Source organism: Bombina bombina, chromosome 6 (genome assembly GCF_027579735.1).
Source record: "Bombina bombina isolate aBomBom1 chromosome 6, aBomBom1.pri, whole genome shotgun sequence".
In the NCBI taxonomy this organism is placed as follows: domain Eukaryota; kingdom Metazoa; phylum Chordata; class Amphibia; order Anura; family Bombinatoridae; genus Bombina; species Bombina bombina.
The window spans coordinates 993,031,079-993,103,167 of record NC_069504.1 but is presented as its reverse complement, the minus strand read 5'-3'; the positions used below and the strand labels follow the sequence as shown (position 1 = coordinate 993,103,167).

General features: G+C 38.6%; 1 protein-coding gene across 1 annotated transcript; it reads right to left on the bottom strand.

Moving 5' to 3' along the window:
* Positions 1-32,295: 32,295 nt before the first annotated feature.
* On the bottom strand, positions 32,296-38,437 carry LOC128664850 (zona pellucida sperm-binding protein 4-like). Its single transcript, XM_053719652.1, has 12 exons — positions 38,257-38,437; positions 36,629-36,750; positions 36,186-36,282; positions 34,469-34,624; positions 34,180-34,370; positions 33,827-33,921; positions 33,567-33,694; positions 33,291-33,480; positions 33,056-33,197; positions 32,777-32,855; positions 32,595-32,690; positions 32,296-32,432 (listed from the first exon to the last, which is right to left on the bottom strand). Exons 1-12 carry the CDS (start codon positions 38,435-38,437, stop codon positions 32,296-32,298), a joined length of 1,614 nt encoding a protein of 537 aa, XP_053575627.1.
* Positions 38,438-72,089: the final 33,652 nt, after the last annotated feature.

Here is a 72,089-nt window from a genome sequence, read left to right as displayed (position 1 = left end):
GGCCCGGCAGGAGAAGATGGCCCGGCAGGAGAAGATGGCCCGGCAGGAGAAGATGGCCCGGCAGGAGAAGATGGCCCGGCAGGAGAAGATGGCCCGGCAGGAGAAGATGGCCCGGCAGGAGAAGATGGCCCGGCAGGAGAAGATGGCCCGGCAGGAGGCCCAGCAGATGGCGGCCCAGGAGCAGGAGGCCCAGCAGATGGTGGCCCAGGAGCAGGAGGCCCAGGAGATGGCGGCCCAGGAGCAGCAGACCAGCAGGAGGCAGACCAGCATGCGCCTCCCGGAAGAAATTAAACATCTTTTGTTGGAGTCGAAAACTTCTGTTTTGGCCTTCTTCTATTCGAGTAAGGAGGTGTATGATTTGGGTTTGGCCTTCAATGATTTGTGTTTGGCCTTCAATAATTCTATTTCTGCCTTCTATATTTTGGATCCGGGAGGTACGCATCTGGTCAATGTAGTCTATTAGAACCCGCACCTCAGCTATTTCCTCTTGTTGTGCACGGCGGGGTGCCCGTGCATGGTGGCCTGCTGGTGCACGGAGGCCTGCTGGTGCTTGAGGGGCCTCTTCCTCTGCTTCCGCGGCCTCTTCATCAAGGGGGGCCTCTTCCCTCCGAGGTGGAGATTCATCCCCACCACTCTCATACCGGGGAAAAGGAGGAGCCTGTAGTTGCTGTGCTGCCTCCTCCCCAGACTCTGTATATTTGAAAAAGAAATAAATGTATATATTTGCATATTTCCAAATAAAGCTTTAAATTATTTAGCTTACGATACAATTACAAATGCAGCCTCATTAATCCACTTTGAAATCTAACAATCAATACGATTTCCGCATGTTCAAAACCGTGTTTGTGATATCTCTGGTCAATCTGAATGTTTTAGCGTTTTTTTTCAGTCTGTTTAAATGCACACCTAACCTATAGCCTAGATACTAATGTAACCGCAAAGTAATTGTGAATGCGTTTACATAATAATGTGTTAAACAGCGTAATAGCATTAATCTTATCCTTAAAGGGACATGAAACCCAATGTTTTTTCTTTCCTGAATTAGAAAGAGCATACAATAATAATATAATCAACTTTCTAATTTACTTCTATTATCTAATTTGCTTCATTCTCTTGATATTCTTTGCAGAAAAGCATATCTAGATATGCTTAGTAGCTGCTGATTGGTAGCTGCACATAGCTGCCTCCTGTGATTGGTTCACCGTGTGCATGGCTATTTCTTCATTAAAGTATATCTAAAGAATGAAGCAAATTAGGTAAGATAAGTAAATTGGAATGTTGTTTAAAATTGTATTCTCTACCTTAATCATGAAAGGAAATGTTTGCGTATAGTGTCCCTTGAAATACATTCGGATGTTAATTTATTCTTAAATGAGCTTACCCTCAGATGAGAGTGGCAGGTTCCCGGTATTGATGCTTCCGATACCAACTATATCCACCTCGGAGATGCTGGGACGCAACATTTCCTCCCATCGGCAGTACTCAACTATCAGTGCAGGGCCACCACCGGTTCCTGCGGCATGTTGGGGCTCCCGGGTTATTTTTTTTTTTTAAGATCCATCTTGCAGTCCCGATAGCGATGTTTAATAGAGTCCATATCTCTATTCCGTCCACCCACTGCATTGACTGAATCCCTTATCTCCTGCCAGAGCTTCCTCTTCTCACTCAGGGTGGTCTTCTGATGCTGCAGCCTCCTATACCTGGCCATATAGGCTTCTACGAGGGCCTCCTTCTCCTCCATAGAAAACCTCACCTCCCTAGTCGCCTTGGCCTTCCCCTGTGATGATGCCCTCTGTTTCCCGGACTGTGAAGCCCTACTCTGTCTGCCACTGGGCCCAGCCACTTGTTCATCTTGAACCAAGTGGCTGGGTCCACCCACCGCTTCCACCACCGCTTCCTGCCCCCCTTACTGTCCTGTTCCTCTCCCCCTCCCTCTCCTCCCCCCTGCCTGCCCTCCATCTCTTCCCTAAACTAAACCCCAAATAAGCACACAAAAAGTGAGTGTGATCAAATGAAAGGGGGTCAAAATAAAGAACTAAAAAGACAAAAAAAGTGCTGAAAGTGTGAAAGGGATATAAATAAAAGAGGGTAAGGAGTATTTAAATAAACAAAATGAAGAAGACTAAAAGGAGGATATGTAAACTAAATGTAACTAGGTGATGGGGATGGGGGATGGGATAAGAGTAAATGGGATGAAAGGGAATGGGACTACAGGGAATGGGGTATGGAGTGTAGTATGAGAGGGTATGGGGTATGGAGTGTATGTAGTGTTATTGATAAGTGTATATATGTATTGAATGTGTTTGCGTGTAAATGTGTTAAGTGTACAGAAAAAGCACTCGCACACTCAGCCAAACCAACTGTTGCTCACTAAATCACACTACCACTAACTCACACTACCACTAACTGACTCTCTCCCACTACCACTAACTCTCTAACTCACACTACCTTTCTAACTCACACTACCACTAACTCTCAATAACTCACACTACCACTAACTCTCAATAACTCACACTACCACTAACTGACTCTCTCACACTACCACTAACTCTCACTAACTCACTCACGATAACACTAACTGACTCTCTCACACTAACTCACTCACAATAATGCACTAAATCTCAAAGCTCCAATCTCCAAAAAACCAACAGCAACACAGTCAAAGAAGCCATGCTTGTGTGGTGCTTATATACCCTGTGTAAATGTTTAATGATGTACCGGTTTGCGTTGTAAATTGTGTTCAGGTGTACTTTATTAGTAATTAGTATTTGTGCTATGTGTATTAGGTGTGTGAATTTATGCATGCTCATTTCGAGTTAGTATTTGTAGAATGTGTAGAATGCGATGATGTCATAGTGCTCGTTTTGTCTAACATTGTCCCATCGTATTATGTGTAAATGTTAATTTGCGATGGTGTCGTATTAGTGAAGTGTTGTATATGTATGTTTGTCCTAATATATAGTAATATTGAATGCGAGTATTTTGCTAGTGTATGATTGTGCATTTATTTTTCCTTGTTGTTATTTTCCGTATTTCCGCATCTTAAATGATATGCGTATTCCCTGTATTTTATGTTATTAATTTTCCCCCGCTTCTGAATGTGTAATGCTTATGTGCTTTGTTCTGTGATTGTTGTTGTGACATTTGCAGTGTGTTATTGTTGTGCATTATGTGGTATACGTCATATGACCGAGCTGTGCGTATTTCTCGCGAGATCGAGTGTTAGGTGAAAAAAGCGTGTTTGTTTGCTTTTCCATTGATATCTATGGGAGACTGTCTAACGCGGATGGGATTCCGCGTGTGAAATACACGCATTAGGAGTATCGTTAGATGGTTATTTATAAACTCTAAATACCCGCGTTAAAAAACTCTGTGCGTTAGACATAAACCATGCATAGCTAACGCACCCCATCTACCGCCAAACTCTAAATCTAGCCGTAAGTCAGATAGACATATATATTTCATTGATTGATACTACTAGTCCCTCATAAAAATACAACTTTTAAGACATCTTCTAGAATATGATAAATAAAATACTGATGTTTCATATTAAAATAATCAGGATAAATGGTGTGACATAGTCCAATACACATGGAGCATGTGACTTGTTAATACTGGAAAATATAGTATATTGAATAAAAATATACATAATATAGTTTACTGTTAGCAATGTTAAAAATTAAACTGTTTGTCTTTGCTGCCCCAATGGCCTAAATCCAGTATTACAGCAAAAAGGCATTTGGCTGTTGAAAATTAAATTTCCCAGTAGCCAATCAGGGAGGCCTCGCTCAAATAACCAATCAGGGACAAGCTTCGGAAGGGCCTATCATCCTAATTTCACTGATGATTAGAATAAAATGGGGTTGGGTTATATCGCGTGATATAACCTCAGGCAAGAGAGAGAAAAAAAAGGACTCTGTGCTGAATTTTGACTGACAAACTGTTGCCATGGGATCCAGTCTATTATAAAGCAATCTGGGCCTAATTTTTATCCATCTTGCAAAAATTACCTCTTAATTTATGAGGTGAAATTGGATTTATCAGAGGAACCCTGGAAGCTGAAACATTGATTTATTTGGGTAAAGTATAAGAAACTGTTAAGTATATTTAATATTTTAAATCAAAGACTATAGTTAGATTACAGCTGGTAAATGTAAAAGGGCACAATTAGTATTTTAAGCTTGTGTGCCATAGTCCTGTGTAGTTTAAAACTAGTCTTTTGTTTGCCAAGTAATTTATCTTTGCAACTATATAAATATATATTAGAATTTGCCTTATTGTAGATAAATAAGAATTTATTTAATCTCAGATAACTTGACATAGAAATTGTCTGTTAAAGTATATTGTTATATTGTTATATTGTTTAACTAGGCATTGTGAAAGTTAGCGGTCCATATTGTGGTATTTTTATGAAATTCATTGTGGATAAGGTCAATTGTAAAGGTATATTTTTATGATATTTGTATAGAACATTGTAACAGTTTAAGCTTGTATAGTTTGATTCATATCTGGTTTCTATAAATATAATTCAATGTGTTTATAACTTTAACTAATATAAAGAATTTAGGACGTTATATTAATTTTAATTGTTTCATATATGCATTTTATTGGGGGTTTGTTTTAAAGAATAATTATTAAATATATTGTATTATAACTCGGCCATATACTGACATATTATTTGGAGGCACTGCAGAAGATATTAATATTTATCACATTGATATAATATATTTGTAGTAAATAGAGATTATAAAAAAAAATAAGATTATTTTTTTGAAAAATTGATTAAAAAATAATAATTCATTTTTCATATTTCAAAATTATTAATATTTTTGAAAATATTTTTTTTTTCTTCTTGTTGGTCAAAATTATATTAGCGTTTTAATTTAACCAAATACTAAGCCAATATAATATAATGTCTGTTACAAGAAGTGAATCAAATTCTATACATAGTTTTGAAATATGAGTTTGCCCAAAACATGGCCACCTTACAAAAATAGGACCATAATTTAGTAGCTCAGATAGAAGATTTGCATAAGGAACTCTCACAAAGCCAGAGAGAATTAAGTGGTTTAAAAAAAGGCTGTATCTTTATAATGAAAACCCCTCTATTAGCAATAAGGATAATGCAGATATTTCTAAATCTCTTAAAGAATACATCAGAAATGAACTGCAGAAATTTAGGGAAGAATTTAAACAAAGGACCCCTATTTGGTCAGAAATACGCTTCCTGAATATACAGTCACCTCATGTTATAAATTCAGGGAACTGCTATACCCCAGATGAAAAGGGGGAGGGCATCTCTAGTAGTGAGTTAGAGGGCGGATCTAGCTACCCAAATAGCCCACGTAGTACTAATGTACGTAGGGGGTCTCCCCATAGTAAATATAGGGCAGATAGGGGGCACTCCAGCCCCAAAAATAAGGTCCCTAGGAGAGCCCAAGATACATCTAATAAGGTATATGACACCCCTAAAATAATTACTTTCTTAAAGGAAGCAGTACCAAAATTTTCCAAAAACGGAACCACTTCTTTAATTGACCATTTAGAGAACTATGAAAATGCTTTATCCATAATGTATGTTACTAGTGAGCGCTCAAATATTGAATTTCTGCCCTGGTTATTTGAGGGTAAACATCACAAATTCTTTGCTTTACTAAAGGATATGAATATTCATTCCTGGAATAAAACGCAAAATCAATGCAAAAAGGAATTTGGGAAATATCGCACTAAAACCACAGTGAAAATAGCTGTAGACGGTTTAAAATATGGCGCGAATAAAAGCCCTATCGAATTCCTTTCTGCACTGAAAAGTGCGTACAGTATGGCCGAAGACTACCCCATATTTGAAAGCTCAGAATTTGTAAATTTATTTTTTGAAGCATTGCCCGCGCACATCAAGCTTAATTTGGCTAGAGATTTTGATGAGCACTGCTCATTGGACTGGCTGATCAAAGAGAGTACAAAGTTATACTCTATTCAGCAGTCCGGTGAATATGTGGTTAAAAGGGAACAAAAGCCCAGCCCCATGATGACAAGCAACCTGAGCCTGGAAGCTCTAACAAATCTCTTCCTTTGCAGTATTATCTTAATCTTATTTCCACAGATGCAGTACACAGGAACCTGGCCAGTCCGATTATAGAGTAGAGGACCCGTAAGAATGAAGTTTCTTCTGCATTAGGTAATGGGACAAATACAGGTAACTCGTGACGAAGCCCACAGATGTGTAATCATGCCAATTTTGTGTGTGAAATGGTAGAAACTGCAGGGAGATACTATGTATTAGCTGAGCTCCAGGATTCAGTCTCCAACCCTATCATGGGATTAATTGATACTTAGTCTCAGGCAACTATTTTATCACACAGGTACTACACACAGCTAAATGAGCTAACACCCCACAAAACTAAAATAAAGGAATTTGATGATTTACTAATCGTTGTTGGGGGTGACTCTCTCAAAGTCTACGGTACTGCATGGTTAAAACTAAGGCTGGGGAACAGGGTAATAAGACACCCTGTCATTATAGTGGATCTGCCAACTGATCGTTTAATAATTGGTAGTGATCTCCTGAAGCAATTAAGCACCATAATTAATTGCATACATAATGTCATTTGGTCACAAGTAAAAAGGCCTATTAATTATGAGCAATCCAGTATATCTCGCACCCGACATACTGTAACTGTAAAGTGGTGGAAGAGAAGCCAGATGCTGTGGAGATTCATTTCAGGAATAACTCTTTACCTGAAATCACTATCTTACAAATAGATGATCAGACTCCTTTAAGTGGCTCTGATGGTAATACTTTTAAAATTTTGCCTGGAAAGACAGCAAATATTTCCTTAGACGGTGATGTATGAACCATATCTCTCCACAAGGGGATCATAAAATCCCTAAAGGGAGAGGCCACACTCAATACCTTGCAGGAATTGACATAGTTAAGGATGATTTATTTATCCCTATACAAGTGCATGACCTTGGTAAAACCAAATATGCCAAATTGAGCTTAAAACATGAAGCTAGCTACGGTATATAAGCAAAGGCTTATTAGCACAGATAGCTGAACCTAAAGTGATTAAATACCTTTCTCCCCAAGACCACTGTGTCCATGGCCTGGATGACAGGTCTGAAAGCTATAATGTCACAGCTAAGTGTTTATTATCTATATCCATAGGTAATAAATCAGCAAAGCACCTGTTTTTAGTTTTAAATACTCCCCATAATCAAATATACATTGGCAATGATCTCTTACACAGACATGCCATACAAATAGATTTGATTAACTCTTGCCTCTGGAGCAGGTTAAAGGGGGACCCTGAAGTATTTCAGGAGGAAAATGCTGCCCTGAAATCAAACCAGCAATTGCCATATGCTATGAATATGCAGGTGTCTAACTATGTTGTAATCCCTGCTGGGGCTGATAAATGCCTCTTATCCTTACAGGTAAAAAGTGGTCAGAAATTAAAAACTTCTGAAACACTAATTTGCATCTCCCATAGAATGCAAAAATCTGTATATAACAATAACCCATACTCCTATGGTAAATATTGAAACTATTCAAATACATTTTATTGTGCATAACATGACCCCACAGGATATAACCTTTTCCAAGGGAACTACCATAGGATATACGCTGGAATCAAGTTATTACACTTTTGAATTCCAGAATAATGTAATTGGGCTAATACCTGAAGCATATTTAACTGAAGAACAATTAATAGAACAATCCTTTGCATCTATGCCAGAGGGACTATTTAAAATTCAGTCTATTTATCCCTTCAGCTCAGAGGAAGGCATCTGTAAAATTGAAGAAGCCTCTCCAGTATTTGATCAGCCAAATATCAAGAATACCCCAATACCCCAATACCCGGAGTCATGGGGGCAATGTAAATTATAATCAAGTGGACCTCACCTCTAGGTTGAAAGAAGCCTATGAGATAGGGCAGCCTGAAATCTTTCCAGGTTTCCAGCAAATAGTTGAAGAGCAAATATCTTTAGCTAATGACTGTTCCAGTGATGATGAACGCCGACAGCTACGAGAGCTCCTGATGGAGTACAAGGATATTTTTGCTAGGGATTCTTATGACTGTGGAACTACAGACTTGCACATTGAAAGAATCCAGACAGATTTCAATGCACCACATGTCTTTGTTAAACAATACAGACTTCTTTTAGCCTCATATGATTCTCTTGCAGAAATCATAAGGAACTTGTAAGAAAGAGGTATTATCAGATAGGTGCATAGCTCTTATAACAATCCTATTCTAGGTTTTCTTAAGCCCAATGGACAATGGCATTTGTGGGCTGACTTAAGACAGCTAAACAAATGAGTGTACATGTCTGGCTGGCCCGTGCCATATATTGACCAGTGCCTAGAGCAGATGCAGGGATCCAAAATATTCACTGCCATTGACTGTGCACAGGGATATTGGACCATAAAGAGGACCAGTATAAGCTTGCATTCTCATTCCAAAAGGTCCAGTATGCATTCTAGATACTCCAGTTTGGATACCTAAATTCAGGACATGAATTTGCAGTATTCATGCATAAGGCTATGCCTGATACACTGGAAAGGGGGAGCTTATCTTATGTTGATGTGTTTTTCAAAGTCTGTGCTTTTGATTAAAACATCATCACAGAACTTAAACACGTCCTCAGCCAACTTAAAAGGACAGGTGTCAAATTATCCCTACAAAACGCTCAATGGTGCCGCTCTCGTGTAAACTTCTTGGGACATGAAGTTACTTCTGAAGGGTTAAATCGTCAGAAGAAAAGGTGGAAGCTATAATACACTCTAAGAACCCAACTAACTTAAAGGAATTGAGATCATTCCTGGGCATGACAAATTATTCTCACAAATTTATTGATAATTATGCAGAATTAGCTAAACCACTGCTACTTCTTCTAAAGAAGGATGTGAAATGGCACTGGAGTGAGGCTCAAGAGACAGCCATCAGAGAGCTGAAGAGAAAACTCACTCAAGCACCTTGCTTAGCATACCCTGAAGGGGGTAAACCTTTTTACTTAGAAACAGGTTACACAGATATAAGCATAAATGCTGTTTTATACCAAAAGCATGATAATTTAAGCAAAGTTATTGTTTATGTGAGCAAAACTCTATCCCAAGTAGAAATAAAATTTAGTGATTGCGAAAAAGCCCTCTTATCTACTATATGGGCTCTACAAAATTTCTGCAGCTATATACAGGGCAAGAAAATGATTGTAGAAACGGCCCACCAGCCTTTGCTATATCTGCAAAGTGAGAAAATAAGAGATGGGAATTTGTGTAATAGCCGCATAACAGCTTGGACTCTTTCCTTACAAGGCTGGCCTTTAGAAATTTACTATAAGCAAAACAAAAAGAATCCAGTTGCAAATGGACTTGCTGAGCTCCACGACTGTACTGCTAAGGATCATGGGTGGCAAGAGTTATTAGAAGATGGAGACAGAAGGAAGAGAGCGCCTGATGGTGTGATATTATAATGACAAGTGGATAACCAGAAGGGAATAGCAACAATGGAGTGGTACTCACAAGAGAGTTGGCACTAACAGTTAGTGCATACGAGCAGGCTGACCTTTTACAGCAGTCAGTACGCTGGGGGATGGATCCTGCCTGTGGCCCGCCGAAGATGGATGATCAGCTGTTCCCGATAACTGCAATGGAGGCAATCCCTCTGCACACTGGGTGTGCTTATCAATTTGGCGCCTAGGGAACCAGTAATCTGCTCCACAGGTGATTCCAAAGGGCTGTACCCTGACGTAACACAACACCTGTGAGGACGATCCGTGAGACCGGTGCAAGAAGAGGGGCTAATAATAATAGGAACGTGGTGACTGTATATAGTGACAGCAGAATCAGATGTATTGTAAAAAAGTTGTATTTATTCAGAGCAATACAACGCATTTCTCAGCCGTTATGCTCTTTGGCCATTTCATCAGGTAAGGGGAACAGCTGATTATCCATCTTTGGCGAGCCACAGGCAGGATCCATCCCCAGCGTACTGACTTCTGTAAAAGGTCAGCCTGCTCGTATGCACTAACTGTTAGTGCCAACTCTCTTGTGAGTACCGCTCCATTGTTGCTTTTCCCTTCTGGTTATCCACTTGTCATTACGATATCACACCATCAGGCACTCTCTCCCTTCTGTCTCCATTTCCTAGATCACCCGACTAACCACCGGTCTTGGAGAGGAGCTGTCTTCACCCTTCGAATTGGTTTGATGATTGCATTATTTTTTTTAAATACTTTATTTCAGGATTTTAGCATTCGGTTGTTTTTTAACCGACCTTTTGCTGCTTTTGGAATATTTTTTTTTTTTCATCACTGGGTTATTTTCTACCGGATTACCCTTCATATTTTATTTTTTTACACCTTGGGATAATAATATTATTAGACGTTTTGGAAACTGAAATTTTCATTCATTTATTTTTACCCTGGTTATATGATATTATCTATTGTTGTTTGTACTTTTTTTCACAGCACCGTTTTACAATTTGTATTTAATGTATATTTGCAGCACTATATGCATTGCTAGGTATAACCATAATATTTATTCATTTATTTTTCCACACTGGTTATATGATACTATCTAGTGCTGTTTGCACTTGTTTCCACAGCACTGTATTGCTACTTGTATTTATTGTATATTCGTAGCACTATATGCATCGTTAGGTATAGCTATATATGCTTCCAGTTTTTTGAAAACACATTTTAGTTTTTTAACACCAACACTAGTGCACCCTATTGTATGCTTTATTGCATACTCTTTTTAACATTATATTATTAGAAGATGATTTCCTGGAGGAACAATTGATTTCCCTGTATAAAATATACAATGAGGACCATTGTCAAACATTGCCTTGGGTATATGTTGATGGTTGTTCTTACCATGCCACTATTGATGAGTGCAGATTAGTCGCCGTCATTGGTATAACTTGGGAAAATGGATTCCCAGATACTTCTGTAGGTTTCAACATTGGACCAAGATCCAGTCAAGTTGCAGAACTCAATGCTGTTCTAAAAACCATTGAAATGGCTATTGAACAAGGTATTCATGAATTTGTGATCATTACTGACTCAAATTATGTGCGTTACAGTTTTGTTGAATACCTGACAACTTGGAAAAGAAATGGCATGTAGAAAACTAACAACAAATCAGTCAAAAATGGCAAGTTGTTCTACGAGATTGATTATCTAGTGGTGTCCAATGATTTAACCATACACTGGAAAAAGACCAAGGGTCATTCCAGGGTTCTAGGTCCTGATAAGGAAGGCAATGATCTTGCAGATTCATTAGCCAAACAAGGAGCCATAACTGGAGAACTCCTTAATATCGACCACTTAATGGGTGCAATTCAAGTAGAAGCCATTACCAGAAACCAGGCTAAACAACAAAGTGAGCCTAACCTGGTACAATGGAGTCAAGATTCTCCTAGTGAGGACCTGATCACTAGTCAAAAAGAAGACCCCATTGTAGGCATCTTCTATAAACACATAGAAGATCCTGAAGGCAACCCCATTTCAAAAGAGGACGGTATTGGCAAGGAAGATCCTAGAATCTTAACAAAGTCCAGATCACAATACAAGTTACAGGATGGGTTGTTAATTAAAACCTCCAAAAATGGCATCCAGCAATGGGTGGTACCCATCAAGTTCAAAGGTCTCATGATTCAACATGCCCATGATGCTCCCACATATTGCCATCATGGTGCCACATTAACGTATGAAATATTGCGTGACTACGCCTTTTGGCCACACATGTTGAAAGATGTTCAAACTTACTGTTCACAGTTTCAACCCACTGCACTAACGCATAGAGTGCCATTGCAGAAAAGGGGGATGGTAATGCCATGGTCAGATATACAAATTAATTTTATTGGTCCAGTAACTAGGTCATCAAGAGGTAACAAATACATGTTAACAGTGACATGCCTATTCACTAAATGGGTAGAGTGCATCAGTGCACCTAACAATAGTGCTGAAACATGCGCAGCTTTGCTCATCAAGCACGTGTTTTCCAGATTTGGTTTGCCCCAAAGAATCGACTCCGATCGGGGAACCCACTTCATTAGCGAAGTGATGACCAAGATGTGGAAAATACCAGGGGTCAAAAGAAAGCTCCATATTGCTTATAGAGCTGCCTCAAGTGGTGGTATAGAGCGTTGCAACCAGTCCATTGTAAAAATCCTCAAAAATTTTGTGAGTGAAACAGGTAAAGACTGGGATATAAAACTACTTCTAGTACTAATGGCATTAAGAGCAACTCCAAGTAGTGTTACTAAGATGTCACCTTTTGAATTGATGACTGGTAGAAGAATGGTTCTACCTCAGCATCTACTGTACCGTACATCAGATCAGAACTTGATAAATGCTGCCAATAGACATCAATGTGGAGAACCTAAGGAAGCACCTGCAATATGCCTTTGCATTTTCTCAAAGGAACTTAGAGAAGGCTGCAACTGCCACTAAAACCTATTATGATCTCAAAAACTCCAAAAAGGAATATAAAATAAATGATAAAGTTTATCTTTATAACTTTGGAAGAGATCAGGTTAAGGAGAAAAAATTTCTTCCATCATGGAAGGGCCCTTTTGTCATTACTGACAAAATATCTCCAGTCGCCTATAAAATTAGGATCCCTAAAAATGATACTTTTATGGATAAATGGGTCCATATTGCGAGCATGCCATCCTAGATCCCAACTACAAGTCATAGAGGGAGAACGAAGTGTCATATCCCCAAATGCACTAAAGAAATATTGTAGTTTAAAGATGCCTAGCTAATGAGCATAAGGGCTCAAAAATAACAGACTCTTTTCATAGAAGGCTGTCTATAATGCATACTGTCAACACACTCATCAAGTACCACTGACTTTAAGCCAATTCAAATACATGTGTACTACATCTATTTAAAATTGGAAGGGGGAATTATGTCAGGGTATCTGAGTAACATTAAATAAACTATAGATATATCATAGAATCTAATATTTCATTTTGAAGTGAATTGGTCTCATAGCAGACCAGCCCCAACCCCCCTTTTTCCTGATAACAATACATCCAAATGAGAACAAAGGAATAAACATTTGGTTCAATTAGAAAAAGGCAATCTATTTCAACAAGATGTTCACTATATGGCTTTGTTTAAAGTTGATTTCCTGCTCAAGATGGGTAATAAACTTATCAGACCACTGTAAAAAGAACAGTCGCTAGGTCTTGTAAAAATCTCTTTAAGGTTTAAGCATATTCAAAAAGTAATTACCCCTGCTGTGCTTGAATACACAAAGCTCAGACATACATCTCAAATGGGAAAAATAGCAAGAGCTGATTACCCCTGTGGTGTTAGATACACAACTGTACTGAGCCAAGCAGAAACATGTCTTGCATTGTAACTCTCAAATTCATTTTTAAATTACAACTTAGGTTTAATTTTCAATAAGGTATACCTCAGTCTTGTATAAACATTTAAGTGTACATGGATCTGAGACATGCATTTCAGATTTGTAAATATAAATATATATTAGAATTTGCCTTATTGTAGATAAATAAGAATTTATTTAATCTGATAACTTGTCATAGAAATTGGCTGTTAAAGTATATTGTTATATTGTTTAATTAGGCACTGTAAAAGTTAGTGGTCCATATTGTGGTATTTTAATGAAATTCATTGTGGATAAGGTCAATTGTAAAGGTATATTTTTATGATTTTTGTATAGAATATTGTAACAGTTTAAGCTTGTATAGTTTGATTCATATCTGGTTTCTATAAATATAATTCAATGTGTTTATAACTTTAACTAATATAAAGAATTTAGGAATTTATATTAATTTTAATTGTTTTGTATATGCATTTTATTGGGGGTTTGTTTTAAAGAATAATTATTAAATATAGTGTATTATAACCCGGCCATATACTGACAGGGGATCATTCTCTGCTTCAGTATGTGACAGTACAAGTTGACGTTCATGGTTCCCTCAATGAACTGTAGCTCCCCAGTGCCGGCAGTACTCATGCAGGCCCAGACCATGACACTCCCACCACCATGCTTGACTGTGGACACACTTGTCTGTACTCCTCACCTGGTTGCCGCCACATACGCTTGACACCATCTGAACAAAATTAATTATTTTATCTTGGTCTCATCGGACCACAGAACATGGCTCCAATAATCCATGTCCTTAGTCTGCTTGTCTTCAGCAAACTGTTTGGGGGCTTTTTGTGCATCATCTTTAGAAGAGTCTTCCTTCTGGGATGACAGCTATGCAGCCCAATTTCATGCAATGTGCGGCATATGGTCTGAGCACTGACAGGCTGACCCCCCACCTCTTCAACCTCTGCAGCAATGCTGGCAGCACTCATATGTCTATTTCCCAAAGACAACCTTTGGATATGATGCTGAGCATGTGCACTCAACTTCTTTGGTTGACCATGCAAGGCCTATTCTGAGTGGAACCTGTTCTGTGAAACCGCTGTATGGTCTTGCCCACCGTGCTGCAGCTCAGTTTCAGGGTCTTGGCAATCTTCTTATAGCCTAGGCCATCTTTAGGGCAATTCTTTTTTTCTGATCCTCAGAGAGTTCTTTGCCATGAGGTGCCAGTGACCAGTATGAGAGAGTGTGAGAGCGATAACACCATATTTAACACACCTGCTCCCCATTCACATCTGAGACCTTGTAACACTAACGAGTCACATGACACCGGGGAGGGAAAATGGCAAATTGTGCCCAATTTGGACATTTCCACTTAGGGGTGTACTCACTTTTATTGCCAATGGTTTAGACATTAATGGCTGTGTGTTGAGTTATTTTGAGGGGACAGCAAATGTACACTGTTATACAGGCTGTGCACTCACTACTTTACATTGTAGCAAAGTGTCATTTCTTCAGTGTTGTCACATGAAAAGATATAATGAAATAGTTACAAAAATGTGCGGGGTGTACTCACTTGTGTGGGATACTGTACATGACAATGCATATCATTTTAACATTGTATATAAATGTAGCGACATAGCTCCTATAGTTGTAATAAGAATTTTTTTTATTATTTATTAATCCAGTAGATTGCAGACATTAAGTAGGTGAAGGTGTTCTGTGGGAGTAAGCCTGGTGTTCCAGTGGGAGTGTAGGGAAGACATGACGTAGGTGTATGCGGTACTAGGGAGTAAGCTGGGAGTTTCAGTGGAGTGTAGCTAGAGTATGACATAGGTGTAGGCATTCTATGGAAGAAAGTCAGGCTTTCCAGGGGGAGTAACCTGCACTTTGATTGTGATACATTGCCAGCAGTGCAATATAATCCAATCTCTGAAATACATGTTGTGAGTAGGGTGTCAACCATGTTTGTCTCGTCACCTTTTAAGTGGCAAGACTTTCCAGTGTGAGGCAGTTAGTATAGGTGTAGTTAGAGTTAGGTCACACAGGCATTATTTGCAGTGTTCTGACACAGAAACCGTGTTTGGTTTTAGTGAGCACACTGTCTGCACTGTGTAGCAACACTACAAATACGCCCCCCCCGCCTGTAGAAAGTACAGACAAGTGACAATGTTGGTGATCTTTAACTGACGTAACGCTCCTCATTGTATCCTATGGAAGACACATTGCCACGTGGCAGGTCCACTCCCTGTTTTAGAAAATATCGAAAGACTGATGCTTTGAATATCGACCCTTAGAGAGAACAATGGGAAAGTAACATTTTATTACTCTATCTTTCCTACCAATTTCTTCTGCTGGCTATGTTTACAAAGCTTATTTATAGCCTATACTCATGTATAGAAACTTTCAATATAGGTAGGAATACCACAGGTAAAATCAGCTATTTCAAATACTGACAACATACCTCTCCACATTTGTGGCTGGGTGTCAGGAACAGGGAAGGTGGTGGTGGTGGCCTATCACTGTATAGTAGGTAGAGCTGTGTTGGGAAAAATGGGATTGTGGGTGGTTAGTGTGAGTTGTTGTGGATGTGTCTGGGCAGTTTGTTGGTGTGTCTGGGTGTTCCATGGGTGGGCTAGTGGAAATTCTGCAAAAAGACATATGGCTGCCTCAGTGGGACAGAGCTCAGACTCAGGGACTGTAATGGAGCTAATTCTAAACAATTGAAAACTTTCCAGCAGGTAAATGGATCATTGGAATAAATTACAGAGGAGAAAAATTTAGGGTAAACTCCAGAAACTATGAAAAAAAAATGTTTTTAAGGGGCTAGAGGGCACCATTGGTATAAAAGATTAAAAAAAAAAAAAAAAAAAAAAGTATTTTTCCTTTATAAATTAAACCAAGGCCTGCCCAAAAATTCCCAGGCCTGGACTATGCATCTCCCTCATGACCCCATCCTAAGGCTAAAACAACTATCTTGGGCCAAAGATATTCAACTCTTCATGCAGTTATCTGCCACACCTGCCTTTAAATATTAGGATTTAAAGGCATGTGAAACCCAACATTTTTCTTTCAGAATTTAGATAGAGCATACGCTATTAAATAACTTTCCAATTTACTTTTAGTGTCAAATTTGCTTCATTCACTTGATATCCGAGCTGAACACATCCGTTCAACAAAGGATTCTAAGAGAACAAAGCAAATTTGATAACTGAAGTCAATTGGAAAGCCGTTTAAAAATACATGCTCTATTTGAATCATTAGAGTTTACATTTTACTTTCAGGTCCTTTTAAAGGGATACTAAACTCAAAAATGTTCGTTCTATTGCTATCTTTATTTGAGAAAGAAGGCATCTAAGCGAAGGAGCCAGACAATTTTTGGTTGAGTACCCTGGACAGCACTTTATTGGTGCTGTCCAATCAGCAAGGATAACCCAGGTTGCTAACCAAAAATGGGCCGGCTTCTAAACTTACATTCTTGCTTTCAAATAAAGATAGCAAGATAATGATAAAAAATGTATAATAGGAGAAAATTAGAAAGTTGCTTAAAATTTTTTTATTTCTTGATAATCTTATTCTTTGATGGAGAACTAGAATTCCTTTTTTTTAAAAAAAAAATAAAAAAAAAATACATGAGTAAAAAGGTCAAGCGTATATAATAACATACCCCTACAAGGAATGCAGTGCTCTTTCGGTTTTCAACATGCATGTGTTGCTCAAAGCCAAAGATACACATATCTTATACACGCTTTAGTAATAATGCCTCACGATAGGCCACTAGTAAAATCCATCACCAGAAAATACCCCTAGTTCGTAATCTTTCTAAGATTTTGATTGGTCAAAAATTACATACTTCTAAACATTACAATTTAACATACTAGACCTACCCAACAAGGGCTCAGCCTCTCGATTCTATTGCGCCTGCACATATATAACATGCTTCCGCTATTATCAAAACACTAACAACCAATGAGAACTTACCTTGCACCTTTGAGGCATTGCAAAGCGGAGCTTGCAAACCCCATGCAGCACTTCACAATCTATATAAAGAAGGGTCCAAAGCTTTTAGCTTCAGTTGCGTTGTGAGCGCCAGCGGTGAATTATCCAAGGGAAACGGAACCGTTGCTGTAGCTCTACGCAACTAATCAGTGTCTAAAACAGATAAATCTATCAACTTCCTACGAACACATCTAACATGCACGGGACTCTGACCGTCTTACCGGGGACATTTTTGAGGACATAATTTGTCCGGGGACTGTCCCCTAAAATAGGGGACATCTGGTCACCCTATTTTAAGTGCTGTATTAAATTTGCAGGAATATGAATAATAGATGCAGCAGATACACCTGACTGTGATGGAGTAAGGGCTAATGGTGAACTGTAATGCGAATGTCTTATGGATACTGACATTCAGTTTTAAGTCAGAGATTTCAGTATTGTTCTTGCTTACTCAGATTGTTTATTTGTTTGCCTAAAGGTAATATGCAGAAATTTTAACAGAACTGTATGCAGCTTCAACTGCTGAAATCACGTGTCAAGTCACATGCGGTTTGAGGTCTGTTCTCACGATAACTTTATGTATCATAAAAATTACACTATGTAGTGAAAAAAAAAATCAGATTGTGCAAATATATATACTTATATAATTAATAGGATCTGAAATCTGTAGCAAGTTTGTATTCAGAAATGGATCCTTTATGTTTATTTGATATATGAAATAGTTTATCTAGCTTGTTCTTTAAAACCTATTAAAATGAGCAGAGCTTTCATGGAAAAGCTCCTTAATTATTACTTTCTGCACACAGATCTGTTTTTATCTTATATTTGTTTGTGAACCAAAAATAGCTTTACTTATCTCTCCTAACCCCGACTGGGAGTGTCATTTCTTCCGCTGGCTATGTTTAACCCCTTCACTACCAGGAATTTAATAGAAAAATGTGGCCAAAATACCAGAGAATTTTTACCATCAATCCATTTAAACAGAAATAGAGCCTTGTTTTTTTTTTTATTTACCTGTCAAAACTATATATTTTTAAGTAGATAACCTAAGGTATTAATCTAGGTTCATTTTGGTATATTTCATGCTACCATTTCAACGCCAAATGTTATTATATAAAGAAAATTGTTGATCTTTTCCACAATTTTTGTGTTTTTATTTACATACTGCTTGTGCAATCATTACACAAATGATTGTAAATGCTTCTCTGAGATCCCCTTTGTTCAGAAATAGCAAACATACAGGGCTTTGCCATTGGTTATTGGAATGCCATTAATTGCAGCAGCACACCATACTTCTATTATTCTGGTAGTAAATGGGGTTAATCAGGTATTTTATAAGTTTAAGATGAGCTGATCCCTCCTAAACAGCTCTCACTAGCTAGTGCTGCTACTGCAAGCCAGCAGCAGCACATCAAGATTGTTTTATTTATATGCAGTATATGGGATCAGGATTGGCCAAGATCAAATGCTTACCTGATAAATTTATTTATCTTGTGATGTATCGAGTCTACGGATTCATCCTTACTTGTGGGATATTCTCCTCCCCTACAGGAAGTGGCAGAGAGAGCACCCACAGCAGAGGTGCCTATATAGATCCCCCTTAGCTCCACCCCCCAGTCATTCGACCGAAGGCTAGGAAGAAAAAGGAGAAACTATAGGGTGCAGTGGTGACTGAAAGTTTAAAAAAAATAATAATAAAAAATATATTATATATATATATATATATATATATACCTGTCTTAATAAACAGGGCGGGCCGTGGACTCGATACATCACAAGAGAAATAAATTTATCAGGTAAGCATAAATTATGTTTTCCCTTGTAAGATGTATTGAGTCCACGGATTCATCCTTACTTGTGGGATACCAATACCAAAGCTTTAGGACACGGATGAAGGGAGGGACAAGACAGGGACCTTAAACAGAAGGCACCACTGCTTGTAGAACCTTTCTCCCAAAAATAGCCTCCGAAGAATTTGGGTAAAAGTATGAAACGAAGACCAAGTCGCCGCATTACAAATCTGTTTAACAGAAGCCTCATTTTTAAAAGCCATGTGGAAGCCACAGCTCTAGTAGAATGAGCAGTAATTCTTTCAGGAGACTGTGGGCCAGCAGTCTTATAAGCCAAATGGATGATGCTTTTCAGCCAAAAGGAAAGAGAGGTAGCCATAGCCTTCTGACCTCTCCGCTTACCAGAGTAAGCGACAAACAATGAAGATGTTTGACGGAAATCTTTAGTTGCTTGTAAGTAGAACTTTAAAACACGAACCACATCAAGATTGTGCAACAGACGTTCCCTTCTTTGAAGAAGGATTAGGACACAGTGAATGATCAACAATCTCTTGATTGATATTCTTATAAGAAACAACCTTAGGAAGAAACCCAGGTTGGGTACGCAAAACCACCTTATCTGCATGGAAAATAAGATAAGGGGAATCACACTGTAAAGCATACAGGGAGTGCAGAATTATTAGGCAAGTTGTATTTTTGAGGATTAATTTTATTATTGAACAACAACCATGCTCTCAATGAACCCAAAAAACTCATTAATATCAAAGCTGAATATTTTCGGAAGTAGTTTTTAGTTTTAGCTATTTTAGGGGGATATCTGTGTGTGCAGGTGACTAATGCTGTGCATAATTATTAGGCAACTTAACAAAAAACAAATATATACCCATTTCAATTATTTATTTTTACCAGTGAAACCAATATAACATCTCAACATTCACAAATATACATTTCTGATATTCAAAAACAAAACAAAAACAAATCAGTGACCAATATAGCCACCTTTCTTTGCAAGGACACTCAAAAGCCTGCCATTGATGGATTCTGTCAGTGTTTTGATCTGTTCACGATCAACATTGCATGCAGCAGCAACCACAGCCTCCCAGACACTGTTCAGAGAGGTGTACTGTTTTCCCTCCTTGTAAATCTCACATTTGATGATGGACCACAGGTTCTCAATGGGGTTCAGATCAGGTGAACAAGGAGGCCATGTCATTAGATTTTCTTTTATACCCTTTCTTGCCAGCCACGCTGTGGAGTACTTGGACGCATGTGATGGAGCATTGTCCTGCATGAAAATCATGTTTTTCTTGAAGGATGCAGACTTCTTCCTGTACCACTGCTTGAAGAAGGTGTCTTCCAGAAACTGGCAGTAGGACTGGGAGTTGAGCTTGACTCCATCCTCAACCCGAAAAGGCCCCACAAGCTCATCTTTGATGATACCAGCCCAAACCAGTACTCCACCTCCACCTTGCTGGCGTCTGAGTCGGACTGGAGCTCTCTGCCCTTTACCAATCCAGCCACGGGCCCATCCATCTGGCCCATCAAGACTCACTCATTTCATCAGTCCATAAAACCTTAGAAAAATCAGCCTTGAGATATTTCTTGGCCCAGTCTTGACGTTTCAGCTTGTGTTTCTTGTTCAGTGGTGGTCGTCTTTCAGCCTTTCTTACCTTGGCCATGTCTCTGAGTATTGCACACCTTGTGCTTTTGGGCACTCCAGTGATGTTGCAGCTCTGAAATATGGCCAAACTGGTGGCAAGTGGCATCTTGGCAGCTGCACGCTTGACTTTTCTCAGTTCATGGGCAGTTATTTTGCGCCTTGGTTTTTCCACGCGCTTCTTGCGACCCTGTTGACTATTTTGAATGAAACGCTTGATTGTTTGATGATCACGCTTCAGAAGCTTTGCAATTTTAAGAGTGCAGCATCCCTCTGCAAGATATCTCACTATTTTTGACTTTTCTGAGCCTGTCAAGTCCTTTGACCCATTTTGCCAAAGGAAAGGAAGTTGCCTAATAATTATGCACACCTGATATAGGGTGTTGATGTCATTAGACCACACCCCTTCTCATTACAGAGATGCACATCACCTAATATGCTTAATTGGTAGTAGGCTTTCGAGCCTATACAGCTTGGAGTAAGACAACATGCATAAAGAGGATGATGTGGTCAAAATACTCATTTGCCTAATAATTCTGCACTCCCTGTATAGCTCAGAAACTCTTCAAGCCGAAGAGATAGCTACTAAAAACAAAACTTTCCAAGATAGAAGCTTAATATCCATGGAATGCATAGGTTCAAAACGGAACCACTTGAAGAACTTTAAGAACTAAATTTAGGCTCCATGGCGGAGCAACAGGTTTAAATACATGCTTGATTCTGACCAAAGCCTGACTAAATGCTCGAAGAATAGACAAAGCAGATATTTGTCCTTATATGGAACTAGCTGATAATCCCTTCTCCAAACCTACATGGAGAAAAGACAATATTCTAGGAATCCTAATCTTGCTCCACGAGTAACCTTTGGATTCACACCAATAAAGATATTTGTGCCAAATCTTATGATAGATCTTCCTGGTGACAGGCTTTCTAGCCTGAATCAGGGTATCAATGACTCCGAGAAACCACGCTTTGATAGAATCAGGCGTTCAATCTCCAAGCAGTCAGACGCAGAGAAATTAGATTTGGATGCGTGAACAGACCATGGATTAGAAGGTCCTGCCTCATTGGCAGAGTCCAAGGTAGAACCGAGAACATGTCCACTAGGTCTGCATACCAAGTCCTGCATGGCCATGCAGGTGCTATCAGAATCACCGAAGCTCTCCTGCTTTATTCTGGCAACAAGACATAGGAGAGGAAATACATAGGCCAGATTGAAGGACCAAGGCACTGCTAGAGCATCTATCAGTACTGCCTTGGGATCCCGGGACCTGGACCCGTAACGAGAAAGTTTGGCATTCTGACAGGACGCCATCAGATCCAATTCTGGTGTGCCCCATAGCTGAATCAGCTGGGCAAATACCTCCGGATGGAGTTCCCACTCCCCCAGATGAAAAGTCTAACGACTTAGGAAATCCACCTCCCAGTTCTCTACTCCTGGGATGTGGATTGCTGAGAGATGGCAAGAGTGATCCTCTGCCCATCGGATTATTTTGGTTACCTCCATCATCGCTAGAGAACTCCTTGTTCCTCCTTGATGATTGATATAAGCTACAGTTGTGATGTTGTCCGACTGAAACCTGATGAATTTCGCCTCAGCAAAACAGTGTAAAAAAAGCAGTAAACATAACGAAATGTTTACAGTAGTATCATATAGCCTTAGTAACTTTGCACAGCTATGCAAATAAGAAATAAACCCCTTAATGGCAAAACCAGATTGAAAAAAACATCAAAACCAGTAAAAAAAAAAAGACTTTCAGCACTTTGCCACAGTTCTGCTGTGGCTCCTACCTGCCCTTCAGAACAATTTGTGGGGGAAAAAACTTCTTTTACAGCCCTCAAACATGGCAGGAACCTCTGAAGAAGCAGTTAGAAGTCTCAGAGGAAAAGAAACTGCACAACTGAGACACGAAAATAGGACCCTCCCACCTCACTCAATGTTTTGAGGCCTAACAGACAAACACTAGAGTGTCTCTAAATTAACCATGTGGGTTAGAAAACTCAAAACAAGCCACAATAACCCCTTTAGTCCCTTAAAAAAAACGTTATAATTGCATCATTCACTGAATAAACAAAAACGTTTTTACCAAACAGTGTCACCAGTAACTAATGAGCCCTTCATGCAAGCTGAAATTCCTATCCAAGTGTCTGAATACAGCTTACCCTTCCCTCATGGGGATATTGCCAGCCTTTTCTAGAAATAACAGTCTGTCTAGAAAAAAATAGACTGAACATACCTTAATGCAGTTTAGCCTGCAAACTCTTCCCCCAACTGAAGTTTTCCTGTACTCTTCAGCCCTTATGAGAACAGCAGTGGATCTTAGTTACAAAATGCTAAGATCATCATCCCCATTGCAGAAATCTTCATCCCTTTTCTGCCAGAGAGTAAATAGTACACACCGGTACCATTTAAAAATAACAAACTTTTGCTTGAGAAAATAAAAACCTAACATTTTTGTCACCACACTCCTCTTTGCCCTTCCTAGCAGTTAAGCAGGCAAAGAGAATGACTGGGGGTGGAGCTAAGGGGGGAGCTATATAGGCAGCTCTGCTGTGGGTGCTCTCTCTGCCACTTCCTGTAGGGGAGGAGAACATCCCACAAGTAAGGATGAATCCGTGGACTCGATACATCTTACAAGAGAAAAGTAGAGTTATTTTTATGACTGCATCCAAGGTTATTAAAACATTCTATTACAGGTTTATGGTGTATGTATTAGTTTTGTTTTAAAGCTAAAGCTCCAGTGCATAATATATAAAAATGTACAAAAACTAGTTGTTTCTCCCCAATAGATATATGGGTGTTATCTCCTAATCAGCTAGTGAGCAATCCATCCCTAGAGATATATTGCAAAATAACTTAAGCTTCTAGTTTGTATGCAGGAAACAGATTTAAAGATGTGCAGAGTCCAAATAATCTAACCTCCTAGATATGCAGGCAACAGTGTCTTCCTCCTACCTCAATATTCCGTTTTGTATAAAGAGTACTTTATCCTCCAACACAAGAGTGGTGGTGGGGGGGGGGGGGGAGTGTTTAAGATTGCAGAAAGAAAAACACAATTCTCATTCCTAGCCCTGTGCATGTGATGTGTCATAATATGCACAGCAAGGTACAAAGATACGTTGTTTGAAAAGGGCAGGGCAGATTCTGTGTTTAAACTGCGTTGTTTTGAATGAGGGACCTATAATTTACTGGCAATGACCATTTTAATAGGGATCGCCTAAATAAACTTTGCATCAGTGTCAAGCATTGAGCGCACAGCCCCCCTTACAACACATGCGCACTATGAGGGGGGGGTAGATTTTCTGCATACCCATATTAAGAGATTTTCCTCTTCAAAATGAGGAACCTCTTGCCCTTCTAAGAAGCAAAATTGTCTAGGGCTTCCGTACATGCGCTATACTGGATGTGATGTAAGGGCGACCACGCGTCAGCAAGTAGACAGAGCAGTTGCACCTCCGCGCTCACTAAGGGATACAGTGGCAGTTCTGGTTCCAATCCTATTGCAGGAGCAATCAAGGAGAAAGGAATCCCAAGTCCAAGGAAGGGCAGGCCTGAGGTTCTCCCGAGAGGTTTCCGGAAGTGGCATTGAAACATCTAATCCAGCGGCCCATACTCTGGGAGGGTAAAAGGAGGAGGACCGGGGCGAAGTGCTGTTCTTAAGATGGAAGAACGGCAGGAAGAGGGGCTACGGAGTATCCTGCCGAGTCAGCTTTACCATCAATCTCCCTGAGTCACAGAATTGTGAGTTACCCAGACCGCTTAATAGTGGCACCGCTTCTTGTTGCCATTGTTTGGAAGCCCGGCTCGAGTGGAAGGGCCTCTGGTATTGCAGGGAAAAACCTGCATCCAAATGGGAAGCCCAACCATGGCCTATACAGCCTGACTGGCCACAGGCACTATAAGTTTGTTTTCTATTTTTGTATCTTTGGTTCATTAAACTTTTTTGTTCCTGTTCATTGGTATTACCTCCTCTCTTTCCCTGGAAGTATAAGCAAATTGCTGTGCAAGTATTGCGTCCCAATCATCTTCAGAGATTTAATCCCATCTGAATTACCAGGAAGATGGGGGTAAGAGGTTCAGGCTCTCAAACTGAGTACAATATATTATTTGTAACACCAATATGGCCAATCTTGTGGCAGAATTAAGCTTAAGAATCCTCTTCTCCTCAGCCCAAAGTATCATAAAGGGCAAAATTTCACCGGGTCTGCTTTCTGTGACTGACATATGTTCACTCTCCTTCCACTGGAAGTTCTATATAAAATTGATCACCCCCCTATGCTTTGGATGAATTCAGTGAAAACAATTCCTTTTTAATAGCTTCACTTAGAAGTACTTCACTGATATTTTATCCTGTGAACATTTTCTAGTAGGAATTACATGGATATTGTCAGTTCTAATTATATATGAGTCACTTGTACAATACATCTGGGACTTACAAATTTAGTATAAAGCTATAAGTACATCATCTGTATATATAATCTGTCAGATGCTATGGTCCAAAAGGAAAAAGGGCATTGGAACGGCTGCCAAACTAGGGATTGCCAAAAGCCATTGAAATAACTGTATATTGTTCTACCTCTCTTCCCTGTATTTGGAAGTAGCTCTACCTAGCAAGCGGAATTGTTATAAAACATATAAGCTGTTGAGATAATAATATCAGTGTTATTGCATTCTTTGCTACGCTGCATTTGTACGGTATAATAAAAGTGCATAATTTAGAGTATACGTTATCTTAATTATTCTATCTTAGCTTAGTCATCTTTTAACCAGCAATATTCTATTCTACTATGACTATCGTATAAAAATAACCTGTAATAATTTTTGTAATATATCAGAAAATATCTTAACGTTATTTTGCTCTGTCCTTGTGTATAAATAAGTGCACATATGCTTTCTCTTAAATGGAAAATGTTTGCCATCTAAAGTAAAGGGAGAATTCAGTCAAGCTATAACTCATGGTAAATTAAACGGGTACTGATCAACACTAGGCAAACAGTGAAATCTTTTGTCTGTGAAAGGTAATGCAAGAAAATAGAAGCTTATCAGTTAAATATTTTGCTTTCTCCCCTTAGTGTGGAGACTTCTAAATTAAAAGGGACAGTCTAGGCTAAAATAAACTTTCCCGATTCAGATAGGGCGTGTAATTTTAAAACCATTTTCCAATTTACTTTTATCACCAATTTTGCTTTGTTCTTAGTTGAAAGCTTAACCTAGGAGGTTCATATGCCAATTTCTTAGACTTTGAAGGCCACCTCTCTTCAGAATGCATTTTAACAGTTTTTCACCACTAGAGGGTGTTAGTTCACGTATTTCATATGGATAACACTGTGCTCGTGAAGTTATCTGGGAACAGGCACAGATTGGCTAAACTGCAAGTCTGTCAAAGAACTGAAATAAAGGGGCAGTTTGCAGAGGCTTAGATACAAGGTAATCACAGAGGTTAAAAGTATATTATAACTGTTGGTTATGCAAAACTAAGGAATGGGTAATAAAGGGGTTATCTTTTAAAACAATAAAAATTCTAGTGTAGACTTTCCCTTTAAGTTAATACTTTTACTCTGTTATTTAAGGCAAGTTTGTACCCCACCTTAGTTCTTGTGTAAAAGCTCAAAATAAGCTCAGATTTGGAACATTACTGTCTAAAAAGAAGTTAGAATTTTTTTTCTCTCTCACCCATCCCCTTTTGCTTTCCAGGCGAGTGTATCTCCCGGGTCTCTTATTTGTATACTCACCTCCCACACATACCTACGGTGCAGTAGTGCACACCTCAGTGATGAAATGGTCTGGAATAGACTGAGAAACGCGTTGCAAAATAAAAACTTTTTGTTTCATACCACGACCCGGTATTTCTGCTTCTTTCTGCGAATCCTTTGTTCCCATAATAGGACATTTGCCACTGAACTTTTCATGCACTGACAGTCAGTTTTGGAGACGAGCCTTGGCTGTGTGAGCATAGCAGGAGAGCACCTACCGGCTTGCAGCTTACTTTGTCCGGCTATTGGCCCTAAAGAACGTGGCTGCTATTTTCCAGATGCCTATCCGGATTCCATAGGTCCCCTGGGTGAGACCTCCAGCGTACTGACTTCTGGATTTTGAATGTCAGCCTGCTTTCTTGCACCTTATTCACCTAAGGTGCCACTATCTTTGTGAGTAGTTTTTTTGCACATCACTTTTATATTTGATGTTTATGCGATTTACACTATGTTGGCGCCCCTTGTTTATTTTTTATTCTAGACATCCTGACCCATCACACCGAGGGACACAAGAGGAGCACGCCAAATACCTAAGTACACTACCATCCTTACTTTAGGATTGGACGCTTTTCACACCATATTTGTTTTTGGACTTTGAGAAGAATTTTTTAATTGATTTTATTTTAATCTCTCACTATCATTGTTCGGCTTTTGTGATTATCTGATCATTTGATTATATCACTGTTTCCCTACATATTTTGTGCTTTTTCGTTCATTTCATTGGTAATCACCTTTGTTATTATTTCACACCTGTTTTCAATCACCGTTTTGTGTATCACGGTTTTGTATAATTCCATTGATGCATATGGGTTTAAATTAATAGGTCTAACTTTCCTTACCAGTGGTTCCCAAGCGCATCCTCTTAGAGTAATTCCTAAAAGGAAAAACTATTTAATTAATATACCCCCTTATTACACATCCGATTCCTACACCACAGAGCCTTCTCCCTTCCTTTTAAAAAAAAAAAAAAAAAAAAAAAATTATGGAGAGGTTTGTGATTACATCCAAACCAAAACCTCCAAAGCACAAAGGGCTTAACTATGAACTGACCAGCAAAGACATAGACCCAGATGGTAGATACCTTGAGGTACAATTACGACCTCAAATATATGAATAGTAAAATAGGAGATTTCACAGCTCCCAATAGACAGAACAGACAAGAATACAAAATCACTGAGAACACATTATACAGGAATTAAAATCCTACAGATATCCTTTAATTTAAGACCTAACCTAAATTTCTTGAGGATTCAAAATCCAGATCAGCGACAGTACACATGCAAATCAAAAACATAAGACCTTTTTCTAGGATCGATATGTTAATAAATTGGAAAATGTTTGGTCAAGATCTACAAGCCACAATTAATCCAATAATTATATCAGACCACGCACCAATATCTCTGTCTATCCACTAAGACCGCAATCAACTCAACCCAATTCCATTTTTCCTAAATACTTGTATATGAATATTAAGTTCACCAATTGGCTACGAAACATGTGGCAACGATACAAAACTTAATGAGAATTCAGTATCAAACGTGGAAATGTATTGGGGAGCATCTAAAACAGTAAGGGGAGAAATAAAGGCTAAACTTAAACAAGAAAGAAAGAAAGAAAGAAAACAAGAAAACAAGAAAGAAAGAAAACAAGAAAACAAGAAAACAAGAAAGAAAGAAAGAAAACAAGAAAACAAGAAAGAAAGAAAGAAAGAAAGAAAACAAGAAAACAAGAAAGAAAGAAAGAAAACAAGAAAACAAGAAAGAAAGAAAGAAAGAAAGAAAACAAGAAAACAAGAAAGAAAACAAGAAAACAAGAAAACAAGAAAACAAGAAAGAAAACAAGAAAACAAGAAAACAAGAAAACAAGAAAGAAAACAAGAAAGAAAACAAGAAAACAAGAAAACAAGAAAACAAGAAAGAAAACAAGAAAGAAAACAAGAAAACAAGAAAACAAGAAAACAAGAAAACAAGAAAGAAAGAAAGAAAGAAAGAAAGAAAGAAAGAAAGAAAGAAAGAAAGAAAGAAAGAAAGAAAGAAAGAAAGAAAGAAAGAAAGAAAGAAAGAAAGAAAGAAAGAAAGAAAGAAAGAAAGAAAGAAAGAAAGAAAGAAAGAAAGAAAGAAAGAAAGAAAGAAAGAAAGAAAGAAAGAAAGAAAGAAAGAAAGAGAAATGTATTTAACTCAATTACACAAGAGGCAGTAAAGGCTAGTGCAAAATTTTATCAGTTTGGAGCAAACCAGGTATATACTAAGCAAATATGATAAGGCAGGCAAGAGGGTCTAATACAATAGAAGCAATCACTAATAAAGGGGTAAGATCGACAAAAATTAGACATTATTGCTGAATTTTTAGAATATTATAAAAATATATACAAAGAAGACAGATGAACAAAAAAAGAAAGTTCTGGGATAATTGCTTAATGTCACAAATAGATCAAGATAAATTACAGCATTTAAATAGATGAAGTAGATAATGCAATTACAAAGCTGCTCCGGATAGCCTCCCTTCCAAACACTACAAAATCCTTGCGGATTATATAAATAAATCCCTTCTTGACTTGTTAAATTGCGATTATACTAAGGGAAAAAAAAACAAAACAAAAAAAACTTAGGAATTTACAAAATATTACATTATTTTGCAATAAGAATAAGAATCCTGAAGATCTGAGTGCTTACCGCCTGATTTCACTCCTTAATGAAGATTATAGCTAAAAGAATGAAACTTTTTTCAAGGGCATTAATACATTCTGACTAAACAGGGTTCATGTCTGGAAGAACCTCTTTATCCAAAACTAAGAAAGGTCCTAACACAACGAGAATTATAATTAAACCCCCCCCCCCCAAAAAAAAAAAAAAATAGAGCTATGATCTCAGTCTATGCAGAAAAAGAGTTCGATTACATGAGCTGGGATCATTTATATTCTGCCTTGGGAAAAAAAAAAATTGATTAAACAGTTATATAGATGCCCTCAGTCGGCCATAATAAGCAATGGTGCTATTTTTGTGGGTTCAGCTAGCAAAGGGAACAAGACAGGGATGTCCGCTCTCACCCCTATTCTTTAATTTAGCAATAGCAGCACTAGCATCTACAATAAGTAAAATAAAAGGAATTAAAATAGGGAATAATGAACAACAAGTAGCATTGTATGCTGACGATTAACTAGTATTCATCAGTAACACAAAAATAAACATGCCCATACTTACACAAATCTTTCAGGACTTCGGCTCCTTTACTGGATACCGAGTAAATACTGAAAAATCAGTGGTTATATGGATTAATAAGTTTTAATTTCAGTTCTACGTTTAAAGACGCCAATTCTCATTTAAAGTATTTAGGCATCAATATTTCCAGATCCCCAAATGTGTGGTACGTACTGACTTTTCCAGAAATATATAAAATCTGTCCCGATTTAAAGAGATGGGCATTGCTTCCATTAACACTTACGGCAAAAATAAATTTTATCAAAATGGTGGCTTTTCCCCAAGCTCCTATATCTATTACAAAATCTCCCATTATTTCTCAAATACAAACCTTACATAAAGGGTTTCATAGGTTCCTATGGGGGGGGGGGGGCGCATATGCCAACTCCATCCTAAGGAAAGGCATTAATTAATTTGCTAGTGAAAAGATTACCAGAAGGTATATATAAAAAAAAAAAAAAAAAAAAAAAAAAAAAAAGTTTAAAAATCATGTCAAAAGATTTGTGAATATTAAATGCCCTTCCAAACTTCTCCAAATTCTTATTATCCGGCAACCCCGATTTCACAGAAGGGATAAGAGCAAACATAAACCAATGGAAGTGACAAGGTCTGGAGTACATGGCTCAATTACTCAAGACTAATTGGGGCACGGTTAAATCTTTTGAAGAAATTAAACCGCTAGACATTACTGTACTTCTCTTAAACTTAAGTCAGCACCAGAATGTTGGAAGGACAGCAAGGCCAGGATAAATATTTTCCAAAAGGGCATCTCCTCAATTGCATACTGGTACAGACTGATGCTTAAAAAAAAAAAAAAAAAAAAAAAAAAAAAAGGTAAGAAAAACAAAAATAACTGCAAAATGGAGGAGATCAATTCAGTGGGAGATGATTTAATTAGCAAAAGTATTGAAAGAGCATATAAAGCTACACTATTATCGTCTTGGCATGAGTCACATCTCAAATTGATCAATTTTGCCTACATCACTCCAGATAGCTCACAAAATGAAATCAAGCTAGAACAGTGGCATGCTACAGATGTAGCTTTCTGAATGCTAATATACACTGCTTAGGCTCATGTCCTAAAGTAAAGAAAATTCTGGATCTCTAAAATCTTGAACTCTAGAATTGAGAAACATGCTAGATAGCTTCTAAAAAAGAAAAAACCCAACCACAATTTGATGTACGATATAATATTGACTATGGTCCCTATTTTTTTTCTCAAAGTCGGGGGGGGAAGGGCGATTACATAAAATCAGTCTTCAAACATACAACCCACCCATTTATAAACACTTTACTTTTAAGAGACTCTACAGAAGAGAATCAGGTAAGCTAAGCATACTATATAGATGGTGGGTTTCTATCTTTAGACCTTTTCTTATACTCTCTTGTATGTGTCCTTGAGATCACATCATTGTTTTTTAGGATTATACATCAAGGAGCTAGAATATTCATTTTTCTAAAAAATAAATTATACTTAATGAGGTATTTGTTTTTTTCACGTTTGGAATGCAAAGAATTTGAATGCCTTCTGTTGATCTAATGGAACCTCATAAGCTGCATTTTGTATTGCTCTTTTATTTTTCTTATTTGGGTTGTCACTTTGTATATATCTGTCAGGACAATGATGCTGTATTGTATGTGGGCAAATATACTAATGTTATGCATTATTGTCTATTATCCAATTATGATGTGATTTGTTTTAGGACAAAAAAAAAAAAAAAAAATATATAACAAATACAAAACAGGACCCCAACATCACCTTACATAGTGACTAAAAGCAGTCCCTCTTGTGAGGGAAAACATACCACGTTAATCCAATAGCAACAGTGGGCCACCTAATCAAACTATAGGCATATGGAACATAATCAAGTTGTGTACTAATAACTAATCTGCCCCCCTCTTGCTGTTAACATATAAAGGAGACTTTGTAAGGGACAGCATCCTCTCTCAAAAGCAGTTATTCTATATTCATATAGCTGCCGAGTGTCATAATACTATACAATAGTTACTTTGTAAAAGGGTGATTTTGGCAACACAGAACACCCATAAGGTATATTTATGGTAAGGTGATTGCTTAGTAGCTGTAACTATCACTAGAGAATATCCACCCACAAAACGCAGAAGTTAAACTACCTACATAGTAAACCTCATTCCACAGTTGGAGCTTCGGGAAGTAAACTTGCCAACTGTGGAACCAAAAAGGTTTACTATGTAGGCAGTAGAGATCAGTTTAACTTCTGCATTGTGTGTTTGATAGTTCAAAGTTTCTGAAACTGCTTGATCTGCTAGAAATGTATGCATTAGAATGTAATTGGGGAAAAAAAATTTTTTTATATATATATATATATATATATATATATATATATATATATATATAGAGAGAGAGAGAGAGAGAGAGAGAGAAGCCACTGCTGCAACAGTGGTGGTTAAACCTGAAGTCAATCTGTTGTATAAGCAATGTACAAGTTCTTCCTCAACCATTACTTTTGTAGGTTTAAAGCAATCAAGACAACATGATTTTTTTGTAGAAATCCATTTTATTTACACTTGTTCACTATTTGTAACATGAAATCGCTTGTAATTCAAAACACCTATAACAGAAATGATGGCCAGAACACCTCCGACAACTGCTGTGCCTCTGGCCCAGGCTAAAGGTTTGTAACCAAAATCATTGTTACCTGTAGGAATAAGCCATAGTTAAATGGGTAACCAGACAGTTATAGCAAGATAAATGGCAAAGACTTATCAAAAAGTTTAAATACGTCTAATGTTGACAATGTTAAACTACAGAGGTATAAAGCAATTGTTGTAGCCTAGATTTCAAGTCTGATTCAGATTACCTGGTATCTCAGCCTTCACCATGCTAGCACCGGCAAAGTAAATGGGTCCCTCAGATGTGACTATGGTCATGGTGTCCTCCACAGGTACCATTCTCCCTGAATTAGGTATATAAATGAAGGCATACAATTAACGCAAGTCTTTAAGGGCATTAGATAGTAAAGAAGGGTTCTAGATGTCTTACGCTTTCTTGATGAACAAGTTCTTCTGCAGGAATCAAAGTTAGATGGAACACATACAGAGGCACTACAGTGGAAGTAGACCTGGGGAGGAAAGAAGATTACCATTACTGGATGAATTAAGGAGCAAGTGCAGGGAAATTGGCCTTCACAGAAAGTGTTTATTGATTTTATATTTCACACTATAAAGTTTAAGATTTTAGTGAGGACAAGTTTTAGATGTGGTAGTTTTTCCACTACAGTTAAAAAGCAATCTGACCATACATAAACTCAAGCAAAGTTACCAATCCTCCAAGAGAAAGTTGGGTTCTTTCATCCACAAATGTGAAAGTGCTGATGGAAAAGCGCTGGTAATGTGTTGGGTAAGTTTGTGATGCAACAACTGGAATCAGCTGTGTAAGGTAATTATCTCCAGTGAAAGGACAACTGGAGAAAAAAAAAAAAAAAACACGACATTTAAAGTCAGAATTTTAAAGACCTTTATTAGCTTGATGAAGTATAGAGGGTTTGCAATACTACCTTTTCTCCAGGACAGGCCACTGTGGCTGCTGGAAGGAATTAGTAGATTGGGTAGCCCAGCAATCATTTAGTACCAGCACAAGGTTAGGGTCTGTGCGCCTCAGAATCCTGACCTCCAGGTAGACTGGATCTCTCAGAACCTTTACAACAGGGTAGTCTCCATCTACATAGTATCTGGTATAGGATGTATCTAGATATTGAAAATAAATCATGACAAAGGTGCTCTTATGACAAAGGCTAACAAGCTTGGATAGGCTAGGTTTAGAATAGAGTTACCTTGAGCTATCCTCATCTCCAGTGAAAGAGGTCCAGTGGTGGAGACAGGAGGTGGGGGTGGCAGGGTGACAACATCTACGTTTAGTAGTACAGCACTGGTTCTGGAATAGCTGCAGCGAACAGTCAGCCTAGAAAAGCAAAGTGGTAGAAGTGTAAAGCAGCTCCCTTCAGAAGCACCTTGTATAGTTACATTATAATTTTAAAGTGCATCTGAAATGGATGGACCCGCTAGGTGATGAAATCAACCAATCCCAACTTACTTCATTGTACTGTCTCTAGTGATTGATGCCCCTTGCCAGTTCCTTACATCTCTTGTTGCTTCAAAGACGTTTTCATAAATCTGACTAACATCTGTCTGTTAGGGAAGAAAGGTCAGGTTTCAAGGAGCTCATTTCAGGTTTTTTTGCAGTGCTTTCAAACAGCTCAATACTATTTAGGGAATCTAAAATATATTAGAGTAAAGCCGTTTTATTCACAAAAATGCAGTTGATGTCTAGCTATGGCATGTAAGATACTGTATGCATTAGATACAGATTTTAAACCCAATTGCTAACTGGAACCTATTACACCTCACTATATAGCCAAGTATTGTTTTACCCATGCCTCTATTTACCATATGGCCACTTCCACAGGACAAAGGAAATTGGAAGACAACGAAGAGGTTGTTCCTGGTGATTTGCAACCCACTGCAAGTAGCTGTGTTCACAGACAGCACATTTACAGAGTCCAGTATTAAAGGAGGGACTGCCACATCCTTAGCAAGAGCAACTATAACCTGATTATCAGCTGTACACTGTGCAGTCACTGAAAAAAAAATATAAAAAAATTCATAAAGGTACATACGACGGTAACATTAATCACCTTTTTACACAATAGGGGGGGGGAGTTTGCTGGTAACTCACCTTTGTTTCCATAGTAACAGGGCATACTAGAATCCAAAGGAGTGAAGCAGCACCCAAGGCTCTCACAGAGGTCTCTGGATACTGGGGCATTGGCACAGGACACCCTGTCCCCTCTGGCAATGGCAGCACAAACATCTGGGCTGGGAGCATCCATAGCTTTAAGAGATCAGAACACTCGAGTCAGCAGCAAGGAAAATAAAGCATAGAGATATTATGTATTTAATCTCCGGTTTTGAATACTTTCATCTCTAGCTTACTGACCATTACAGACAAAGGGTATAAAAGATTTAGCAATATGCCCTAAACTATCTTCCTACACAATGTGTAGGAAGTTGAGAAATTCTCAATTACTGTTTTTAATTTAATATAAATAAGGAAGGGTAGAAATCAGTCTAGCCCCTGCCCACAGCTAGACAAGGAAGCAGACATTGCAAAACCTTAAATAGGTCACATTTTTGCAGCAGTAATCCTATATTGATCATGGGTAATAAACTGACAGGAAGGCAAAGGTATAGTGTTGCTAGGAGACACCATAAAATAGCCCCAATCACATTCTTTGTTGAAAGCCCAAACCTAGGTAGACTCATATGCTGATTTCTAAGCCCTTGAAGGCCGCCTCTTAGCATTTTGTACGCCATATAGATGGCATTGTGCTCACTCCCGTGGAGTTATTTATGAGTCAGCACTGACAGGCCAAAATGCAAGTCTGCCCACTTATTTTAGTTCTTTTGACAGTCTGATTACCTTGTATCTAAGCGTCTGCAGATGTCAAACAAGTATTAATAGAACAAGGTTTGTTACGCAAAAACTGGAATTGGTGAGAGATTTTTTAAATACAAATACTGTACCTTTGAAAGAAATTTAAAAGGGACAATCAATAGACTCTTAAAAAAAAAAAATAATTTTAACCATTCCCCAGTTTTGCATAACCAACAGTTATAATACATGTTTTATTTCTAATATTGTATCCAAGCCTCTGCAAACTGCCCCCTTTTGACAGACTTGCATTTTAGCCAATCGGTGCCAACTCCTAGGTGACTTCACATGTGTGAGCTCAATGTTATCTATATGACATTAATTAATGCCCTCTAGTGGTCAAAATGCATTCAGATAAGAGACCTTCAAGGTCTAAGCAATTAGTATGAGCCTACCTAGGTTTAATTTTCAACTAAGAAACAAAGCAAAATTGGTGATAAAAGTAAATTGGAAAGTTATTTAAAATTGCATGCCCTATCTGAATCATGAAAGTTTATTTTGGACTTGACTGTCTCTTAATGTAAAATCATATTGCAGTTATTTCTATTAAAGGGAAATTAAACCAAAATTCTCTTTCTGAATAATGAAACAATTTAAACAGCTTTCCAATTTCTTTCTATTATCTAATATGCCTCATTCTTTAGATATCCTTGGTTTAAGAAATAGCAATGCACAAAGCCTATCTAGATATGCTTTCCAGCAAAAAATATCAAAAATGAAGCAAATTAAAATAGAATTAGAAAGTTGTTTAAAATTGCATGCCGTTTCTAAATCATGGGGGGGGGGGGGGGGGGAATGTCCCTTTAAGTATTAGTCTGATTTTTGTTACTTAATTTAAAGGGATATTAAGCATTTATTTAATTGAATCTCAGATTACCCTACTAGACCTTGTCACTATAGAAGAAAAGGTTAAAATACATTGAAAGGGGCAATGTGATTTTATAATCCATAGAGAGTTTACCTGGTAAGACTGGACATTTAAGATCCTTTTTATGGTGCTGAATCCCTCCATCAAGTAGGGCTTCTTTCAGAAGAATGGTCATTAGATAGGTGTCTTCCTGTGAGTGTAGAAATACCATTGTAGTGAATGAACAAAGTTACAATGTAAGAGACCAATTCCCAGCAACCTCTAGTATAGGAAGTGCCAGACAAGTTAACATTCCTACAGGGCCACAATTTAGTAGATTTGTTAAAGATCTAATCATGTTTAAAGGATCTGACATTAAAAAATATATATATATATATATATATATATATATATATATATATATATATATATATATATATATATATATATATATATATATATATAATAACCCATGACACTTGATGGCTAATTTGCCAGTCTACACATGGTTCAGAATAAGTCTTTACAGCTGTCCCAAACCAAGAAATGCTCTTTACCTGCTCAGTCACATAACAGCCATCATAAGCAGCACCAACAACCACAGAGCCATCTGGTTCCTGTCCAACCCAGGTGCCACACTCTGAGCTATTGTGTAGATAATGAGACTCTCCTTGGTTATCTGAAAGAAGATCACCATTTACCTTTAAGTAAACTAAAACAACCAGACTTTGTATTGTGTTGTCCAAAGCAAAATGTTTACCACTGAATACAAATATGAGCAATCACCCCCCCCCCCCACATTTTATTTTGAGACCTTCAACTTTTATCTGTTTAAGTATATTCAGAGATCTTTCTTTATATATCTCCCCCAAACACACATTACTATGCCCCAAACATTGCTTAAGACACTCACATGGCAAGTAAATGCAGGGGGGCTCTGAGAATATAAGTTGCTATTTAACATTTTAGGATCTTTTAAAAAAAAAAAAAAAAAAAAAATCCCACACACCCCCCACATGCAGGTCAAGTATACTTCATATTAAAAAACATCAACACAAACCTCTAAGAGAAGAGCATGTGGCCAAACAGAAGATAAAATGTGGCTAGCAGAGGCTGTACCTTTTATGTTAAAATAAATTCCCTCTATCTGGTGCATACAGTTATAAACCTTCAACTGTACCAGGATCTTGCTTGGTATATGGTGATTTGTTTTTTTTCCTGCAGACCCACCTCTAACTTAATTATCAAAGTTGTGCACAATTTATATGCACACTGAGGCACAACCTACTAAGCATGCTCAAAAGTTCACATTATATACACTTATGCATTTTGTGATTGGCTGATGGCAGTCTTGATACAGGGAGAGAAAGTAACTTATTTTTTTTCCCTGACAAGAGTTTGAAATTCAGAATGTTATTGCATTTGGCTTTATGACATACTACCCTATTTAATGGCCCTTTAAAACTATATATATATATATATATATATATATATATATATATATATATATATATATATATATAATAAATATTACAGAAGATATGCTTACATCCAAAATTGTCTTTACTGTGTACTGTCCCTTTAAGTTGTTTTTCCATTAATGTATTTTAAATTACTTGCTGTACCAGCTGCAGAAATTGCTTTTTCAGGTTTGTGTATAGGAAATATCTGGTTTTGTGCTTTTAAACCACAACCTAATACATTGGGTTGAGCTTGCAGGTAACATCTCATTATCTTATCACTTTGTGTACAAACTTGCTCCCTTATCTTAGATTGGTCTGTAAACCAAAGCTCAATACTGAGAGAACAATGGAAAATTAACATTGCTTAACTAGCCCACACCTCATTGATACTGTAATTTCTTCTGCTGGCTGTGTTTATATAGCCCCCCCGTGTTTATATAGCCCCCGTGATTCAGATACCTAGAGAATGAACAACATTTGATAATAGGAGTAAATTTGAAAGTTGCTTAAAAGTGTCATGCTCTACCTGAATAATGAAACAAAAAAAATTGGGTTCAGTGTCCCTTTAAGAAGGGGACAAGGGGGGGGGTGTCTCATAAGATGATATAAAAAGTTTTCAAAACTAAATTTTACTGGTATCTGCACCATTGTTTTTGCTGGCACACATACATGATAAGTTTACCGTTACCATCACTTCAATGCTCCAAGGTATGTTCACTCACCTAGTACTATCAAGGAAAAAGCAGAATCATTATCCAGTGAAGGAAGAGAAAATTGGAGGCTGGTCAAACCACAACGCAGCTGTGAAGATTCCTCCCAAAAAGTTTGTACTTCACAAACCAAGCATTGTAACTTACAGCTCAGAAGCAAACCTAGAACCCACAGCACAACAGAGAAACCCATCTTGCTGTGATTAGAGAATGTTCTCCCCAGCCAGAGATCAGACTTTTATCCCATGAGCAACACCTGATGGGGAGGAGACTGGATTAATACCACTCAGATTTAGCACAGACTATTTGAATTGTCAGTTAACGAGCTATTCTCTGTAAACGTTTAACCCTTAAGCAACAAGGGAAGGTTCAATTCTACTTTCAAGATTGAAAGGCCATTTAACATGTAGTTTTACAGTGGTGGAAGTTTCTCAACTCTAGTCAGCAATACCTGTTAGCAAGGAAGGGAGACCTAAAGTATATTACTGGTGCTGATATAATACCCAGATGTTCAGTCCTGTTAGCAAGTCCTGAGAACTGGTTTTGAGAAACATTCCATTTACTGATCTGTACTAAAGGGTTTATTCTAATGTAAAAATAAATGCTGTGTTTAAGCTTCTTTTTAGTTCCCTTATTTCAGCATTTTTTTAATTTACTGTTTATTTTAATCTGTCAAAAGGAATTTTTATTATTTTGTCGAATAAGGTTCTTACCAATGTATAAGTCATTATGTGCAAGCAACAATATAAGACAAAAAAACATTTCAGATCAAGCAAAAAATACAATAAACAATAGTTGTCTAATTCATAGATATCAAATGTAAGGGGAAAAAAGAGATTTTATATCTTATGTTTTATTATCATAAACCAGTATATATTGTGCTGCTAAAATTAATTTTATGTGTCCCCTCCTCCACTCCCCACTCACTAATCTTTCACCTGAATATGAGCCAATGCCCAGAGAGTAAAAGGATATACTATTTTTTGTTCTAGCTCTATATCTGTATAGTAGTTTCCCGTTATAAACTAGTCTATTTTTGCTAGGGCTATTTTATTATATGTGGATATTGGGTGTAGAGGCACAGGTCCTTTAGAGTATTCTTTTCTGGTGCTTCAGTTAGGGCTGAGGAATAAGAAACTTAACTTGTAGTCATGTCGCGAATTGTTCGCCGGCGAATAGTTCCCGGCGAACATATGCGATGTTCGATCCGCCCCTATTCGTCATCATTGAGTAATACTTTGACCCTGTACCTCACAGTCAGCAGGCACATTCCAGCCAATAAGCAGCAGACCCTCCCTCCCAGACCCTCCTAACTCCTGGACAGCATCCATTTTAGATTCATTCGGAAGCTGCATTGTTAGTGAGAGGAGGGACAGCGTAGCTGCTGCTGATTTAGTAGGGAAATCTATAGCTAGGCTAGTGTATTCAGTGTCCACTAAAGTCCTGAAGGACTCATCTGATCTCTGCTGTAAGGATAGCACCCCAAAAAGCCCTTTTTAGGGCTGCTTTTTTTTTTTCCCTGTGTAATCTAATTGTAGTTGCCTGCCTGCCAGCGTGTGTCAGGCTCACAGCGTATACTGTGCCCACTTGCCCAGTGCCACCACTCATATCTTGTGTAACAGTAGTGTAGATTTAAAAAAAAACAACACTTTTTTGACTGTTTTAAATAATAGCAGTCAGTTTCCTTCACACGTGTGCATTTAAGTGCCTGCCTGCCAGGGCACAGTGTCACCCCAGTGCAACTCATATCTGGTGTAACAGTAGTGTAGATTTAAAAAAAACAACACTTATTTGGCTGTGTTAAATAATAGCAGTCAGTTTCCTTCACACGTGTGCGTTTAAGTGCCTGCCGGCCAGGGCACAGTGTCACCCCAGTGCAACTCATATGTGGTGTAACAGTAGTGTAGATTTAAAAAAAACAACACTTTTTTGACTGTGTTAAATAATAGCAGTCAGTTTCCTTCACACGTGTGCGTTTCAGTGCCTGCCTGCCAGGGCACAGTGTCACCCCAGTGCAACTCATATCTGGTGTAACAGTAGCAGTGGAGGCTCCTCCATTTGAGCACTCCCGCACGTGAACACCCAAAAGAAAAAGGGAAAAAAAGAAAGAAAATATTTTTTTGGATGAATAAATATAATTTCTCCTATTGGAAATATTATATTTATTCAGCCAAAAATTTTCTAGTCTAAACTGTCAAGTTGTCAATTTTTATTAAAAAAACCCAACCTCTTTTATATACCTCTATTTCACTTCTCTACCGCACGTGCGGTAGAGCAGTATAGCCTGCCATATAAATTTGCATAATTTTCCTATGTGACTACAGCGCAGCCCATAACTGAGCCTATACCTCTCTTAATCGCACAATATTTAGTGTGCGACTAGTGTTTTTTTTATGGGCGGCCAGCAGATGGAGCACTTTTTTTTTGCTGGCTGTTAACAGGCAAATACAGTCTACAATGATATCTGTGTCATACAAGTAATGAGGTGATAGCGTATGCAGAGGGCAAACTACTAGTTTATCAAGTAAGCTTTATAATTAATTGTCTTAATGATTAAGTGTATGAGGTGGATTAGGGAACTGAATATGACTTTTTATTTTTTAATAGCAAAAAAATAATAAGATTTTAGACTGTCTAAAAGTCTCGTTGATTGGGGTTGGGGCCGGGCCGGGCCAGGTCAGGATGCAGCACTGAGCGCGCTCAAGTGAAATTGAGTAGCAAGCGAGTGGAGTCTGGCCCAATGTTCCCTCTAATGTGTGTGGCCGCGCACTTCTTAATTATTCCCAAGCGCCATTGATGTTGTTTAGCCTGGATCCACTCATGTCACGTGGAGTCTGCTGTGGAAACTGAGGTGAAACTGGAACATCCAAATTGTAAGTTTGGGGCATGTTTGGGGTCTGCCTGGCACAGTATTGCATTACAGATATTACTGAATCTGATTACTTATCAGCGGGCTTAATATTTTATAAGTTCTGCTCTGGCGAATAGAGAACTTATAAAAAATATTGAGTCCGCTGATAAGTAATCAGATTCAGTACTGTCTGTAATGCAATTACAGTACTGAATCTGCACAATTTATATTTTCCTCTACTTTTTGCCCTGCTGTGGGCTAGCAGTACACCGGACCATGGGCTAGCAGTACACCGGACCAGCAAGCGAGTGTAACAGACTGAGTTAACAAGGTGCTGAAACGTATTTGTCTTGGGCTGCAGCCTCATTTTATTATTAGTTTAATAATAAAATGAGACTGCAGCCCAAGACATATACGTTTCAACACCTTGTTAACTCTGTAACTTACAGACACCAACGTAATGGCTGCGCTCCACTAAATAAAGCAGAGGGGGCACTGGGCGAGTATATGCATTGCTGAGTCTGACTGACTTCTACGCCGCACGCTGGGAGACTAAAAAAATGTATGTGCAAAATCCACAATTTCTGAAAAATAAGGCAAACAATATAAGTGTCTGTTTATTAGTATGCAATCTTGTTTTCATGAACTGCAGCAATTTTGTTGACTGCTTAATAAAAGATGTGCTTGTAAAACTGTGTTAGTGTTAGGGTCATGTTTTTACAGCCACAAAAAAAGATATGCAAGGGTTAAACTGCACTTGTGTCTCATACATTTTATGGCCATATACACTCATTACCTGCACACCTTCTACATATCTTTATGTATACTGTGCTGTTGTGTGTGTGCTTCTAGTGCTGTCAGCAACGCTTTGTCTCAGCAGCAGCCATTAAACTTAGTAAAGATTCAACAGAAAAGCTAAGACCGTTTTTTGTGACACGTTGCTTTTCTCTGTGCAGTTTAACCCTTGCATATATTTCTTGTGGCTGTAAAAACATAAACCTATCACTGAGTTTTACAGACATGTTGTGTGCAGCACTCTGACAGCAGACAGCAGTGTGGAGTGTGTGTGTGGGTGAGGGAGAGTGTGTCTGTCTCTGTGTGTGTGTGGGTGAGGGACAGTGTGTCTGTCTCTGTGTGTGTGTGTGAGGGAGAGTGTGTCTGTCTCTGTGTGTGTGTGTGTGGGTGAGGGAGAGTGTGTCTGTCTCTGTGTGAGGGAGAGTGTGTCTGTCTCTGTGTGTGTGTGTGTGTGTGTGTGTGTGGGTGGGTGAGGGAGAGTGTGTCTGTCTCTCTGTGTGTGTGTGGGTGAAGGAGAGTGTGTCTGTGTGTGTGTGGGTGAGGGAGAGTGTGTCTGTCTCTGTGTGTGTGTGTGGGTGAGGGAGAGTGTGTCTGTCTCTGTGTGTGTGTGTGGGTGAGGGAGAGTGTGTCTGTCTCTGTGTGTGTGTGTGGGTGAGGGAGAGTGTGTCTGTCTCTGTGTGTGTGTGTGGGTGAGGGAGAGTGTGTCTGTGTGTGTGTGGGTGAGGGTGAGGGAGAGTGTGTCTGTCTCTGTGTGTGTGTGTGGGTGAGGGAGAGTGTGTCTGTGTGTGTGTGGGTGAGGGAGAGTGTGTCTGTCTGTGTGTGTGGGGGTGAGGGAAAGTGTGTCTGTCTGTGTGTTGGGGCATACTCTGTAAGTACAAGTGATATCACAGTATATGCCAAGGAAAAAGTGTGTCAACGCCACTTACCCTGGTATGCCTACTTCAATAGTTATAGAACACCATACATCACTTCACATTTTTTTTTCTTGCTTTAAAGGGACAAGCTACCCTTGTGGGGCCTATATATATATATATATATATATATATATATATATATATATATATATATATATATATATATATATGTGTGTGTGTGTATATATATATATATATATATATATATATATATATATATATATATATATATATATATGAGAGAGCAATCTGAGGGGCGTGGCTTTATTTCAAGGGGTGTGGTCAGGGGAGGGGCCAAGTGCACCTCCATCTTCATAATTCACCAGCCGCCACTGAACAGTAGTGTACATTTAAAAAAAACAACACTTTTTTGACTGTAATAGATTGAATAGCAGTTAGTTGTCTGCAAGCGTGTGTGTCAGGCCTACAGCGTCTACTCTGCCAACTTCTGCCAGTGCACAGTGCCACTCATATCTTTTGTCACAGTAGCTTGCATGCATAGTACCACTAATCGAAAAAAAAATGACAGGCAGAGGCAGGCCACCCCACAGGGGCCGTCATGTTCGTGGTGCTGTGATTCCCTTTGGCCCTAGAATAATGCCCAGTGTTCAGAGGCCACGTACCCCGAACTTGAACATTTCTGACTCTGAGGACATAGTTGACTGGCTAGCACAGGACACCCAATCTTCTACAGCTTCCGCTTGGAACATTGATGCACCATCCTCCTCCAGATTAGCTTTGGGCACCTCTCAAGTTACCAATCGCCCGCCTGCCGCCACCACCAACACTAGCACCACAGCCGCTTCACTTAATCTGTCAGAGAAGTTATTTACACATCAGTTGGAAGAAATGAGTGATAGGGATGCGCAACCATTATTGCCAGAAAATGTAGATAACAGGGATATGTCTCAGTCAGGCAGCATTACACACATGGACGTACGGTGTGATGATGATGATGTTGTACCCGCTGCTGCTTCCTTTGTTGACTTGTCAGATACAAGTGAAGCAGTTGATGATGACGATGCGTCCGTGGATGTCATGTGGGTGCCCGCTAGAAGAGAAGAAGAAGAGGGGGAAAGTTCAGATGGGGAGACAGAGAGGAGGAGGAGACGAGTTGGAAGGAGGGGGAGGTCGTCGCAAGTAGCTAGTGGCACAGTCAGACAGCATGCATCGGCACCGGGGTCAGCCAGACAGCACGCCAATCAACGCATGCTGTTGCCACCACCAGAATGCCGTCATCGCAGAGCTCAGCAGTGTGGCATTTTTTGTGTGTGTCTGCCTCTGACAACAGTGATGCCATTTGCAACCTGTGCCAAAAGAAACTGAGTCGTGGGAAGTCCAACACCCACCTAGGTACAACTGCTTTGCGAAGGCACATGATCGCACATCACAAACGCCTATGGGATCAACACATGAGTCCAAGCAGCATACAAACTCAAAGCCGCCATCCTCCTCCTGGTCCAGCATCTTCAGCCACGTCCACCACTGCTGTCCTCCTTGCCCCCTCTCAACCATCCGCCACTCCGTGTCTCGCCTTGAGCAGTTCCTGCTCATCTGCCCACAGTCAGATGTCTGTCAAGGACATGTTTGAGCGTAAGAAGCCAATGTCACAAAGTCACCCCCTTGCCCGGAATCTGACAGCTGGCTTGTCTGAACTCTTAGCCCGCCAGCTTTTACCATACAAGCTGGTGGAGTCTGAGGCGTTCCAAAAATTTGTAGCTATTGGGACACCGCAGTGGAAGGTACCCGGCCGAAATTTCTTTGCACAAAAGGCAATCCCCAACCTGTACTCGATTGTGCAAAAGGAAGTAATGGCATGTCTGGCACACAGTGTTGGGGAAAGGGTCCATCTGACCACTGATACCTGGTCTGCAAAGCATGGTCAGGGCAGGTATATCACCTACACTGTGCATTGGGTAAACCTGCTGACGGCTGACAACCATGGAATGCGTGGCTCTGCAGAGGAGTTGGTGACACCGCCACGACTTGCAGGCAGGCCTTCTGCCACCTCCTCTACTCCTCCTACTCCATCCTCTTCCATAACCTCCTCAGCTGAGTCCTCTTCTGCTGCTGCATCTTGCTCCACATCAACGGCACCCCCCCAGCTCCCCAGGTACTATTCCACATCCCGGATACGGCAGTGTCACGCCATCTTGGGGTTGACTTGCCTGAAAGCAGAGAGTCACACCGGACCAACACTCCTGTCTGCCCTGAAAACACAGGTGGATCAGTGGCTGACTCCGCACCAACTGGAGATCGACAAAGTGGTTAGTGACAACGGAAGAAATTTGCTGGCGGCATTGAAATTGGGCAAGTTGACACATGTGCCGTGCATGGCACATGTGTGTAATCTGATCGTACAGCGCTTTGTGCATAAGTACCCAGGCTTACAGGACATCCTGAAGCTGGCCAGGAAGGTGTGTGGCCATTTCAGGCATTCCTACACGGCCATGGCGCACTTTTCAGATATCCAGCAGCGAAACAACATGCCAGTGTGGCGCTTGATTTGCGACAGCCCGACACATTGGAATTCAACACTCCTAATGTTCGACCGCCTGATCCAAAAAGAAAAAGCCATTAACGAGTATTTGTATGACCGAGGTGCTAGGAGAGCCTCTGCAGAGCTGGGATTTTTTTTGCCACGTTACTGAACGCTCATGCGCAATCCCTGTAGGCTCATGCGTCCTTTTGAGGAGGTGACAAACCTAGTCAGTCACACCGAAGGCACCATCAGCGACATCATACCATTTGTTTTCTTCCTGGATCGTGCCCTGCGAAGAGTGCTGGATCAGGCCGTAAATGAGCGTGAAGAGGAAGAGTTGTGGTCACCATCACCACCAGAAACAGTCTTATCAGCATTGCTTGCTGGACCAGCGGCAACGCTGGAAGAGGATTGTGAGGAAGAGGAGTCAGAGGAGGAATGTGGCTTTGAGGAGGAGGAGGAGGAGGAGGAGGAAGAAGACCAACCACAACAGGCATCCCAGGGTGCTCGTTGTCACCTATCTGGTACCCGTGGTGTTGTACGTGTCTGGGGGGGAAGAAGATACCATCAGTGAGATCACTGAGGATGAGGAACGGGACATGAGTAGCTCGGCATCCAACCTTGTGCAAATGGGGTCTTTCATGCTGTCGTGCCTGTTGATGGACCCTCGTATAAATAAGCTGAAGGAGAACGACCTGTACTGGGTGTCCACGCTACTAGACCCCCGGTATAAGCATAAAGTGCCTGAAATGTTACCGAATTACCGCAAGTCCGAAAGGATGCAGCAGTTCCAAAATAAATTAAAAAGTATGCTTTACACAGCGTATAAGGGTGATGTCACAGCACAATGGGAATCTAACAGGGGAAGAGGTGAAAGTAATCCTCCGACTGCCACACTAACTAAAGTCGATTTATTTTGCCGACTCGGTAATCACTTTAATACATAAAAAAGCAAAGGATCCAGCAAATGTAGCTTCTTACCGTCCTTTTTTTTTTCCCCTCCCTCTTTTTTTTTCCCCCTCCCTTTCCTTTCTGTCCGCACCCCCGGTATTCAGAGGTAGCATGCCTAACCGCCTGATTTAGAAATAGCAATTCTAAAGTGCACTGAGAATACTATCTGCAAGCAGGATTCACGATTTGATAAAAGTAACAGGAGCCTTCAGTTAATAAGAATCAATAGGCATTAGTGAGGAAAACAGGCACCAGGATTTTACAATTTGCAGGTCAGTTTATTTTTTTTCTTTCTTTATTTTTTTTTATGACTCTTTTTTGTTTTGATGTAGATAAACCTTGAAGAGCAGAGAGGAGTCTAAGATCATAGACTAAGGATATAATTTAGCTGTTATTTTTGTATGACAATGCTTTTCAGGTAAAAAGAAACAAAAAAGAATTGAGGGTGAATTAAGGTTATTTTACCGAATTTGTCACGTCATAGTATGAACATATTGGGGGGTAGTTTTCAACGTGTCTACTTTACCTGCCTTCGCTGGCCCAATACGCCCGCCTAAGCTCGCCTCACATCGCCGCCGCAGACCTGCAAAAATTCGCCTAAGTTATCAAAAAAGCTGTCAAAAAGCCACGCACCAAGTACGGGGCGATGAGCAGCGGACTGTGAGAGTTATCACTCATCCGATCTCGCTGCTCTTCGGCTTTTTTACAGCTTTCTTGCTAGCCTGTCACTAAGCACCCACACTAAACTACACTGTTCTACCCCCTATACCGGCGCCCCCGGAGCCCCCCGCAATTAAATAAAGTTAGTAACCCCTAAACCGCCACTCCTAGACCCCGCCGCAACTCTTATAAATGTATTAACCCCTAAACCGCCGCTCCCAGACACCGCCGCAACCTACATTATACCTAGTAACCCCTATCCTGCCCCCCCTATACCGTTGCCCTCTATAATAAAGTTATTAACCCCTATCCTGCTGATCCCGCACCTCGCCACAACTAAATAAATAGTTTAACCCCTAAACCGCCGCTCCCTGACCCCGCCGCAACTATAATATATGTATTAACCCCTAAACCGCCGCTCCCGGACCCTGCCACAACCAATATTAAATTTATTAACCCCTATCCTGCCCCCCCTACACCGTCGCCACCTATAATACTTTTATTAACCCCTATCCTGCCCCCCACTACACCGCCGCCACTGTAATAAAATTATTAACCCCTAAACCTAAGTCTAACACTAACCCTAACACCCCCTAACTTAAATATTAATTAAATAAATCTAAATAATATTTCTATTATGAACTAAATTAATCCTATTTAAAACTAAATACTTACCTTTAAAATAAACCCTAATATAGCTACAATATAAATAATAATTATATTGTAGCTATGTTAGGATTTATTTTTATTTTACAGGTAACTTTCAATTTATTTTAACTAGGTACAATAGCTATTAAATAGTTATTAACTATTTAATAGCTTACCTAGCTAAAATAAAGAGAAATTAACCTGTAAAATAAAAACTAACCTAAGTTACAATTACACCTAACACTACACTATACTTAAATAAATTATTCCTATTTAAAACAAAATACTTACCTGTAAAATAAACCCTAAGATAGCTACAATGTAATTAATAATTACATTGTAGCTATTTAAGGAATTATATTTATTTTACAGGTAACTTTGTATTTATTTTAGCTAGTTAGAATAGTTATTAAATAGTTATTAACTATTTAATAACTACCTAGCTAAAAGAAATACAAAATTACCTGTAAAATAAATCCTAACCTAAGTTACAATTAAACCTAACACTACACTATCATTAAATTAATTAAATAAATTAACTACAAATAACTACAATTTAAAAATAAAGTTACAAACATTTTAAAAATATTACAACAATTTTAAGCTACTTATACCTAATCTAAGCCCCCTAATAAAATAACAAAGCCCCCCAAAATAAAAAAATGCCCTACCCTATTCTAAATTTAAAAAGTTCAAAGCTCTTTTACCTTACCAGCCCTTAAAAGGGCCTTTCGTGGGGCATGAAGGCTCCTTTAAGATACGTCATCCAAGATGGCGTCCCGTCAATTCCGATTGGCTGATAGGATTCTATCAGCCAATCGGAATTAAGGTAGGAAAAATCTGATTGGCTGATCGAATCAGCCAATCAGATTGAAGTTCAATCCAATTGGCTGATCCAATCAGCCAATCAGATTGAGCTTGCATTCTATTGGCTGATCGGAATAGCCAATAGAATGCGAGCTCAATCTGATGCCCCACAAAAGGCCCTTTTAAGGGCTGGTAAGGTAAAAGAGCTTTGAACTTTTTTAATGTAGAATAGGGTAGGGAATTTTTTTATTTTGGGGGCTTTGTTATTTTATTAGGGGGCTTAGATTAGGTGTAATTAGCTTAAAATTGTAATATTTTTTAAATGTTGTTACCCTTTTTTTTATTTTTTGTTACGTTCCAGAGTGCTCTGTTCTAATCAGAGCCTTGGGCGCCGCAACTGCCTCTGGGAACCTTACCATGGGTCCCAAACCGCACGTCTTGTAATTCTCTGTCTGGGAAATTATCTATCTATCAAATCTATCTTTTTATCTATCAAATCTATCTATCTATCGTATCTATCAAATGTATCTATTGCATCTATTGATCTATCTATCAAATCTATGTATCTATCTATCAAATCTATCTATCTCGTGGCCGGACTGTTATCTGACAACCACTTGTGTTTCGGCCATGCCATATACATATCCATGCCATATACACGTCCCCTGATAGGGGACGTAACAGGGATTAAACTGATCAGAATAGTACTACTTAACACACCACTCATATCTGGTGGCAGAGTAGATTGCACACGCAGTGCCACAAATTTGAAGTAGGAGGACCGACCAAGCATCTTTTTCCATCTCCTGGTTCCTAAAATCCATGCCATATACACGTCCCCTGATAGGGGACCTAACAGGGATTACACTGATAGGAATAGTACTACTTAAAACACCTTATAATAACGCAGAGAGAGGCAATGCAGAGAGAGGAGTCTGAAGAAGAGGAGTCAGAGGAGGAAGGTGGCTTTGAGGAGGTGGAAGACCAAACACAGCAGGCGTCCCAGGGGGCTTGTTGTCACCTTTCGGGGACCCTTGGTGTTGTACGTGGCTGGGTGGAGGAAGAGACCTTCAATGACATCAGTGAGGACAAGGAACGGGACATGGCTAGCTTGGTATCCAACCTTGTGCAAATGGGAAGTTTGCGGTTGTGCAAATGGACTGTTTGCGGTGCGTTAAAGGGACAGTCTAGGCCAAAATAAACTTTAATGATTCAGATAGAGCATGTAATTTTAAACAATTTTCCAATTTACTTTTTTCACCAATTTTGCTTTGTTCTCTTGGTATTCTTAGTTGAAAGCTTAACCTAGGAGGTTCATATGCTAATTTATTAGACCTTGAAGCCCACCTCTTTCAGATTGCATTTTAACAGTTTTTCACCACTAGAAGGTGTTAGTTCACGTATTTCATATAGATAACACTGTGCTCGTGCACGAGAAGTTATCTGGGAGCAGGCACTGATTGGCTAGACTGCAAGTCTGTCAAAAGAACTGAAAAAGGGGCAGTTTGCAGAGGCTTAGATACAAGATAATCACAGAGGTTAAAAGTATATTATTATAAATGTGTTAGTTATGCAAAACTGGGAAATGGGTAATAAAGGGATTATCTATCTTTTAAAATAATAAAAATTCTGGTGTAGACTGTCCCTTTAAACAGGGAGTTTGGTCTGTCACTGTGAAGCGGGTGTAACCCTTACACTACCTGATCGATACAACATCATACCTGATGTTTTAAAGCACGTTATTCCAAACAATTTAGCAATGTTAGGTGATTTATGCCCTTTATGGCTTAAAAACAGACTCTGCATCAACTATGTAATTTTCCATGGGAGTTTTGCCATGGATCCCCCTCCGGCATGCCACAGTCCAGGTGTTAGTACCCTTGAAACAACTTTTCCATCACTATTGTGGCCAGAAAGAGTCCCTGTGGGTTTTAAAATTTGCCTGCCTATTGAAGTCTATGGTGGTTCGCCCGGTTCGCGAACGCAAATTTTTAGGTTTGCGACATCACTAGTCAATATTATATCTAGCATATTTAATTATACTGATTTTTATTGTAATTATTACAATGTTTCTTTGCTCTCTTTTTATTGTGTTCTGTAATTATTAATAATTTTTATTTTTGAATTTTGTTTAGGTTGTGACTCAGCATGGTTAACGCTAGAGGCTCTAGCATGCATAGAGCAGACCATGCTGAGTAACACTCAGTTGCTGGGAAGGATCCATGACACCATGCATCTTAAGCTGTGGTTTCTTAGCTTGCTTATAGAATGCACAACACATGAAGACGCAGCTGGAATTGCACAGGATGATGAGGGTGATGCTGATGCCCCATAAGTGGAGGATCTGGAGATGGCCCGAGGGAGCACTACTAACTCCTCCATCCACATGTTGTTCTATGTTTGTTGTTATTTGTTGCCATTTGGCATTTTTTTCCTTTGTTGTTGTGCCTGTTGCACTATTTCACCTTGTCAGATGGCTCCAATGGGGCTGTGTTGGCCCTTGTCAACTCCCTTCAAGGACTGTGATGCAATATGGCACCTTGTCAGATGGCTCCAATCAGGGCTGTGTTGGCCCTTGTCAACTCCCTCCAAGGACTGTGATGCACTATGGCACCTTGTCAGATGGCTCTAATGGGGCTGTCTTGGCCCTTGTCAACTCCCTCCAAGGACTGTGATGAACTATTTCACCTTGTCAGATGGCTCCAATGGGGCTGTGTTGGCCCTTATCAATTCCCTCCAAGGACTGTGATGCACTATGGCACCTTGTCAGATGGCTACAATGGGGCTGATTTATCAATATGACTTTTTGTAACGTTATCTTATTTATTTATGTTTTATGACATCATAATAAAATAAATGTCATTAATATATTATTTGTCCTCTTTATTCATGTCATTTATTAAAATCTATATTTTATGTGGTTAATCCTTAAAGGGACATGAAACCAAAAAATGGTCTTTCATGATTCAGATATATAATAAAATTTTCTAGAAATATAATATTTACATCTCTTATTTAATTTGCTTCATTTTCTTGATCATAATTAGCAGAGAACTGAGGTTCTAGATGTAGATTGTTGGTTGTATATATATATAGTGGTTGTTGTTGGCTCATCCATGTGTTCATTTATAAACTAACAAATGATCCCAAGATTATTAAACTGAGATAATTGATGTCAATTATGAATTTGATGGAAATAGTATCCTCTCTGTGAATCCTGAACTTAATGGTTTGTATTTCATGTCCCTTTAAGTGATGCTGACCACAATTCTTAAGGAATGGATATGCATTTCTAATGTATTTTTGTCCTTTTTACATCAACATAGACATATAATATTTTTCAAACAGACTATTATTTGAATGTTGACAGCACATGTATTCCAATTTCACTTATATCTTATTGTAGTAGTCTAACAAAAGAAATCACTGTGTGTAATGCGCATATTTTAGATGATTAATATCTTTCTCTTATTATTGTTTCTCTTTAATTATCAAACGATATATTGCTATAGGTAGGTTGACCATATTTCAACTTGAATAAGTGACACATATGATAAATACATATGTCATTATTCTTAGTCCAAATAAATCTTTAAATATATCTGAAAACATCCCTGACATATGTATTTCTCATGTGTCCCTTTTTAAAGCCTAAAGATGGACACCATAACTATAGATAACATATAATGTATAACCAATCACGATTTTCATAATGTATCTTGTAGCATTATTTCTTATTTAAAGGGACATGAAACACAATAATCTATTTTCTCATTTATGTATAACATACGATTTTAAATTTTTTTTCATTCCATAAATTCTCAAATTTTCTTCAGTCTCTTTGTATAATTGGTTTAATGAGCAGCAGGGAACTACTGGTTTCTAAATGAACACATAGGTGAACAAATGACAATAGGTATATATATGTAGCCACCAATCAATAGTTAGACCATTTTTTTCTGCTCTTGAGATTACCTCTAAACACATTTCATCAAAAGATAACAAGAAAAAGAAGCAAATTAAAATAATATCATTAAATTTGAAAAGGTAGCTCAAATTGCAATCTCGTACATAATCGTGTAACATAAAATGTGGGTTTCATGTCCATTTAAACCCTGCTGCTTCCTAAATAGTTAATAATCCTCTGATTCTAATGAAATATATCCTTATTACCAACAATGGATTCTATTTAATATATCACAGTATTACGTTATCTAGCGTGACATTCATAGATAACAATATAGCACATACTAGTTTTTCAAATATAAATACGTTTCTTATTGACATGCAAAGCTGTAAAATGAGTCCTTGTATTGGATGATGTTTTTACGCGATCTCGGATGCGCCATGTTGCTTAAGACGTCACATGCCAATCTGTAAATGAGTTCTTGGACTGGATGCCGTTTTTACACGATCTTGGATGCGTCTTTTATTGGATGACGTTTTTAAACGATCTCGGATGCGCCATGTTGCTTAAGACGTCACATGCCAAGCTGTAAAATGATTTCTTGAATTGGATGCTGTTTTTACGCGATCTCTGGTGCACCTTTGATTGGATGACGTTTTTACATGATCTCGGAAGCACCATGTTGCTTAAGACATCACATGCCAAGGTGTTAAAACTGTCTGATTGGATTACGTTGTCCCGCAATATTTGATTTTGCACATAACCCATGTTTGCGAATGAGAAGACAAGTTTAAAACCATTACTTTCTTGGATTATGGATTGTGTCAATCATGTACATTGTTGAACCATAGCTGATAAAGAACACAAAAATCTATTTTGATGGCTGTCTCGTTGAAGAAACGAATGAAGGCAATATGTTTTTCATGCATAATATATTTTGAGGCAAGTGCACATCCATGAATATACTCCATTTTGTTTAATATGTTTGTCAACAATATTTTCCTTTTTATAGATAATTACTGTGTTGTGTTTAATTTTCTACATATCTAATTCCTAAAGATGCGCTTTTGTATTTGAATAAAGTAATCAATATGTATTGACCTTTATCATATGATAAATATATGAGATGTCTACTTATTCTAGATGTTATGTCCTGATCTTTTTTCTTAATGTAAATGCTCAGTATTGTGTCATGTATGACTTCCACATTGTTAATCTCCAAATATATTACTGTGAGCATATATTTCTAATGTAACTCTTAAAAGGACATGAAACCAGATTCCTTCTAAATGATGTCTTTCTTAAATAATTCAAACACTATAATGTATCTTTAAGAAAATAGACTTTATTTAACACGTCAAGAGAAATATGGCATACAGGCTTAGTATCCTATTCAAATATTTTCTTGTTTGAACAAGTACATGTAGATATATCAACAAGCCCTAAGGATTAGTATATGTTAGCATATGTTCTTGTTTAAAGGGACAGTCAAGTCAAGCAAAACAGTAATGATTTAAATCAGTGATTTTTAACCTTTTTTTTTGCTGTGGCACACTTTTTTACATTAAAAAATCCTGTGGCACACCACCATCCCAAAATTTAAAAAGAAATCACACATTGTAGCCTAATACAGCATATATATATATATATATATATATATATATATATATATATATATATATATATATATATATATATATATATATATATATATATATATACACATACACACAAACACACACATACTGTATGTATTGTGCTGTTATGCCATGCCTCCTACAAACTACCCCTGCACTGGGAGTAAAAAACAAGCAAAGTTTAAAAAATATGTCACACTGTTGTCAGTCTGCCGTGGCACACCTGAGGATCTCTCACGGCACACTAGTGTGCCACGGCACACTGGTTGAAAAACACTGATTTAAATATCAAAAAATGCAATGTTTTGAAAATTTCTCTCTAATTTTTATCAACAATTTATCTTTGTTCTCTTGGTGTTCTTAGTTGATAGCTAAACCTAGGAGGTTCATCTGCTCATTTCTTAGACCTTAAAGAGTGCATCTAATCTGAATGCATTTTGACCACTAGAAGGCATTAATTAATGTTTTTCATATATAAAACATTGAACTCATGCAGTAAAGTTAGCCTGGATTGATCAGTGATTGGCTGAAATGGCGGTCTGTCAAAAGAACTGAAATAAGTGGTCATTTTTCAGAGGCATAAATACAAGGTTAATTACAGAAGTAAAACGTGTATTTCTCTAAGTCTTGTTTTTCAAAACTTCATAATGCATAATAAAGTGTTTCTTTGTAACCAACAATAATTAATGTTATGACTGTACCTTTAAGCTGTGTTGTTGGCATCAACACAGTGATATGCCATCTTGTATAATTGTAATGGTCATTTTGTTTAGGGAAACAGTTTGGACATCACATCACAGAAACCTATCAATGTAATCAACAAGGATAGGTATGTGATGATGTGGTCTCCACACACTTGTAAAACACACTCTGCAAACAATCTGCCTCCATGGACCCGGTCCCATAGAAGCAGATTATATACTGAGTGTGCTCCACAAGTGTACGAAGACCACATCATCACATATAATAATAATTACTCCCTCTTCCCACGAGACTGAGGCTCGTGGGGGGGGGCAACTGCCCCCTCCGACGAGTTCTCCTAGGAGATGTTTGGGAAAGGAGGAGATTGAGGAGGGCCAGGAGAAATGGTCCAGCAGCAGATGGCCCAGGATCAGATGGTCCAGCAGCAGATGGTCCAGCAGCAGCAGCAGATGGGGCAGCAGCTGCGCCTCCCAGAGGACCTGCAATATATCCTTAAGAGTATTCAACATCTCTCTTTGGTCTTAGCGAATATCATTGAGTACTTCCGTCATGTAGACTCTGCTTTTTGCCTGTTCCCTCCGAGAGGCATGCATCTCTTCTAGAAAATCTGTTAAGATCTGCAACTCTGGTATCTCTTGGGGTATGTTCTGAGGATCTGCTGCATGAGGGGCTGCTGGTGCACGAGGGGCTGCTGCAGGGATCTCTTCTGCAGCGGGGGCTTCTTCAGGGTATGATGGGATGTCTTCCATGTCTCCCCGAGGTGGCGAGTCATCTGCACCACTCTCATACCTGGGTGAAGGAGGAGCCTGTGGGTGCTGTGCTGCCTCCTCCCCGGGCTCAGACTCTGTATATTGTACAAAGAAAGAAATTGAGATATTAGCACAGTTCCAAATCAAGATGTAAATGTTGTATTTGAAAGTGTTTTAATAAGTCTGCCTTGTTAATTCAATTGTAAGCAAAAGCAATGAATACGATTTCAGCATTTGCAAACCCATGTTTCTGATATCTATATGGTAAATCTGAATGTCTTTTTGCGTTTGTCTTCAGTCTGATTAAATGCACACCTAATCTGTAGACTAGATTCTAATGTGATAGCTTTCTTGAAATGCAACTGTCTCAAGGTAATTGTGAATGCGTTTACGTAATAATGTATAAAAAATCAAAATTGCGTTAGTCATTTCCTTAATTTTTTTTCAGTGTAAATGTAAAGAGATTAGTAAATGAGCTTACTGGAAGATGAGAGTGGCAGGTTCCCGGTATAGACTCCTCCGATACTGACTATGGCCACCTCGGAGATGCTGGGAATATTCAAATATAATTTCAGGACCGCCACCGGTCCCTGTTAGGTATTGGTTCTCCCTTGAGAGCTTTTTTTTTAGTTCCATTTTGCAGTCCCATTAGCGATGCTTTATAGACTTGACATCCCTGTTCTGGACCCCCACTGCATTAACGGCATCCCTGATCTTCAGACATAGCTTCCTCTTCTCCTTAGGGGTGGCCTTCTGAGCCTGCAGCCCCCTAGCTCTCTCCATATAAGCCTCTACGACGGCCTCCTTCTCCTCCATGGTATACCTCTCATCCCTCTGCCTGGGCTTCCCTTGTGATGTGAGCCTCTGTTTCCCAGACTGTGAAGCTCCCTCTCTACACTGCATGCAACTAGGCCCAGCCACTTGTTCATCCTCAACAAATTGGCCGGGTCCACCCACCTCTTCCTCTCCCCCTTCCTGTCCAGTTCCCCTCCCTCACCCCCTCCCTCTCTGCTGACTAACCTCCTGCCTAACCTCCTATACAAGCTCTTCTCTAACCTCCTGCCTAAAGAGCTCTAATAATTCCAGGCTAATCTGCCCCCTATCCCCGCCTCCCGACATACTCAAACAAAAAGTGAATGTGCCCAAATGAAAGGGGGTCAAAATAATGAACAAAAATTAAAACGTGCTCAAAGTGTGAAAAGGATTTAAATAAAAGAGGGTAAAGGGTATTAAACAGACCGATATGTAGAAAAAGACAAAAATGAGGATATATAAACAATAATTTGAAAATCCAACAAAATCTAACTATGGGATGGGTATGGGCTTATAGGGAATGGGGTATGGGTTTAAAGGGAATGGGGTATGGGTTCAAAGGGAATGGGGTATGGGCTTAAAGGGAATGGAGTATGGGCTTAAAGGAAATGGGGTATGGAGAGTAGTATGAGAGGGGATCGGGTATGGAGTGTATGTAGTGATTAGTGTATGTATGTATTGAATGTGTTTGCGTGTAAATGTGTTTATGTAAGAATTAACAAAAAACACTTGTACACTCACCCAAACAAACTCTCGCTCACTAACTCACTATCTCACACTAACTAACTCCCACACTAACACTAACTCTCACACTAACTCACTATCTCACACTAACACTAACTCCCACAATAACACTAACTCACTCTCTCACACTAACACTAACTCTCACAATAACACTAACTCACTAAATCTCTCTCCTCTCTAATATTACAAAACCCTCCAGCAACACAGTCAAAGAAGCCATGCTTATAGCGTGCTTATATACCATATGTAAATGTTTAATGATGTACCGGTTTGCAAAGTAAAGGGTGTTCAGGTGTGCTTTGTTTGTAATTAGTATGTGTGCAATGTGTATTAGTTGTTTGAATTTGCGCATGCTCATTTTGAGTTAGTATTTGTGGAATGTGTATAATGTGATTATGTGATAGTGATCGTTTTGCATAACATTGTCCAAAAGTAATATCTGTAAATGTAAATGGTGATTTGTGATGGTCTAGTATTTGTCAAGTGGTGTAAATGGTTATTTGTACTAATGTTCGTAATCTTGAATGCAAATGTTTTGTTTGTGTATCAGTGTGCAATTCTTTTTGCATGTTGTTTTGTTGTTGCAAGATCGGAACGTATTTATGTATTCCTCGTTTAGTGTAAATGTTGTGCATTCTTTTTATTTTCCGATTGTGAATGTGTAATGCGTATGTGCTATGTTGCGTGAGCGATTGTTGTTTGTACATTTGAGCTGTGTTTTTGTTGTGCATTATGTGGTATACGTAATATGACAGAGCAGTGTGTATTTCTCGCGAGATCGAGTGTTAGCTGAAAAATCTGTGCTTAGTTCATTTATCATTGATCTCTATGGGAGAATGTTTAAGGCGCCCGTAATTATGCTTATTAAATGAACACGGTAATCGTTACAAGGTTGTTTTCAGACTCGTAATACCTACGTTATTAAAAGATACACAATGGAAATAACATACAAGTAACTACCACGCCCCTTACAACGCAAAACTCATAATCTTGCCGATAGTTATTTCCAAAAGGCAGCAAACAAATATTTATTATAAAAAACAAGCATTTATTAAAAACAAAATTTTTACTTACTTGATTAATTTCTTTCTTTTGTCCACGGATTCATCCTTACTTGTGGGATATTGTCCTTCCTGACAGGAAGTAGCAAAGAGAGCACCACAGCAGAGCTCTCTATATAGCTCCCCCCTTAACTCCACCCCCAGTCATTCGACCGAAGGCCAAGGAAGAAAAGGAGAAACTATAAGGTGCAGAGGTGACTGAAGTAATAAAAAATACCATCTGTCTTGAATAGACAGGGCGGGCCGTGGACTCGGTACATCGCAAAAGAAAGAAATTTATCAGGTAAGCATAAATTTTGTTTCCTTTTGCATGATGTACTGAGTCCACGGATTCATCCTTACTTTTGGGATACCAATACCAAAGCTTTAGGACACGGATGAAGGGAGGGACAAGACAGAAACCTAAATGGAAGGCACCACTGCTTGCAAAACCTTTCTCCCAAAAATAGCCTCCGAAGAAGAAAAAGTATCAAATTTGTAAAATTTTGAAAAGGTACGAAGCGAAGACCAAGTCGCAGCCTTACAAATCTGTTCAACAGAAGCATTATTTTTAAAAGCCCATGTGGAAGCTACCGCTCTAGTAGAATGAGCTGTAATCCTTTCAGGAGGCTGCTGTCCAGCAGTCTCATAAGCCAAACGGATGATGCTTTTCAGCCAAAAGGAAAGAGAAGTTTCCGTAGCCTTTTGACCCCTACGCTTTCCAGAATAGACAACAAACAAAGAAGATGTTTGACGAAAACTTTGGTTGCCTGCAAATAAAATTTCAAAGCACAAACCACGTCCAAGTTGTGCAACAGATGTTCCTTCTTACAAGATGGATTAGGACATAGAGAAGGAACAACAATTTCCTGATTGATATTCCTGTTAGTAACAACCTTAGGTAGAAACCCAGGCTTGGTACGCAAAACCACCTTATCAGCATGGAACACCAGATAAGGTGAGTCACATTGTAATGCAGATAGTTCAGAAACTCTTCGAGCTGAAGAGATAGCAACTAGAAACAAAACTTTCCAAGATAAAAGCTTAATATCTATGGAATGCATGGGTTCAAACGGAACCCCCTGAAGAACTCTAAGAACTAAATTTAGACTCCAAGGTGGAGCAACAGATTTAAACACAGGCTTAATTCTAGCTAAAGCCTGACAAAAGCCTGAACATCTGGAACATCTGCCAGACGCTTGTGCAACAAAATAGACAGAGCAGATATCTGTCCTTTTAGAGAACTAGCTGACAATCCTTTCTCCAATCCCTCTTGGAGAAAAGACAAAATCCTAGGAATCCTGATTTTACTCCAGGAGAAGCCTTTGGATTTGCGCCAAAAAAGATATTTACTGGTAACAGGCTTTCGAGCCTGAATCAAGGTATTTATGACTGACTCAGAGAAACCTCGCTTTGATAGAATCAAGCGTTCAATCTCCAAGCAGTCAGTTGCAGAGAAATTAGATTTGGATGCTTGAATGGACCTTGAATCAGAAGGTCCTGTCTCAGCGGCAGAGACCATGGTGGAAGAGATGACATGTCCACCAGGTCTGCATACCAAGTCCTGCGTGGCCACGCAGGCGCTATCAAAATCACTGATGCTCTCTCCTGTTTGATTCTGGCAATCAGACGTGGAAGGAGAGGGAAAAGTGGAAACACATAAGCCAGGTTGAATGACCAGGGTACTGCTAGAGCATCTATCAGTACAGCCTGAGGATCCCTTGACATGGAGACGTAACGAGGAAGTTTGGCATTCTGATGAGACTCCATCAGATCCAATTCTGGTGTGCCCCATTGGCGAACCAGTTGAGCAAACACCTCCGGATGGAGTTCCCACTCCCCCGGATGAAAAGTCTGACGACTTAGAAAGACTGCCTCTCAGTTTTTTATACCTGGGATATAGATCACTGACAGATGGCAAGAGTGAGCCTCTGCCCATTGGATTATCCTTGAGACCTCTATCATCGCTAATGAACTCCTTGTTCCGCCCTGATGATTGATATAAGCCACAGTCGTGATGTTGTCCGACTGAAACCTGATGAATCTGGCCGAAGCCAGCTGAGGCCATGCCTGGAGAGCATTGAATATCACTCTTAGTTCCAGAATATTTATCGGTAGGAGAACCTCCTCCCGAGTCCACAAACCCTGAGCTTTTAGGGAATTCCATACTGCACCCCAGACCAGAAGGCTGGTGTCTGTCGTCACTATAACCCATTCTTGCCTGCGGAAACACATTCCCTGGGACAGATGATCCTGTGACAACCACCAAAGAAGAGAGTCTCTGGTCTCTTGATCCAGATTTATCTGAGGAGATAAATCCACATAATCCCCATTCCACTGATTGAGCATGCATAGTTGCAGTGGTCTGAGATGCAAGCGAGCAAACAGAACTATGTCCATTGCCGCTACCATTAGACCGATTACCTCCATACACTGAGCCACTGACGGCCGAGGAATGGAGTGAAGAGCTCGGCAGGTGGACAAAATCTTTGATTTTCTGACCTCCATCAGAAATATTTTCATGTCCACTGAGTCTATCAGAGTCCCTAGAAATGAAACTCTTGTGAGGGGGGGAAGAGAACTCTTTTACGTTCACCTTCCACCAGTGAGATCTTAGAAAGGCCAACACTAAGTCCGTGTGAGACTTGGCTAATTGGAAGGTCGACTCTTGAATTAGAATGTCGTCTAGATAAGGCGCCACTGCTATGCCCTGTAGCCTTAGAACCGCCAGAAGGGACCCTAGCACCTTTGTGAAGATTCGTGGCGCTGTGGCCAACCTGAAAGGAAGAGCCACAAACCGATAATGCTTGTCCAGAGAGGCGAACCTGAGGAACTGGTGATGATCTTTGTGGATAGGAATGTGTAGATACGCATCCTTTAAGTCGACGGTGGTCATATATTGACCCTCCTGGATCAATGGTAAGATAGTCCGAATGGTCTCCATCTTGAAAGATGGGACTCTTAGGAATTGGTTTAGGATCTTGAGATCCAGAATTGGTCTGAAGGTTCCCAACTTTTTGGGAACTATAAACAGATTGGAGTAGAACCCCTGCCCCTGTTCTGCTTTTGGAACTAGGCAGATAACTCCCATGGTAAAAATGTCTTCTACACAGCGTAAGAACGCCTCTCTTTTTGTCGGGTTTACAGACAATTGAGAAAGATGGAACCTCCCCTTTGGAGTGGAATCCTTGAAATCTAGAAGGTTTCCCTGGGTTATAATTTCTACTGCCCAGGAATCCTGAATGTCTCTTGCCCAGGTCTGAGCAAAGAGAGAGAGTCTGCCCCCTACTAGATCCGGTCCTGGATCGGGGGCTACCCCTACCCCTTCATGCTGACTTAGTGGCAGCAGCAGGCTTTTTGGCTTGTTTACACTTGTTCCAAGCCTGATTAGGTCTCCAGGTTGGCTTGGATTGAGCAAAGTTCCCCTTTTGCTTTGCAGCAGAGGAAGAGGAAGTGGGACCGCTCTTGAAGTTTCGAAAGGAACGAAAATTATTTTGTTTGGTCCTTGTCTTATTTGACTTTTCCTGAGGGAGGGTATGACCCTTCCCTCCAGTAATGTCTGAAATAATCTCTTTCAGTGCAGGCCCGAATAGGGTCTTACCTTTGAAAGGGATGGACAAAAGCTTAGATTTAGATGACACATCAGCTGACCAGGACTTAAGCCATAACGCTCTACGCGCTAAAATGGCAAAACCTGAATTCTTACCGACTAATTTAACAAGATGAAAAGCGGCGTCAGTAATAATAGAATTAGCCAACTTAAGAGCCTTAATTCTGTCCAAAATATCATCTAGTGGGGTCTCCAGCTGAAGAGCCTCTTCTAGAGCCTCAAACCAAAAGGCAGCCGCAGTGGTTACAGGAACAATGCACGCTATAGGTTGAAGAAGAAAACCTTGATGAACAAAAATTTTCTTTAGGAGACCCTCTAATTTTTTATCCATAGGATCAATGAAAGCACAACTGTCTTCAATAGGTATAGTTGTAAGCCAGGGAAGAAATAGCTCCCTCCACCTTAGGGACCGTCTGACATGAGTCCTTTATGGTGTCAGAAATGGGAAACATTTTCTTAAAAACAGGAGGGGGAGAGAACGGAATACCTGATCTATCCCACTCCTTAGTAACAATGTCCGAAATCCTCTTAGGGACCCGAAAAACATCAGTGTAAACAGTAACCTATAAATATTTGTCCATTTACACAATTTCTCTGGAACTACAATAGGGTCACAATCATCCAGAGTAGCTAAAACCTCCCTGGTGCTCTAGCTTAATTTTAAATGCCGTCATATCTGAATCTGTCTGAGGGAACATCTTTCCTGAATCAGAAATCTCTCCCTCAGATAGCAAATCCCTCATCCCTACTTCAGAACATTGTGAGGGAATATCGGATATGTCTACTAAAGCATCAGAAGGCTCAGTATTTGTTCTTAACCCAGAGCTACTGCACTTCCCTTGCAACCCTGGCAGTTTAGATAAAACCTCTGTGAGGGTAGTATTCATAACTGAAGCCATATCTTGCAAGGTGAAAGAATTAGACGCACTAGAAGTACTTGGCGTCACTTGTGCGGGCGTAACCGGTTGTGACACTTGGGGAGAACTAGATGGCGAAACCTGATTTCCTTCTGTCTGAGAATCATTTAATGCCAAAGTCAAAATATGCTGTTTGCAATTTATAGACATATCAGTACAATTGGGACACATTCTTAGAGGGAGTTCCCCAATGGCTTCTAAACAAATTGAACAATGAGTTTCCTCAGTGTCAGACATGTTTAACAGGCTAGTAATGAAGCAAGCAAGCTTGGAAAACACTTTATTTAATGAAAAAAAACACAATTTGCAAAAAAGTTACTGTACCTTTAAGAGAAAAAAAGGCATACACAAACTGCAAAACAGGTTAAAATTGCTTCAAAAATTCCGAAATTTTAACAGTGTACCCACTAAGCTTTAGAAGGATTGCACCACAAGTAAAAAAGCAATAGACCCCTAAATGAAAAAAACGGAATGAAAATTGACTAAAACTGGTTAAAAACCCCTAAAGCACCTTGCCACAGCTCTGCTGTGGCCCTACCTGCCCTTAGGAAGCGATAATATGGGGTTTAAAGCCTCAATTAGTCCCTCAGAAGACCTCCGGAGAAGTTGCTTGCTGCTTGTAAATGCACAACTGAGGCGCGAAAATAGGCCCCGCCCACCTCACTTGATGTTGCTGTGGCCTACACAAAACTAACAAACCCTGCCTGAAAGCCATGTGGGTTATAAACAACCCCAAAGAACCCTCAAGCAAATATTCCCATAAAACAGAAAACGTTACTCCCAGACACAAAAACGTGCCCACAAAAAAATTTCTCCTTAGGCATTTGTAACTTTTCCAAGCTTAACATTGGTCTTTTTGAGCGAGATAATACTCAGATAATATCAAGGAAAAATATAGTTTATTCTAATAACAATATATTAAATCAAAGTCAACAAATAAATATTGGAGGAAATGAATAAATATTTAAATAAAAATCAAGACTACAGAGAATTTATCTATATAAAAGCACAATATCACATAAAGACCACAGTTTCCCTTCTATTATATTTTAACACCTAAACTCTAAAGATGAGCTCGATAAAAGCAAATTACAGAAGAGAGGTGTATAATAGGAAATGCTGTGTATTTGTAAGAAATATCTAAAGTCTCGAATTGGTAAATACAATAGGTATAGTGGTAATACAATCCTACCCTAATAATGCATCTGTACAGATGAAAAGTATAAAATAAACATTAGAAAATAAGCATTCAAAAATATGCATTTAAAAATAGATCAGGATGTCCAGTGAACCGTTAAATATTTGCCAGTTTAAAACGTATGCAAATTAGTAAAACCTTAAAAAGTCAAGTAAATCTTAGAGAGCATATATATATATATATATATATATATATATATATATATATATATATATGCGGGATCGTCTTAGGAGAAAGAAAGTCACTATAAAGTTACTCTCATATGCAGATGATCTTGCTCCGAGGAGTATTGGATCAGTCTAATGTCACATATGAGAGCAGTACCTTAGCCTTTATGACGGGTATCGGCCATTACATAGAGTCTCTGTGTGATGTTGAGGGGTCTGTAGGTTCAATACTGTGCACTCTTTTCTTATGCCGAGTTGTGCAGCTGGAGTTGTAATTGAGGTCCTTCCTGTAGTTCATGTCTGGATTAGTGGGGTCTGTTTCTGCTCCCACAGATGCGTCCGCCCACGTGGTACGAGTGACGTTACAGCTGACGTTAACAGCTGATATAGGCACCTGTTGGGACTGCTCCTTCCTCCACTCTAGATAGATAGCTGTTAGAAGCCAGTGGTATCAGTATGTCATGCAGTGATAGAAGTTAATATCCCTACTAAACTGTGGTTAGATAGGGTATATGCTTATAATTCGAGTGATCACCCAAAAAAAAAATGCTTATTTTTTAATGCTTATTTTCTAATGTTTATTTTATACTTTTCATCTGTACAGATGCATTATTAGGGTAGGATTGTATTATCACTATACCTATTGTATTTACCATTTCGAGACTTTAGATATTTCTTACAAATACACCGCATTTCCTATTATACACCTCTCTTCTGTAATTTGCTTTTATCAAGCTCATCTTTAGAGTTTAGGTGTTAAAATATAATAGAAGGAAAACTGTGGTCTTTATGTGATATTGTGCTTGTATATAGATACATTCTCTGTAGTGTTGATTTTTATTTAAATATTTATTCATTTCCTCCAATATTTATTTGTTGACTTTGATTTAATATATTGTTATTAGAATAAACTAACTTTTTCCTTGATATTATCTGAGTATTATCTCGCTCATTTTACAATCATACTTACCCTAGCTTTTAGCGCCAGTACTTTCTTCTTTTTTTCTGTTAAATTTTCGGGTTAATAAGAGAGGGGCCTTACATGTACTTGGCTCTGGGTAGCTATTAGTACCAATTCTTCCACTCCTATTTAACATTGTTATTTTGCCATGCCAAAGAAATTTAATTAATTTTTTATTTATCATTTGTATATCAGAATGGTGTAGAGGGAGCAGAATAGTTTGCATTAGATAGAATATTTTGGGGAAAAAGATCATTTTAAAGACCACAGTTTCCCTTCTATTATATTTTAACACCTAAACTCTAAAGATGAGCTCGATAAAAGCAAATTACAGAAGAGAGGTGTATAATAGGAAATGCTGTGTATTTGTAAGAAATATCTAAAGTCTCGAATTGGTAAATACAATAGGTATAGTGGTAATACAATCCTACCCTAATAATGCATCTGTACAGATGAAAAGTATAAAATAAACATTAGAAAATAAGCATTCAAAAATATGCATTTAAAAATAGATCAGGATGTCCAGTGAACCGTTAAATATTTGCCAGTTTAAAACGTATGCAAATTAGTAAAACCTTAAAAAGTCAAGTAAATCTTAGAGAGCATATATATATATATATATATATATATATATATATATATGCGGGATCGTCTTAGGAGAAAGAAAGTCACTATAAAGTTACTCTCATATGCAGATGATCTTGCTCCGAGGAGTATTGGATCAGTCTAATGTCACATATGAGAGCAGTACCTTAGCCTTTATGACGGGTATCGGCCATTACATAGAGTCTCTGTGTGATGTTGAGGGGTCTGTAGGTTCAATACTGTGCACTCTTTTCTTATGCCGAGTTGTGCAGCTGGAGTTGTAATTGAGGTCCTTCCTGTAGTTCATGTCTGGATTAGTGGGGTCTGTTTCTGCTCCCACAGATGCGTCCGCCCACGTGGTACGAGTGACGTTACAGCTGACGTTAACAGCTGATATAGGCACCTGTTGGGACTGCTCCTTCCTCCACTCTAGATAGATAGCTGTTAGAAGCCAGTGGTATCAGTATGTCATGCAGTGATAGAAGTTAATATCCCTACTAAACTGTGGTTAGATAGGGTATATGCTTATAATTCGAGTGATCACCCAAAAAAAAAATGCTTATTTTTTAATGCTTATTTTCTAATGTTTATTTTATACTTTTCATCTGTACAGATGCATTATTAGGGTAGGATTGTATTATCACTATACCTATTGTATTTACCATTTCGAGACTTTAGATATTTCTTACAAATACACCGCATTTCCTATTATACACCTCTCTTCTGTAATTTGCTTTTATCAAGCTCATCTTTAGAGTTTAGGTGTTAAAATATAATAGAAGGAAAACTGTGGTCTTTATGTGATATTGTGCTTGTATATAGATACATTCTCTGTAGTGTTGATTTTTATTTAAATATTTATTAATTTCCTCCAATATTTATTTGTTGACTTTGATTTAATATATTGTTATTAGAATAAACTAACTTTTTCCTTGATATTATCTGAGTATTATCTCGCTCATTTTACAATCATACTTACCCTAGCTTTTAGCGCCAGTACTTTCTTCTTTTTTTCTGTTAAATTTTCGGGTTAATAAGAGAGGGGCCTTACATGTACTTGGCTCTGGGTAGCTATTAGTACCAATTCTTCCACTCCTATTTAACATTGTTATTTTGCCATGCCAAAGAAATTTAATTAATTTTTTATTTATCATTTGTATATCAGAATGGTGTAGAGGGAGCAGAATAGTTTGCATTAGATAGAATATTTTGGGGAAAAAGATCATTTTAAAGATATTTACTTTACCCATTAAAGATAAGGGCAACTTCGACCATCTAGCTAGACAGTCACAGATCTGGTTTAATTTTTCTCTATAGTTTATCTCATACCAGGACCTTGGAAAGAGAGATTTTTTTATACCCATGTATTTAAAATTATTTTGAACTTCTCGAAAAGGATGAGGTATTACAGAATGTTTTTTTATGAGCCAAAGTATTTCAGATTTTAATTTGTTTATTTTATAACTAGAAAAGGATCCACAATTTTGGATCAATATTAATAAAATAGGTATGTAGGTATCTGTCTTGTTCATGAATAGGAGGAGGTTGTCTGCGTAAAGAGAAATTAATACCTCTTTATACATTATTTTTATTCCTTCTATATTATCTCTTATCATAATAGCTAAAGACTCAATAGCTAAATAAAAAAGTAAAGGTAAAAAAGGGCAACCTTGCCGTGTGCCCTTATGCAATATAATGGGTTCAGAGATAGAGAAATTAACTATTGGAGATGACATTGGTTTATTATATAATGATTGTATTAACTTGAGAAAATTGTTTTTAAAGCCGAATTTGTGTAGAGTTGTGAACAAATGATCATAAGTTATGGAGTTGAATGCTTTTTCAGTGTCTAGAGATAATACTATAGGGTTAATCAGGTTTATATCTTTGCCTATCTGTTCTTGGGCATTTAGATATTAAAGTAATGTGAAGACCTTACGTAGATTATAGATAGATCTACCCTTTATAAAAACCTGATCGGTATTTATGTATAATATTTCTCATTAGATTTTGCATTCTATTGGCTATGATTGATGTCAATATTTTATAATCTGTATTCAGTAAAGCAATAGGTCTATATGACCCCATATTTTCCGGATTTCCCTTTATAAGATAATAATTATATAGATTAGTTAAAGTAGGCCCAATTGATTCTTTTATTATTTTATAGAATTCTTAAGGCAGGCTATCCGGGCCTGCCGCTTTATTAGTGGCAGAGGTTTTAATTGCAGATTCCACTTCCAGAGTTGTTATAGTGGCTTCTATCATTTCCAATTGATCCTCATTTATATGTGGGATATATATATATATACAGTATATGCCTCGTCTATTCCTGATTCACTGTATACTTTTTTATTATAAACTAAGAATTTTTGTATTATTTCATCAGTTGAAGTATAACATTTCCCTTTGTTTCTTAATTACAGAGATATGATTATTCTGCCTTTGATTCCTAATTAAATTGGCAAGATATTTCCCAGATTTGTTCCCATGTCTAAAAAAGAGGCTCTTTGAATTTTTTTCTGCTAATTGTGTTTGTTCTAGTAGGAAAGTATCTCTTTCATCTTTTGCTTTAATATGTTTATTCCAGTTCCACAGGATTCTCTCTGTCAGGTACCTATTATAAGCATTAGATACTTACGGCTAGATTTAGAGTTTTGCGGCCAAAGGGGTGCGTTAGCTACGTGTGTTTTTTCCCCCTGCACCTTTTAAATAACGCTGGTATTTAGAGTTCTCTGAAGGGCTGCGCTAGGCTCCAAAAAGGGAGCTTGGAGGCATATTTACTGCCACTTCAACTCTAAATACCAGCGTTGCTTACGGTAGCGGCCAGCTGGAAAAACGTGCTTGTGCACAATTCCCCCATAGGAAACAATGGGGCAGTTTGAGCTGCAAAAAAACCTAACACCTGCAAAAAAGCAGAGGTCCGGTCGGCAGATTAGGGAGGGCAGATTAGGGGTTAATACTATTTATTATAGGGTTTGCGAGGCAGGAGTGAGGCGGTTTAGGGGTTAATACATTTATTAGAGTAGCGGCGAGGTCTGGTCGGCAGATTAGGGGTTAATAAGTGTAGGTAGGTAGCGGAAACGTTGGGGGGGCAGATTAGGGGTTAATAAATATTATGTAGGTGTCAGCGATGTTAGGGGCAGCAGATTAGGGGTACATAGGGATAATGTATGTGGCGGCGGTGTGCGGTCGGCAGATTAGGGGTTAAAATTTTTTATTAGAATGGCGGCGATGTGGGGGGTCCTCGGTTTAGGGGTACCTAGGTAGTTTATGGGTGTTAGTGTACTTTAGAGCACAGTAGTTAAGAGCTTTATAAACCGGCGTTAGCCCATAAAGCTCTTAACTCCTGACTTTTTTCTGCGGCTGGAGTTTTGTCATTAGAGTTCTAACGCTCACTTCAGCCAAGACTCTAAATACAGGCGTTAGGAAGATCCCATTGAAAAGATAGGATACGCAATTGGCGTAAGGGGATCTGCGGTATGGAAAAGTCGCGGCTGGAAAGTGAGCGTTAGACCCTTTCCTGGCTGACTCTAAATACCAGCGGGCGGTAAAATGCAGCGTTAGGACCCCTTAACGCTGGTTTTGACAGCTAACGCAGAACTCTGAATCTAGGCGTTAATTTGCCAGTTGTTCTGATCTAAATCTTCTATTTTTGGGGGGGTTATCATTTATGCTAATATATCTCCTCTGGCCACACATTTAAAGGCTTCCCAAAAAATGTAATGATTTCAAAATAATCTTTATTAAAATGTAGAAACTCTTCCCATTTGCGTTTTAGAAATTGTGAGAATTTATTATTATTTACTAAGTATCGCGGAAACCACAATCCTGAATTTTTAATTTGTTTTGAAAATGTGAGTTTAATAGTGATTGGGGAATGATCTGACAGGGTGATTTCTTTTATTTCAGCCTTTTCCGTTTTATCAGTCAACGTTGGAGAGACCAGGAAATTGTCTATACGGGAATATGTCTTATGTGCTTTGGATAAACACGTATATTCTCTATTATTTGGGTTTCTCAATCTCCATATATCTTTAACGTTCAGCTGTTTAAGTATGTGTTTATATAATTTGGTCTCTCCAATATTAATCTTTTTATTATCTGGTTTACCCATCCTGTCCAGATTAACTAATGGAGCAAGATTGAAATCTCCCTCTATTATAAGACTATTACTCAGGTTAGTAATTATTCTGTTCTGGATTTTATCCCAAAAAGTTATTTTATTAGGACCATAAATATTACACAATGTAAATATTTGACTAAATATTTTAATCTGAAGAATGATGTATCTTTCATTGTTATCTATTTCTTGTGAGATTAAGGACAGGTTTAATGCTTTAACCTTATTTCCACAGATGCAGTACACAGGAACCCGGCCAGCCCTATTATAGAGAGGACCGGTAAGAATGAAGTTTCTTCTGCCTCAGGTAACGGGTCAAATACAGGTAACTTGTGGCAAAGCCCACAGATGTGTAATCATGCCAATTTTATATGTCAAATGGTAGAAACTGCAGGGAGATACTATGTATTAGCTGAGCTCCAGATTCAGTCTCCAACCCTATCATGGGATTGATTGATACTGGGGTCTCAGGCAACTATTTTATCCCACAGGTACTACACACAGCTAAATGAGCTACCACTCCATGAACCTAAAATAAAAGAATTTGATGGTTCACTAATTGGTGTTGGGGGTGACTCTCTCAAAGTCTACGGTACTGCATGGTTAAAACTAAGGCTGAGAAACAGGGTAATAAGACACCCTGTCATTATAGTGGATCTGATATTTGGAGAACCTAAGGAAGCAACTGCAATATGCCTTTGCATTTTCTCAAAGGAACTTAGAGAAGGCTGCAACTGCCACTAAAACCTATTATGATCTCAAAACATCCAAAAAGGAATATGAAACGTTTATCTTTATAACTTTGGAAGAGATCATGTTAAGGAGAAGAAATTTCTTCCATCATGGAAGGGTCCTTTTGTCGTTACTGACAAAATATCTCCAGTCGCCTATAAAATTAGGATCCCTAAAAACGATACTTTTACGGATAAATGGGTCCATATTAATCAGTTGCGAGAATGCCATCCTAGATCCCAACTACAAGTCATAGAGGGAGAATGAAGTGTCATATCCCCAAATGCACTAAAGAAATTTTGTAGTTTAAAGATTCTTAGCTAATGAGCTTAAGGGCTCATAAATAACAGACTCTCTTCATAGAAGTATAATGCATACTGTCAACACACTCATCAAGTACCACTGACTTTAAGCCAATTAAAATACATGTGTACTACATCTATTTCAAATTGGAAGGGAGAATTATGTCAGGGTATCTGTGAGTAACATTAAATAAACTACAGATGTATCATAGAATCTAATATTTCATTTTTAAGTGAATTGGTCTCATAGCAGACCAGCCCCAACCCCTCTTTTTCCTGATTACAATACATCCAAATGAGAACAAAGGAATACACATTTGGTTTAATTAGAAAAAGGCAATCTATTTAAACAAGATGTTCACTATATGGCTCTGTTTAAAGTTGACTTCCTGCCCAAGATGGGTAATAAACTTATCAGACCCCTGTAAAGAACAGTTGCTAGGTCTGGGAAAAATCTCTTTAAGGTTTAAGCATATTCAAAAATTAATTACCCCTGCTGTGTTTGAATACACAAAGCTCAGACATACATCTCAAATGGGAAAAATAGCAAGAGCTGATTACCCCTGTGGTGTTAGATACACAGCTGTACTGAGCCAAGCAGAAACCTCAGTCTTGTATAAAAATGTATATGTACATGGATCTGAGAAATGCATTTCAGATTTGTAATAAATTAAATGAATAACTACATTAGTATATATAAATGCTTAAAGGGACAGTCTACCATAGAATTGTTATTGTTTTAAAAGATAGATAATCCCTTTATTACCCATTCCCCAGTTTTGCATAACCAACACAGTTATATTAATATACTTTTTACCTCTGTGATTACCTTGTATATAGAAACCTTCTTCCATCCCCCTGATCACATGACTGTGACTGTTAATTATCTATTGTCTTAAATTTAGCATTGTTTTGTGCTAAATCTTAAATAACCCCCTGTGCCTGAACACAGTGTTATCTATATGGCCCACGTGTACTTTCTGTCTCTTTGTGTTGAAAATAGAGTTAAAAAGCATGTGATAAGAGGCAGCCCTCAAAGGCTTAGAAATTAGCATATGAGCCTACCTATGTTTAGTTTAAACTAAGAATACCAAGAGAAAAAAGCAAATTTGATGATAAAAGTAAATTGGAAAGTTGATTAAAATTAAAAGTCCTATCTGAATAATGAAAGTTTAGTTTATACTAGACTGTCCCTTTAAGTTATTTCAAAATGAATACATTTTTTTCTTTGTTTTCCAGAAATCTAGTGAACATTATAGGAAGAACTGATGTGAAGATGAGATTTCTAGATAAGATGCGACTAGGAAATGAAATATATGCCAGTATATCAAATAAGCTGATATACAGAATAAGTCAGATAGACATATATATTTCAATGATTGATACGACTAGTCCCTCATAAAAATACAACTTTTAAGACATCTTCTAGGAAAATATAGTATATTGAATAAAAATATACATGATATACAGGTGAAACTCGAAAAATTAGAATATTGTGCAAAAATTCATTTATTTCACTAATGAAACTTAAAAGGTGAAACTAATATATG

Excerpts from the sequence above, each read along its gene's own strand:
- LOC128664850 (XM_053719652.1), bottom strand. The coding sequence starts at position 38,437 with ATGGGTTTCTCTGTTGTGCTGTGGGTTCTAGGTTTGCTTCTGAGCTGT. Across the intron at positions 33,922-34,179 it reads CCTGTGGAAGTGGCCATATG|ACAGATGTTAGTCAGATTTA; the intron begins GTAAATAGAGGC and ends CTTCCCTAACAG. Across the intron at positions 32,691-32,776 it reads AACTTGTTCATCAAGAAAGC|GGAGAATGGTACCTGTGGAG; the intron begins GTAAGACATCTA and ends TACCTAATTCAG.